Consider the following 60,948-nt stretch of genomic DNA (forward strand, 5'->3'; position numbering starts at 1 on the left):
CTCAAAAATACAAACATTAAATCGTGAACTAGCAGATGCTCCTGTTGTTCCCAATCGCAGTTTGTTCATGATTTGCCTCCATGTTTGCTGTTTCTTTAACTAAATTAGAAAAATCCAAATCAACAAGTAAATAAGAGCACATATTAGGAAAAAGAATGCTTAGACACGATTACATGAACAACTTGCTGTTTCTTACTCATGATTTGCCTCCATGTTTGCTGTTTCTTTAACTAATTTTCTTCGCTACCCGATCCCGAGCTATTTCTTAGGTAATCGTCGTACGCGGCTTCTTCATCGGTCATTGGTTGAGTGTGTCCTTCATTGACCTCGTCTTCATACAAGCCCGCTTCATACTCCATTTCCCCTTCGAGTGAGCGTTGATGTTGTGCCCTATCTAAAGAGTCCAAGTAATCCTTGTAGCAAATCGACATCTCTATAGCTGGTGCAGTGAGTCGAGTCCTCCTAATCGATATAACCCTGCCAGAAACAGAAAAAGCATACTCCGAAGCTACCGTGGAAGCTTGGACCGTTAGTAAATCTTTGGCCATGGCGGCGAGGATCGGAAACTCATCCTCCTTACCTCTCCACCAAGCCAGCAAATCAAGACTTCTAAATTCATCCGGAGTCATGTGTTTCACAAAGTTGATACCACCATACCTTCCAAGTTCACTGCTTGGGGTGTTTACCTTTTGACGTTTACCGGCGTCTTCCCAAATCATGTAGTACATCCCCATTTCAAGGTCGGTTTGGGATTAGGATTGGGCAACAGCTCTTAACGAGTCATGAATTTGGGAAGACGACCCGTATTTTGTAAGGTAGACATCATACATGTTTGACAAGGTGGTGTTGAAAGCATTCTTTAAAGTTTGGCTATAATAGGGGTTTTGATCGTCGTTTAACCCTAGCTCATCACAAATTTTTTCTATTAAAGCTTCAACACCACCAACATTGATGCAAGGGTTTAACGCAGCAGCACATGTCAAAACAGCGGGTAGTTCTTGAAAATATTTTCTAAATTTTTCTTTCATTTTTACACCCATATCAAAATAAGGTGCACCCCTACAATGATGTTCACTCAACTTTGTGCACATGACAGCAATTTTTGGTAAAGCAATGGGGCTTGTTGGATAGTAAACCCCGGATAAACTAGTTGTGCAAGATTTAAAAATTTGAAGGACCTCCGTAACGATCTCAATCAATAACCAGTTTCTAGGATCGTACGGTGCACATTTACCCCTACTTGACAAAATTTGATGAAACGCAATTAATAATTCTTTTTGTTGGACGGCTTTCTCAAACATATTACAAGTCGAGTTCCATCTTGTTGGACAATCCCAATTTGGCCCCAACCATTGACAATTAGCTTCTACACAAAATTTTTTGTATCTTGAAAATGTTTTATTGTTGCTAAAAACATCTCGTAACATTCTTTTAAAATTGTTTATTTGCGTTTCGATCACGTTTAACCCATCTTGCACGGCCAAGTTGATAATATGTGCAATGCATCGGCTATGAAAAAACGCTCCATCACAAATAGGTTTATACTTTAATTTTAAATGGCCAACCGCGGCCGTATTGTTGGACGCGTTATCAAACGAAATTGAAAAGATTTTATGTTCAATCTTGTATTGTCGAATGACTTTATCCAAGATTTGAAAAATATTTCTACCCGTGTGCGGGTAATCAAACAATTGAAACGCAACGGTTCGTTTCATCATTTGCCACGACTCGGGGTCAACCCAATGAGCCGTCACACAAATGTATGAGTCGGGCGAACCATGAGGTACCGACCACACATCCGTTGTTAAGTTTACACCAGTTTGTAAGTTTGAAAAGTATGAAATTAGTTCGGATTTAGCGTTTTTCCATGCTTTAAGACAATCTCTTCTAAGGGTCGAACGACTTACGTGTTGGTAGCGTGGTTGAACATAGTTTTGCATCATCTCCGTGAATTGAGGGTTGTCGAAGTGGTTGAAAGGAAGTGTTTGTTGAATCACAAAGTTTGAAAACTGTTGACGCACCGCTTCAACGTCGTACGTAAACACCGCTCCTTGATTCGTCATCTCCGGCTGCGAACTACTTCCCGATTCGTCCTTCAAGGCCTTGCAAAAGGGCCTTTGTACATGCGCTTTTAAAGTGGAGTTTGCATCTTTGCCATAAAACTTCAAACAATGTTTGCATCGAGCTTTTTGTCTACCGTTAGACATTTCGCATAGGTCAAAATGTTGCCAAACATCATGGTTTCGTTTCGTGGGGATGACCCGAACGACCGTTTCTCCCGTGTTCGAGGCACCCATGTTGACGGATGAAGCAGCACTTTGGGAGGCCATGATAATCGACTACGAAATAAGAGTGGTATACTCGAGTATGAAATAAACGACTACGAAATAAGAGCGTATGGAGTGGTAGTGTGGTATAATTGAGCGTGAGATAACAAAATAATCGCGTATGAAATAAACGTTTAGAGCGTTTGGAGTTGTATAATCGAGTGTGATCTAACCAATACCCAACCTAAACTATATATAGATGTTTGTGGGGGTAAAATGGTAAAAAAAAAAAAACGGTCCAAAAACAAAAAAATCGGGCATATAGCCGTTATAAACCGGTTTTTTTATAAACCGGTTAACCGGTTTTTCCATAACCGGTTAATAAAAAAAACCGGTTTTTCCATTAACCGGTTCGTTAACCGGTTTTGGATCTAGAACTTGTAACCGAAAGACGAACCGGCGGTTTCTAAACCGGTCAAACCGGTTTTTAAAAAACCGGTTTTCGTAAAAACCGGTTTCCGGTTTAAACCGGTAAACCGGTTCCCCAACCGGTTTTTTTGGCCATCTCTAGTACTCACCATCTGCCAACAAGTAATTTTGGAGACTGACAAAGACAAAATGGTTTGGTGTGGGGATGTTGTGGAGGAGTTCTTAGTTAGGAGTTTCAAAAGGTTATTGAATGTGAGCTCTCTTGTCATTTATGAGCATGCTTTAGTTTGGAGTAAATGGGTTCCCTTTAAGGTGGGCTTTGTCGCGTGGAGGGTTGTTCTTAATAGGTTTCCAACGTTCGTGGAGTTGGCGAAAAGGAACATGTCGGTCGGGTCATTTTTGTGTCCGGTCTGTGATGCGGAGGAGTAGTAGCTAGATCATCTGTTTATTTCTTGTGGCCGCGCAAACGGTTTGGAGCTTGATACCACAATGGTGTAAGGTCCCTTCGATTTATGCTTTTAATGCTCGGGATTTGGTGAAATTGTATAAGTATTTGACATTCCCTAAAGACAAAGCTAAAGTATTACATGCAGTGTGTTTGGTGTCAGTTTGGTGTGTAATGTGCTAGTTCACTGTAACATCCCGAATTTCAAATAATAATAATTTAAATATTATATTATGGTAAAGTTTACTTGGGTTAGTAAATAAATAATATTAAGAGAGAAAGATAAGTAAGTAAATTAGATGGAGTAATTATGGACTAAAAAGGAAAGATAGGTCTTAGGTCCATGGGCTTAATGGAGTATCAATACCCCTTAAACCCTAAATCTTTCCATTTACATCCATCTTATCCATCTTATTCTCCTTACACCTCCAAAACACACACAAACCCTTTCCTTTTCGGCCGTGAGAGAGAAAGAGAGAGATCCAAGACCAAATCTGTAACACCCCGACCAAAGGCGGATTATACATCGGGGCGCCACATATTGTTTCATTACTCGTGACACTATTGGGTGTCAATATTTAATAAATACATTCATTCGCGCGCGCGCAGGGTAAACAAGATAACATAAATCATCATAAATCAATATATTATAAATCATAATATTCGAACAGCAATAACTTGTCTTGATACATTTTAATCTAGGTCAAAAATAAAGAAAACTTCCTACGTGTCCACAAGCTCCAAAACAGCTACTGCAAACCTGAACATGTGTTAAAATAAAACGTCAAACACTTGCGTGTTGGTGAGAAATCAAGTTTAATACAATACATAGATAACATTAAATCTGCGCGCAACATGTGTATGTCTGGTTTTCAACAAGGGTGTAATCTGATCGGGATCAACTCTAAGATTCATAGACTGCCAGTGCTCACAATTGAGCTCACAAACAAGACAAACTGTGCATGTGCAAACAAAAGAGAAAATCATAAACGATAGTTCTCCCGTGTTCATCTAATGGTACCATGAGAACTGCGGAATAGACCGACAAGACGGTTAATGATCCACACATACAAATAAACAGCCAAGTCTACGTCCTCAACACATGGGATACTGCGCGACTAAAGTTCATAAACAGTTTAAGACTCTAAGTTTGTATGAACACCTGAACATCCCAAAACATTAAAAATAAAAAGGGATTAGGTACGAGATTACTCACTTGATAAATGATGCGGTGTAAGATAAAGCAAGAACCAACTTTAAACAAGCACAAGTTAACCTATAAATAAGATTATTGTTTTAATGATTTGTTTTAAGTCTTGATATAAGTTAGCATAATTAATAAGTAAGTTATTATATATAATATATATATATTACCGGAAAAGCAGGGCAGAACAGGGAGGAAGACGGAGGCAGAGAGGAAGACGGCAGAGAGAGCAAGGGGCAAGAGAACAGGAGAGATTAAGTGTTTTGTGTGTGTAGTGTTATGAAAATATTATTATTATTTATAGGAAAACCCTAGGAGACATAATCCCTAGAAAAGGGGAAAGGATCTTTAACAGGATCAAGCAAAAGATATCAAAAAGCATAAGAATCCAAAAGCAAAAGATATGGAAAGATATGGCAGCTGCAGAGGCAAGATAAAGCTGACAGGGAACAGTAAAAAGCATGGGCGGGTCAGATAAAGGTACTGTTCAAGCATGGAAAAAGCAGATCTCCAAAGATAATGTCAGTCACTTTTTCTGCCAACCAATGGGGTTGGTGCGCATGCTGCGCCGAAAGTAACTTTTCAGACATAAAGCAGATTAGGTCAACAGCACAAAAGATAAGACAACACAAAAGCAACGGCTAGATTTAAACAGAAGAAAACTCGAAGGGTTCAGCGCGAGAAAGCTCGAGCGCACGCGCGAGAGCGAAGGCAGACACAGAAGGTCAAGAGAGCGCGAGCGCGAAGGCAGACGGAACTAACCTTAACGCGTCGCGGAAAGAACTACATTTCTAAGCGCGCCGCGGGAAGAATCACATTTCTTAGCGCGCCGCGGGAGGAATTAAAATTCCTAGCGCGCCGCGGGAAGAACTATAATTCTTCGCGCGTCGAGGGATGAACTACGATTCTTAGCGTGCTGCGAGAAGAACTACAAATCCTTAGCGCGTCGCGGGAAGAACTACCGTTCTTCGCGCGCTGCGAGAAGAATTACAATTCTTAGCGCGCTGCGAGAAGAGTTCGTCTCGCGTATCGCTGGAACAGATGGTCTTCACGCAGGCTTCCTTGTAAGGAGTCTGGCGCGTGGAGCTGCGCAGACAACCTTAGGCGGGAAGAACCAAAGGACAAGCAAAGAGTTAGAAGAAAAGAGGGAAACAAGGCGTAAGGGCGGGACGGCGACAAGAGGGAAAAGAAGGCGGAAAGAGAGAAGAGGCGGGAAGGAAAATATATTATTATTAAAAGTAAAATATAAGTAGAAATAAATATTAAATCATAAAAGAAAGAGATCGGGTCAGAGAAACGGGTACCTGGGTCGGGTCGGATCAGGGCAGATGTCACAGTCTCCCCTACTTTAAGAAATTTCGTCCCGAAATTTATCTCGAAGTAGGTTGCGCAGAGAACATGTGCGGGTACTTGATCTTCATTTGATCTTCCCTTTCCCATGTAAACTCGGCTCCGCGCTTGGACTCCCAGCGAACTTTCACGATAGGGATACGACTGCGCTTGGTTTGCTTAACCTCGCGATCCATAATCTCAACAGGCTTCTCAACGAAATGCATAGTTTCATCAACTTGAACTTCATCAAGCGGAATGTGAAGGTTCTCGTCAGCTAAACACTTCTTGAGATTGGATACATGGAACGTTGGATGCACATTACTGAGCGCGGGCGGCAGGTCAAGTCTGTAGGCAACTTTTCCCACACGCGCGAGAATCTTGAATGGACCAACATAACGAGGAGCAAGCTTACCCTTCTTCCCAAAGCGGACAACACCTTTCCAAGGCGACACTTTGAGGAGAACAAGATCACCAACTTGAAATTCGAGAGGCTTTCGCCTACGATCTGCGTAACTCTTCTGTCGGCTTCTGGCAGTCAGTAGATGATCACGGATCTTGGCGATTTTATCGGTTGTCTCTTGAACAAGTTCGGGTCCTGTGATTTGAGCTTCTCCCACTTCGCTCCAACAAATTGGGGAGCGGCACTTACGACCGTAAAGTGCTTCAAATGGGGCCATACCGATACTGGAATGATAGCTGTTATTATAAGAGAACTCGATCAAAGGCAGGTGCGAATCCCAATTACCTCCAAAATCGAGAACACAAGATCGGAGCATATCCTCAAGAGTTTGAATAGTTCGCTCAGACTGACCGTCAGTCTGAGGATGATATGCCGTACTCATGTCCAAGCGAGTTCCTAGCGCAGATTGGAGAGATTTCCAAAAGCGAGATATAAAACGGCCATCGCGATCGGATATGATGCTCAAAGGAGTACCGTGGCGGCAGACAATTTCCTTGACATAAAGCTGCGCGAGTTGCTCAACACGGTAGATTTCACGAATGGGCAGAAAGTGAGCAGACTTAGTCAAACGATCCACTATTACCCAAATGCTATCATGTTTGCTTGCTGTCAAAGGTAACTTGGTAATAAAGTCCATCGCTACACATTCCCATTTCCACGTAGGAATTTCTGGTTGTTCGAGCAAACCAGATGGGCGTTGGTGTTCAGCTTTTACCTTAGAACAAGTCAGGCATTTAGCTACGAACACAGCAATATCCTTCTTCATACCGGGCCACCAATAAGTAATGCGCAAATCCTTGTACATCTTATCAGCACCAGGATGAATAGAATACCGAGATTTGTGCGCTTCACTCAGGATGTCAGCGCGAAGATTCTCATCAAAGGGAATCCAGATGCGATTAAGGTAGCAGAGAATTCCACTCAGATTAGGGACAAAGTGCGCTTCCGCGCCACACGCTAACTCGGCGCGAAGGTTATCATTACTGATGGATGCGCGCTGCGCGTCACGAATGCGCGATTCAAGGTTGCTTTGAATCGGCGCGAAGTGAAGCTGGGTGCGCGGCAAGATACAGTTAAGCTGGCAGGGTTTTCGGCTGAGCGCATCGGCTACCACATTAGCCTTACCAGGATGATACCGGATCTCACAATCGTAATCGCTGATGAGTTCGTTCCATCGGCGTTGTCTCATGTTAAGTTCCTTCTGATCAAAGATATGCTGAAGGCTTTTATGGTCAGTGTAGAGGATACACTTAGTACCATAAAGGTAGTGTCTCCAGATCTTCAAGGCAAAAACAACTGCACCAAGTTCGAGGTCGTGAGTTGTATAATTCTTTTCATGAACCTTGAGTTGCCTTGATGCGTAAGCGATAACCTTGCCTCGTTGCATAAGAACACAACCGAGACCTTGGTTGGATGCATCGCAATACACGACAAAATCATCATTACCCTCAGGTAGCGCAAGAACAGGAGCTTCACACAACAAACGCAAGAGCGTCAGAAAGGCTTCTTCTTGCTTCGAGCCCCAAATATACGGTTTACCTTTGTGCGTTAGAGCTGTTAAAGGCAAAGCGATCTTCGAGAAGTTCGAAATGAAGCGCCGGTAATAACCAGCTAAGCCCAGAAAGGAACGGATCTCGGAAGGAGTGGATGGCGTAATCCAGTTCTTGATTGCTTCAATCTTGGATGGGTCGACATGAATACCCATCTTGTTTACAACATGACCAAGAAACTGTACTTCATCAGACCAGAATTCACACTTGGAAAGCTTAGCATAGAGCTGCTCGGTTCGAAGCTTTTGCAACACCAACCGAAGATGTTGCTCATGCTCGGCCTTGGTCTTAGAATAAATCAGAACGTCATCGATAAACACAATCACGAATTTATCCAAGAAAGGCCTACACACCCGATTCATTAGATCCATGAAAACGGCGGGTGCGTTGGTTAAACCGAAGGACATGACCAAGAATTCAAAATGGCCATAACGAGTTCGAAAAGCAGTCTTCGGAACATCTTCATCGCGGATGCGCAACTGGTGATAGCCAGAGCGGAGATCAATCTTGGAAAAACAAGAGGCACCTTGGAGTTGATCAAAGAGGTCGTCAATACGCGGTAAGGGATACCGGTTCTTAATGGTGAGTTTGTTCAACTCGCGGTAATCGATACACATGCGAAACGAACCATCTTTCTTTTTAACGAACAACACCGGAGCACCTCAGGGCGAAGAGCTAGGGCGAATGAATCCTTTAGCTGTCAACTCTTGAAGTTGGCTGGCCAATTCTTGCATCTCAGCGGGTGCAAGACGATAAGGAGATTTAGCTACGGGGGAAGCACCAGGGACAAGATCAATACGAAACTCGACTTCACGAGCGGGAGGGATACCAGGAAGATCATCGGGAAAAACTTCAGGGAAGTCACGCACAACGGGGATATCGCGAAGCTTCTTCTCTTCAGCAGGCTTAACCACATGGGCTAGAAATGCAATACACTTCTTCCGCATGAGCCTTCGGGCTTCGGCGCAAGACATAAGTTTAAGACCGCGGGAGGGTTTCTCGCCGTAAATATGAAGATCACCATTTTCTCGAGGTATGCGAATCATCTTCTTGGCGCAAATAACTTCGGCGCGATTATGCGAAAGCCAGTCCATACCAATAATAACATCAAAGCTTCCAAGAGGCATGGGGATGAGGTCGATTAGAAAATCGTTTTCGTTAAGGTTAAGCGTGCAATCTTTAATCACTGAGTTAATTAAAACAGTTTCGCCATTAGCCAATTCAACTGAAAAATCTTCTTTTAAGTTATCGCGCGGTCGCGCAAGCTTCTGCTCAAACGCGCGAGAAATAAAGCTTCGATCGGCGCCTGTATCAAAAAGTACAGAAGCATAAAATCCGTTAAGCAAAAATGTACCATTAACTACGTCATTAATCGCTTGCGCTTGGTGCGCGGTTATGTTAAAAGCTCGCCCGCGTGTCACTTGGTTCGAAATCTGGTTCACCGGATTCGCCTGTGTGATTTGCACTTGTAGTCTCGGGCACACGTTCCGGAAATGACTGGGATCACCGCAGTTAAAGCACGATCTGGGTCGTGGGTTTTGGTAGGTTGGTTGTGGGTTCTGCGGGTAGACTGGTGGTGTTGGCGCAATTGGATTGGCGGGAAGGACTCTACAGTTTTCTGCAAGGTGACCAGCGCAGCCACATCGGGTACAAAGTCGACATGGGACTTGAGGTGGGTGGTGGAGTCTACAGGTTGGGCAAAAGGGGTGGTTTTCCTGTGTAAGGTTTCTTAGTTGGCGGGGCAGGGAGTGCGGGATTGGTTAAGGCATAGTTGTGGACTACAGGAGGTGTTGGGTAGGTTGACAGTGGGTTAGGCGCGTAAACTGGAGGTTGATAAATGGGTTGCTGGACAATGGGCGGGTTGGTAAGCGCATAGGCTTTGCGCCTGCGCTTGAGGTTGTTACGGTTTGAGGGTTCTGGTTTGGTTTCTGTTGGTTCAGGGGCAGTCTTGGTGGGTTTGGTTTTCTCAGCTCCCCGCAGGAACAGGGTTCCTGCTCTGACATGGTTGTCGCTGAGCACAGCGGCCAACTCAATGGCGTCAGAGAGAGTTACTGGGTTTCTGGCCCATACAGAATCTTGAATTTCCATGGGGAGACCCCCAAGGAATTTCTCTATGGCTCGGCGGGAAGGGGTAACAAGGTGAGGGATAAGCAGGCTTAGTTCATGGAAACGCGTCGCGTACTCGCGCGCTTCGCCACTGTATTGCTTAAGATTCCAAAATTCTTCCTCCAGGCGCTTAACTTCGTTGGGAGGGCAGAATTCTCGCGTAAGAATTTCCTTGAATTCCTCCCATGTCATGCTAGAAGCAGCCTCTGCGCCACGCGCATGAGCTACTCCATTCCACCATGTAAGCGCTCTAGATTCCAGGACACTGGAAGCATACAGGGTTCGTCTGTCTGAGGGGCATTGGGTGTGGAGGAAAGTGTTTTCTATTTTCTCAAGCCACTGGAGCATCACGGTGGCTCCTTCAAGACCTGTGAACTTTGGAGGGTTACCCGCGTTAAAGGACTTAATGTTGTAACCAGAGGTGTTGGTATTGTTTTGGCTCAAAGCTTGGGCTATTGCGGCGGCCATTTCCTGGGAACATTGCTGTCTACGCATGCGCGAGGCTTCTCTTCTCTGAAATCGGCGAGATAGCGGAGGCATTCTATAAAAATTTTAATTTTAGTTAATATCTTGGTTTTAGCGCAAAGTATAACTTTATAGAGCTTGGTTTCGCAGGGTTAGATACTATCAATAGTTAAAGTAGATTAAATGACTTTAAATGCAGACTTAATAAAGGTAACAATTTCGAATCAGAAATCGACAATTCATGTATCACCATGACTTTCCGAATTCCCAATTTAAAATATACGAGCAAACGAGTATTGGAGATCGACGATTCATGTATCACCATGACTTTTCAATCTTCAATATAAAACATACAAGAAAATGAGTATTGGAGGTTGACAATTCATGTATCACCATGACTTTTCAAGTCTCCAACCTCAGAACATAATCGTAAATGGAAATTGAAAATCAACTATTCATGTATCACCATGACTTTTCGGATTTTCAAATCCAACAAACGAATATGTAAGTAAAATCAATAAAAATCGAAATATCGCGAAATAGAACATAAAATCATACACTGCGCAAGCGCGAGCATATTCATAAATAACGAGTAATTAACAATAAGCGCGCAAACATGAGATTTCTCTCATGCGCGAGAAGGGACTCTTAGGTATTCTAGGCCGTTACGTCTAACCACCTATCCTAAAGTCAACGAGCTCTGATACCAATCTGTAACACCCCGACCAAAGGCGGATTATACATCGGGGCGCCACATATTGTTTCATTACTCGTGACACTATTGGGTGTCAATATTTAATAAATACATTCATTCGCGCGCGCGCAGGGTAAACAAGATAACATAAATCATCATAAATCAATATATTATAAATCATAATATTCGAACAGCAATAACTTGTCTTGATACATTTTAATCTAGGTCAAAAATAAAGAAAACTTCCTACGTGTCCACAAGCTCCAAAACAGCTACTGCAAACCTGAACATGTGTTAAAATAAAACGTCAAACACTTGCGTGTTGGTGAGAAATCAAGTTTAATACAATACATAGATAATATTAAATCTGCGCGCAACATGTGTATGTCTGGTTTTCAACAAGGGTGTAATCTGATCGGGATCAACTCTAAGATTCATAGACTGCCAGTGCTCACAATTGAGCTCACAAACAAGACAAACTGTGCATGTGCAAACAAAAAAGAAAATCATAAACGATAGTTCTCCCGTGTTCATCTAATGGTACCATGAGAACTGCGGAATAGACCGACAAGACGGTTAATGATCCACACATACAAATAAACAGCCAAGTCTACGTCCTCAACACATGGGATACTGCGCGACTAAAGTTCATAAACAGTTTAAGACTCTAAGTTTGTATGAACACCTGAACATCCCAAAACATTAAAAATAAAAAGGGATTAGGTACGAGATTACTCACTTGATAAATGATGCGGTGTAAGATAAAGCAAGAACCAACTTTAAACAAGCACAAGTTAACCTATAAATAAGATTATTGTTTTAATGATTTGTTTTAAGTCTTGATATAAGTTAGCATAATTAATAAGTAAGTTATTATATATAATATATATATATTACCGGAAAAGCAGGGCAGAACAGGGAGGAAGACGGAGGCAGAGAGGAAGACGGCAGAGAGAGCAAGGGGCAAGAGAACAGGAGAGATTAAGTGTTTTGTGTGTGTAGTGTTATGAAAATATTATTATTATTTATAGGAAAACCCTAGGAGACATAATCCCTAGAAAAGGGGAAAGGATCTTTAACAGGATCAAGCAAAAGATATCAAAAAGCATAAGAATCCAAAAGCAAAAGATATGGAAAGATATGGCAGCTGCAGAGGCAAGATAAAGCTGACAGGGAACAGTAAAAAGCATGGGCGGGTCAGATAAAGGTACTGTTCAAGCATGGAAAAAGCAGATCTCCAAAGATAATGTCAGTCACTTTTTCTGCCAACCAATGGGGTTGGTGCGCATGCTGCGCCGAAAGTAACTTTTCAGACATAAAGCAGATTAGGTCAACAGCACAAAAGATAAGACAACACAAAAGCAACGGCTAGATTTAAACAGAAGAAAACTCGAAGGGTTCAGCGCGAGAAAGCTCGAGCGCACGCGCGAGAGCGAAGGCAGACACAGAAGGTCAAGAGAGCGCGAGCGCGAAGGCAGACGGAACTAACCTTAACGCGTCGCGGAAAGAACTACATTTCTAAGCGCGCCGCGGGAAGAATCACATTTCTTAGCGCGCCGCGGGAGGAATTAAAATTCCTAGCGCGCCGCGGGAAGAACTATAATTCTTCGCGCGTCGAGGGATGAACTACGATTCTTAGCGTGCTGCGAGAAGAACTACAAATCCTTAGCGCGTCGCGGGAAGAACTACCGTTCTTCGCGCGCTGCGAGAAGAATTACAATTCTTAGCGCGCTGCGAGAAGAGTTCGTCTCGCGTATCGCTGGAACAGATGGTCTTCACGCAGGCTTCCTTGTAAGGAGTCTGGCGCGTGGAGCTGCGCAGACAACCTTAGGCGGGAAGAACCAAAGGACAAGCAAAGAGTTAGAAGAAAAGAGGGAAACAAGGCGTAAGGGCGGGACGGCGACAAGAGGGAAAAGAAGGCGGAAAGAGAGAAGAGGCGGGAAGGAAAATATATTATTATTAAAAGTAAAATATAAGTAGAAATAAATATTAAATCATAAAAGAAAGAGATCGGGTCAGAGAAACGGGTACCTGGGTCGGGTCGGATCAGGGCAGATGTCACAAAATCCAAGCCGAATACCAATAGATATTGATTACACAAGCTAGATACAAGATAAAGGTTGACAAACAAATCAAGCCGTAGCCTATAAGCCGTATAAAGGTATGTCCTTGATCTTAAAGCTTACGTTTTTATAAACGGATAGCCATGAAACTTGAGCATGGACTAGATCAGATCTAGCTAAAACATAAAGTTAACAACTTGATGATTAAAATGGACGTAATATACTCATGGCTAGATACGGTTCATGAAGGAAACCCTAGATCTAGCCTAAAACGTGTTAAATGGGTAAAGATCCAAGCTTTATGCTAGAAATGGACTAGATCTTGATAATGGGATGTTAACAGATGTAAAATGGTTAAGGAAACTGGAAATGGGAAGTTAAAAGTGTGAATTATAGATCAATTAATCATTTCTCAAGCCTGGACTGGGTGTATGGTTAGGAAAATCCGAGCTAGAAACATTAGACATGAGTTTTCGGTCAACATGAGAACCTGTTCAATAAGGGTTCTCGGCCATGAGAGTTCTCGGCCAGGAACAATGGTTCTCGGTCAACATATGAGTTCTCGGTCAAAGTTGATGATTTCGGTCAATGATCTCGGTCTCAAGTGTTCTCGGTCACGAGTTCTCGGCTGAGTTCTCTGTCCTTGAGTTCTCGGCCAGTTAGTAACTTGAGGTGGACTTTGGGCCTGGCCAGTTAGGCCCAGTTACTTAATGGACAGATGGGCCAGATTTAACTATGTTTATGAGTAAATCCAACGCTAAAGTAAGGCTACCGGGAACGGGGCCTTACATTCACAATGGAACTCCAATACACGTGACCAGTTTGGTGAAAAAAATCAAAGCGATGGGTTATCTTTGGATATAAAAAAATAGATCTAGAAAGATTGGGTTATCGTGGGAGGATTGGTGTGGATTTCAAATATAATTCATGTATTAGCTCGTTTATCTCGTAGGTGATAAGCCTTTGTTGTAAGTGCCGGGTCTTGTGTATCGTGGCTGTTCTTGGTATTCTAGCTCCTTGCTAGAATTTTTAATAAAAATTCTTTTGTTGGTTGTTCAAAAAAGAAATCTGATCTCAGTTAGAAATATATACATTTAACGTTTATAGGAAGGTACACTAAAATTCTCCCATTTACTTTTATGTTTTGAGCATCTAATCATTACATAGTCTTGTTTCCTCTGATTATCTTTGGTTTGTGCCTAGTAAACAACTAACAAGCAATAATTCCTTTCTATGTTCCAGGTGAACACACCAAAACTCATGACAAAATGGCCATTTATTCAAAAGGGTGACCATCAAATTATTGACCTACCCTCATGTCAAAAGACCATGAAGATAAATGATGACCCTAGCAATATCTTAAAAACATATTTAAATAATACATAATCAAAAGTCAAAACAGTCAACCATTCAACCTTAAATAAAACTTAAAAATATTGATCATCTTCTTGTCTACTTTCATAACCAACCATTCAACCATCTTTATGCAATAATAATACCCAATGGAACTTAATTTGCAACTGCTGACTAATTTCAAAGCATAAGTTTCCAGCATTGTCCTAACAAAATTACCATCATCAACACAGCAAGCATCCTTATCCACTGTGTTGTATTTAACAGACAAAATTAGTTAAGACTTGAAACTTTTGGTCATACAATTAGTTCAAAGTTAAATTACCTGAGAAGAGATCTTGTAAAATGTTCTCGTGCCGTTGCCAATGCTTGACTTATAGTCTGCGACAACCAATTTAATCGTTTCAACATTGACACGAAATAAACCAACTTACATTTCTCACTTGTGAAAACAACTTGAATGATGAGTTGTTACCAACTAGTCAAAATTTTATTAATCCCACCTTTTTGTCATTGGCCAATAATAATACCAACTGAAAATATTCCAGCTGGAGGTCCGTTAAAAATTTTGTTCTCATTGGACCTCCGTTAAAAAAGACTAACGGCATTAAGTTTTATCCAAATTTCAAACTGTTGTTTTAGGAATTTTTATCGGAAGGAGGATACAAGTCGATTGATGTAAAACGGCTTGATTTGTGTTAATTGGAAGTTCAAACACCCAAACTGAAGCACCTCGAAGGCACGAGTAGGTGCTCCAAACGATGAGACGGTGGTTCGATTCAGGTATTTGAACTTCCGATTAACAAAAATCAAGCCGTTTTACATCAGTCGACTTGTATCTCCTTCCGATCAAAGACCCTAAACTATCGGTTTGAAATTCGGATAAAACTTAACACCGTTAAGTTTTTTTAACAGAGGTCCAATGAGAACAAAATATTAAAAGATGGGACCTCCTTCAGGAATATTTTTAGTTAGGATTATTATTGGCCAACCACACAAAGGTGGGTTTATTAAAATCCAATTCACCAATTCCATATACTTGAAATTACTATAATTTTAAATTCTTTTATAAACGATTATAAAATACCTGCTCAGACAAAGGGGCTGCAGAATCTACACTGTGGCTTGCAACCTTTCCAGCAATTACATTTGCATCAGTTTCAAGAATAATTCTGAGAAACAAAGTGTATTATACACACATGTTAGAACATGCATAAAACATTTATATGCTCATGTTTCTTTTATAGAATTATAAATGATTTTTTCCTGCTAGTCAAGGGCAAATATCAACAGCTAATGAAACCCATAGCTCACACTACATAATAAACATTAATGTGTAGCAACCAAAATTTTCAGAATATTGATACAGAAATATTTTTATTCCATACATAGATGAGGAATTCTCATTTGACTTGTGCTAATCCAAATTTAACTTAACTGTTGGACCAAATGTCAAACAGCATTTTTTAAATTTTCAACTACTGTGTCAAACCAAGAATTATGGATATGTAGCATAACCAATTAAATTGGCATACAAGTTTTTGGTAGATTTTAACCGATTCTAAGCTAAAATAGAATTCTGTGTAAAACTGTGATATAAACATCACCACTGCTAGAAAGTGACTAGAATAGCCATTAAATTTGCTTTGGATGATAATCATATGATTTTGACAAAAATGGTGATATTGGGCTATTGGCTAAACTTGATACAAAATGGCAATTTGGTGAGTTGATTGGCCAAATGGCCAGATTGATATAGTATGACAAACGATCAATTACACTTCCATAAGGACATCTGTAGTGGAGCGACAGCAAAATGTAAAAAGCAGCGTCACTGACTCACTGCCACGTGAAGTAATCATTACTTTATAAATATTTTCCTAAATATTTATATAGAATAATACTAAATTTCATCAAATAAACTCTTAAAATTAAATTCTTGAATTAAAAGACAAAATATAAACAAAATGTAAAGAACGGGCTGCTCAGGTTGTTAGGATCCATGATGAAGAATGTATGAAAAATGGTGTGAAGATTAGATGAAAACAGTATGATTTGGAAGAGAAAGATGATAAATTGTGGTGTAAAAACTTGAGTTAAATGGTTGTTTATATAAAGAGTTAACAAATGAAGTTTTTTTTAATACTTAACGGGTCCATTCAATGGATTGTTTTTTAATAAATCACCACACCCATGGCGTTTCCACACCTGACGCCAACGCCCCAAATGCTGCAAAACGCAGCAGGCGTAACAGTGTTTTTGCACTTATGGATGAGGGTTTTTGCCCACCACGCTAGCTCTTAAGTGTTTTTGAACTTACAGGTTCATATGAAACTGAAAGGTAATCAAACTAAAGAGGTATTTCAAAAAATGGACTGGGTCGGGTTAAAATGGACTTAACAAGTCCCATATCCACTCTAAGTTGTTTAAATACAGCCAAACAAATGCAGTAGTTGATATGGAACAACTATAGTCGAATTGGTCATGTAGATAACAAATATGGTCACATGATTTATAATATGTGTGTTACACTAAGTGTATCTATCTTACCCGCCATCGATAATTTCATCAAGGCACAACAAGATGAGATCCAAGTTTTCAAGTGCCTCCCTCTTATTCAAATTGCCCCTGATCACAAAACCATCAAATATCCAATAAAAAGGCGTATTAAGTTTCACATAAAAAAAAGACCAGATAGATATATTGGTTACAAACTACCTTAGCAGAATACCAACTGCATCAAAGAAGCCCTGAAGAACCGTCGATAAAATGAGCTCATTTTCAGAGTCACCGCCAGTAACAAAGAAGTGAAGGTCCTGAACAAACTTGTAGAGAACAACGTTGCTATCAAGCATTGTTATCTCAGCTGCAAATAGTCAGATACACATTATTATTATTGAGAATGAATGATGTGTAAACATTAAAGGCGAAGTGTAATAATAATAATACCTTCGGTGCGTGCGTTGATCTTGTGAGTCTTGGTAAAAATAGACTTCTCGAATGCTTCTTTGGCATTATTAGTTGGCCAGTCATCTGAATAATACTTGACAGCGATACGGCCTCCTTCTGAGTCGAGAAGCAGAATGTTCTTAACCAGAGGACAATACTCCTAAAACACATAATAAACATAAATATCAATCAGAATATTAGGTCAGTGAGTGTTCAAATAGTTGTGGTAATTAGGCTAGAAACATAAACACAAAAAATTGTTATATTCTAAGGAAATAGAATAGAAATAGGACATGAATTATTAATTTATATGTTCGTAAATGATAAACATATATATCAAGTAAGTAAAATCTAGTACGACTATCGATTACAAGAAATAGATCCAGAATCAATCATGTTAGAAAACCCTAGAATTAAACAATCAAAACGGGGAGATCATATCAAAAACACGTACAATCCTGCTGCTGCAAACACCGTAAATCGGAGATCAGAAAAAGTAAGGAAATGATTATATTATTATTACTGACCATTTTGCGAGTGATGAGTCCAGATCAATTATCCTCTACCTTCAAAATACGAAGCAGATCGATCAACAACCAAAGAAGCCTACCTTCTTAAACACACAAACGGACTCTTATTAACTTTCAATTTCTTCTTATTTAATTTAATATAATAATAATAATAACAATAGATATAATTATGATTTCCCGAATTAATGTACGGGTGCATGATGCGACCCCAATTCTCAAACTGCGGGATTTGAGTCCATGTACTTTTCGGGCAGGCACAAACAACTCCCTTCGTCAGTTGACTAGGTGAAATTACTATCATGCCCTTTAATAATAATAATATTCCCTCCGTCCTATTAAAAGTTCATGGTTTGAAAAGTACAAAGTTCACGGTAGATTGAATAATTATTTTTTTTTTGCTTTTTAAATTACAATAATGTCATTGGAAATTAGGTCCATAAATATTGTTTATTAATGTTATTTGTGTGTGTTTAAAAAATAAATTTGAAAATTAGCTAATAAATTTTGAAAATGAACATTTGTAATAGGGCAAACAAAAAAGAAAATATTGACACTTTTAATGTAACGAATGGAGTAATAATTAGCAACATATAGAGAGAAAATCATGGTAGAGACGATTGGTGGTGGTGTTTTCGGGTGGCCAGAGAGCTCGAAAGGGTCACCGGAAACAGTTAGGGGTGAAAGGACGATATTGCTCGTAATGTGGATGGAAGATCTAAAGGCTGATGTAGGGGGGGTCGCTTTTCCCCACCCCAAAAGTACATGGGCACAAATCCCGCAATTTGAGAATTAGGGTCAGCATCCATATCCCCTCTTGTTACTCTGTCAAATTATCCCTGGGCACACACACTACACACATTTAGCCATTATACACCTAAGACTAGATAGGCCAATTACAATATTCTCAAGTGGAGGGGGGTAACGTCGATGGGAAAGAGATTTGAATGGTTAGCAAAATCAACCTCCCTAGATAGAAAATGGATTAAAATTAAATATGAAGCCAAAAATATTAAGTAAAGAAACTTTATAAATTAGATAAAACTAGTATGATGAATTTTTATAAATACTCCATAACTTTACAAGGAAATAAATAACAAACATAGAATCCCCCAAGTTTGAATCTTATTTGTGTCACACTTTTGAGTGGATAGTGACAATGAAGGATTTGAGCTAGGCCTTGTGCAAAGGTTGTCAGATCGAACCTTAAGCCCACTCGGGTTTTCGTCCCACCATGTGTTACGCCAAAAAATTATGCTCTAGTGGTGGCACAACGGCTGTCAAGTGGCAGTCGGTGATATGGTTTCCCGTGGGAACGCCCAAGCCAAACTTTGAAGCCAACGTGAACCTGGTTAAGACAACATAGTATGACCAGAGTGAAGAATCGGGACTCGAGTAGGATAACCTATCAATCAAACAAAAAAAACATAGAATTTTTAATTTATTTTCTTTAATAAAATTTGATAATTTACACTACACCTCCTGACTGACCTGTTTCTATTCGGCGGGGGGTGGGTTTGTAAAGATAGATCTATGATTTCCATTCGACGCCTTGTTCCTCTCACTTACCATTTCCACTACGTATGTAAATTGCAACAATATATCTCCATTCTCTCTGTGTTGTTGTTGATTTTGGATTTATTACTCTTTGTTTCAGGTGTTCCGATCTCATGGACTACGGAGGTATTGTTTTCTTTCTTTACTCAAATGATCTTTCTTTATCTAATCTAATAATCTATGTATGTGATTCATTTTTGTTTTCTTCTCATCATAAAAATAATAGTACTAGTGTTCTTTCATCCTTTGCATTACAGTTCAACTAGTTGCATACCAGTGGGGGAGCATAGACCAATTTTGAATGGATTCAGGAGGACATTTTGTACCACCAAAGGTCTGTGCTAACACGCTCTCATCAAATTATTTAAACAACCAACGCTGCACTTGTATGTCGAAAGGTTTTCGAGTGTAGTAAACCAGATAAAGCGGATAATATAAAGTGTAGCTAAGACGACCATGACAACAACAAAAACAAACACTAATAGATAATACTAGTACCCATCAGTAACATAGAGATGATTCGAAAAACAATAAAGTTAACAGCTAAACGAGCAAAATACAAGTGAACTATAAATGATTCACACACACTTTTAAGATGACCCATAAGCTCTCCTACTAAACTATCCACCAAAGCAAATGTAAGACAATATATTAAAAAATATCTGCACACTCCCTAAAGTCCATGATATTTTTCTATCCCACGACTCCACAAAACCTGATCTTGTCCTCTGTCCATCAACCTTGCGTCAAGTTTACCAATCCTTAGAGATGCATGTGCGCGCACATGCGTGTGCATTAAACAATAAGAATAATTGGATGATATGTCAATATTTTCTGATTAAACACAAGAATAGCAGTAGTAGTTGAGTACCCAAGGGCAGTCATCTGATGTAATAAGAAAAGACGCCTATTGGCATCATAGTATATCAGTATCCGACTCATTTTGGCATCATGGTATATTAGTGTCCGAATCATTTTGTGTATTGTGCTAAAATTTGATCATTTAATCTCATGAACACAGGAACAGCTCATGACTGGAGGCGCTAATTTGTGGTGTCACATAAATATTAGAAAAATTTTCTATATTGCAGATTAAGTCATTGCTATATCATTTTTGTATTTTCCACCGTCCCTTGTCCTTTCAAAAACTGACTTCTATGTGCCATTTCAGATTTGTCACTTCAGAAGTGTGTCCCATGCAACAGAAAGGATTTGAGTCCTATGACTGAAGGAAGTGCCAATGTGTTGAAACCAAAGGTTTGCTGCTATTTATATATCTTTTGTTATCTTGATTTTGTTGGAAAAAAAGTTGAGATTGGTAATTGGTTATGTTTTAGATTCCTGAATGGGAACTGTTAAATGATAGTGGTGTGATGAAGCTTCGTCGCAAGTGGAAAGTTAAGAACTTTCTCCTAGGCTTGGAGTTTTTTAAGATTGTTGCTGACTTGGCTGAATCCGAAGGTCTCTCTCTCTCTCTCTCACACACACACACACAGAGAATTTATATAATTTATGCTCACTAGTCAAATCTGATAATTTTACATTGTTGAGGACTTTCTGACTCTAACCTATGCAGTTAATGGGGGAAAATATTGGATTCTGGTCAAGGATTGATATTTGCGATACTGGTTATCATGCAGAATTTATATATATAGCAATCTAATACTAACAATTCTGACAATTCAGTATACACTCCTACCATTGACAAATTAACCTTTTGCAACTTACAAAACACTAACAATTGTAGAAGTAGGAACTAGGAACTGATTAAGACTTAAACACTAGCATTAAACACTAAAAATTGACAAATTAGACTTGAAAAACTGATATCGGGAAAATCGGTGATATATCGGTCAATATTGCTCGGTACAGATATTTTGACCAATATTCTGCTAGAGGTCCAATAACCACTATAGCACCGATATTGACTGCATAGACTCTTAACTCTGTCCAACTTACATGGCAAACCCAATAACCTACCTACAGCCAAAGAAAACTCTGTAATCCTTCTATATAAATGATTTGAGTAAATTAGATGGATGGTCCTGTGGTGTATACCAAATAGCGGTTTTGGTCCCCATCTGTGAGAAATTCGCAGGCTTAGACGCTAGTTTGCACAAATATAACCCTTTTGGTCCTGTGGTACTCAAATAGTGGTTTGGTCCCCATCTGTGAGAAATTCGCGGGCTTAGACGATAGTTTGCACAAATATAACCCTTTTGGTCCCTGGCACGGATCGATGCTTAACTTTTACTAGAAACTTTTTGGAAATGGCCAAAAGGCCTTTGGAATGTTATAAACACAAAAAAAGTAAAAATCTAGATCTCTATGGACTTCACATGTTTTGTAATAAAACTACATGCATTTGTGTGTGTGTGTATTATATGCATGCATGTATGTATGTATATATATTTTCTGTTTTTGATATAGAGGGGTATTTTGGTCATTTCACATGCACTTAACAGAACGCAAACTATTGGCATAAACCTGTAATCTTTGAAAATTAGGGATCAAAATAGCAATCTAAGAATACAACATGGACCATCCGGACAGTTTATTCTGATTGTTTTTTTAATCTGGTACAATTATTAGAATTTTACATGTTCATGTATTTTATTGATTTTATCATGAACACGAAAAATGGTTACAACTTTATATGATGTTGGAATTGCACTGTTGGAATATGTCAAATTAAAATATGTTCCAAGTGATTGAATTAGATTGTACAGCAGGTCCTATCTATGATTGTTATAAAAGGTGAGCAGTTGACCTAATAAAAAGGTCAACATAAATTTATTTACTTCAAATGAGTATAGTTTGAATATAATTCATCACATAGTGACATTTTTCTTAAGTTTTAATATAAAAATGGTTATGATCTATATTTATTTGAATGCAGGTCATCATCCAGATCTCCATCTTGTTGGATGGAACAATGTGACAATCGAGATATGGACACATGCTTGCGGTAAGAATTGCGTATAGTACCATATCATTGAATAACAATGTACTTGTGTGGCTAGTTAGTGATAAACAATGTTATCATAAAATGCCACATAAGCAAGAAACGTTCAGTCGAAAAGTATAATTACCAAAAGTTAAGAAACTTTCTTCCAAATAGTTTGTGAAGTTAATTAAGTGTGACTTGTGCAGGTGGGCTCACGGAAAATGATTTCATACTGGCTGCAAAAATCGACAAGCTACCCTTCGAATCTTATCTTAAGCGTAGTAAATAACTTTACTAAATGTTCACAAGTTAGCTGGATTTTCATAAATTAATACAAGACTTTTATGATGCTGTTAGGTTAGTTAGGTGAGGTGGTTATTTACATTTTCTGTTTATTTTATTTTTCATCAATGTTTTATATGCATAATAATATTCTTTTCTTTTTTCTTTTTCTTTTTTTTGTCTAATAAATTGATACCTGGAGAATGTTTTAAAGATATAGATAAATTATTGATTCTTATGTGGTGGCTAAATGCTGAGAAGTGCAAAGAATGGTTTCAAATAAGTGAAACTTTATTTTAATTTTACGATGTTCAAATTGGTCGTCGGCTCGGTTTGTAATGAACTGAGTTCGAGCTCATGCTTTGAACACTAAAGAGTGTTATTTCATTCTCCACTTCAACCTTTCATCTCTGTATATATATAGCTCTATTATATAATTGTTCTATTGTGATTAATTTAGCGAGATCTTACTAGCATATTATAGATTTTATTATCAGCAAAATAACTAGTTGTTTTCTCTTTAATGTGGATCTTCAAAAATGGTATGCCACTTTTTTGAACACACTGATTCTTTTTTTTTTTTTGACTTGGTTTCTCATTTGAAATGCGACACCAAGAAGAAAATTCATTCACGTAATTTGACCCACTTTTTAATTTTTATAAAAGCCTTTGTTTATAAAAGTCGACTTATTAAAAACTTAAGTTGGCCCTCAAGAGTCAAGACCTTGTGTGTTTGTGTGCGCGCACACACTTAGTTATAAAAGGAAAGGTTCATTATAAAAGACTGAATTGTTATGAGAACAATAGAACAAGTGTACATCGTTTAAATTTTCTATAAATGGTTAACATTTTACTTCTTATGTATATATGTTCATATCAATGGTTAACATTTTACTTCTTATGTACATAAAAAAACATTAAACTAATTTGTTCGTATGTTTTTCGTTTTCACTTTTAAACATTTACCTACACATGTGTAGGTAGGTATGTGTAGAAATTATACAACCTACATACAAATTTTGTTATTATTTTTTGTATAATATTAAAAGAGATGATTTCAACCATTTTTTTATATTATAAAGTTGAAAAGAATGAACCTTTTTTTTTCTATTCTTTTTTTAATTTTCAGTTTACAAAAAAAGACGTAGTAAGATAAACAAACGCAAAAAGGAAGGAGAGAAGCCTTGCTGGCAAGTTAATCCACTTTTACTTAACGTTTATCATTTTTACTATCATCAAAATTGTCTTATGTGCACCAACAAACCCATGCCATGTCCCCGGTGCTAAGCTACATCAGACTCAAACCGCAGGTAACGCTAGTTGGCGATGTGGCATTAAGTATTCCTAGCGATACAAAAAGAGAGATCGTGATGAAATAATCTATGTCCGTGCCCTCCTTGTGGAGTAGATCCTACATCCAACCAAGTCTCTGAACATAGAACGGGATAATTTCCATTCCGCTATCACTAGCAGGGCAGCCAGGCCATGAGCACGGTGAGGACAGGCTACCTGAAAGCCAGCCCGGGTCGGTGGCAGTAAAGGATGAAGGGTACAACCTTAATGTTGTGGCAAAACCAATTTCTTGGGTTACAACAGAGAAAAGCATATGTGTGGACTCAAGTCGGGGTGCAACATAACCAAGGGATTCCATTTAACACGAGACAAAACGCAGGCACAAACGATTCGGTGTCCAAGCCAACTGATCAGACAATGACTACTTCAGTTATTAGATTAGTATTAGCCGCCTGTCAACGACTTTTTCTTTTTATTATTATTTTGATAACTTGCCAAGAAGCACCTATATGATATTTGAACAAACAAGTTTAATTATAGTGGAGTTTGGGGAAGTCTCCCAATAAGTAATATACAATCATTAAGCATAAGCGCTTTTATGGTATCATAACACAAACAAACAAACATATTGTAAAACATTAAGATACAGCAGCAGCAAAGCAAACAATAAACTACTGCCCTTATTATATACTTCCAACTCCAGTTTTTTTTACATAATAATATATCTTAAGCAGCAGCAACATCCTTCTTCTGCACATATGCTTCAACATATTCCTTCCTGCAGATAACAATATTTGTCCATTACACACATTTATTTATGTATTTTGATACATAGTAAGAAAAGTAAAAGCAAAAAAGAAGAGAGCGATACCTTGCAGGCAAGTGATCATGCGGTCGATTGAAAGGAGTCCAAACAGGGTCACCAACAAAGAGCCGCATTGCCTGCCAACAAAATAAACAACTTTTAACCACGAAACAGCCTTCTGATTCTCTGTTAAAACTACTTTTTTCCTTCAAGGGATTAGGCTAATACACCACATGGTACAAGTTCAAATATTGATAAGCTGTAAGTAGATAATAGTAGTACCTTAATGTAGTTGTCGGAATCAAGGGTGAAGCGGTGATAAATACCAGCTGGAAGTACAATCATTCCCCCTTTCTTGAGCCAAACACGAATCCAAGCTTCATCACGATCCCTCACATCAAAGTAGCCTTCAATCAAGATAACCATGTCACATAAACCGGAAGTGATAACGTAAACCTATAACAAAAAGAAAAACTTACTTACCACTTCCAGCAACAATGTAGCGAATCTCCTCATCAGTATGAAGATGCTCTTCGAAAAAGCTTTTGATCTTTTCTTCATAATTTGGCAACTTTTCAGGGCAAACCTCACAGAAATCCTAAAAACTCCAATTGAACAAACAGTAAGAGGCTATGAACCATTAGTCTGTGTCTTACGACGATTAAAAGGCTACCAAACAGCCCCTAAACAAACAAACCATGTAAGAGTATCCGCGTGATTCACGGATTTTCTTCAATTCTTCATCGGTTTCATAGTTATCGGCATCCAAGCGCCAACTAAGGACCCCCAATTCAGCAAGTTTGTCAAGGGATACAAATTCCTTTGGATCCTTGTGATGTGGAAGCCTTTGATCTTCATTACTATCATCCATGTACCATGCCTGAATCACTTCCTCCCGAGCATCCTATTCATTATTAACACCAAATTTATTATTCTATTTGTCTAACTAAATAAATCATGAGAACATGATTTTAATTAATAAAATACATTCAATTCATCTTAGGAACAGCAACAACAAACCTGCATAAATTATTAACAACAATTAAAAAGAAGAAGAAAATCAAAGAATTGAATGAATCGATAAAGGCAAATTGAAGGAATTAAGAGATGTACCTTGGATACGGAACCCATGGATTGATCTGAATGTGAAACTGAAACAAAAATTGTTAGCTTTCGAGTTACGCAGGAAGAAAGAAAAACCCTAGTTGTTTTCCGTTCTTTAAATTATTATATTATTTATATGTGTAAATTCGAAAATAAGGAGTGTGTGTATTTCATGCCAATCACGGAACAATATCTTCAACGCCTTTTATTTATTTGCTCATTGGTGACGTCTAAATTCATTGAATCTAACAGGGTTATTGGAATTTAATAATTCGAATTTTAAAGTTGCCAAAGTTTATCGAGTGTTGTACCACTCATCTTTTTATGGGTTAGGATATGTGGCGTTAAATGTAAGGTGAGCTAAAATGTTATTGAGTTTTAAAATTCTCTACACACACAACAACGTTAATGTAAGAATCAATTTTACATTAAATAAAGAGGGGTTAAGCAATTTCTTGTGTTCTCGAGTTTCATTTAAAGGAGGAAAGTGAAGGATAATGAGGAATCCCGAGTTTCATTTAAGGAAGAAAAACATAAAAGGAGTGTTCCCGAGTTTTATTAAAGCAAAGAAAATGAGAGAAGAGGAGAGAAAACTATGAGTAAAATAAGAGAATTAACATCTTTCCAAATTGGAAAGATTTGAAGGAAAGAAAAGTGAAGAGAAGAAGAAGATGTCAAAAGAAATGAGAAGAGGATAAAACTTTTTTTTTACCTTTTCTTTATAAATGAACTCGGAAACATAATTCAGGGTGAGGTGGAGTGAAAAGGGATAAAGTAGGTGATGTGGTGCATATGTGAAGTTAAGAAGCTTGAATGTATACATCATGGCCTAACATGTTGGCAGTGTAAAACTCGTTAACATTCCAATTAGACTTCACAAATTGAAATACATTTTAAAGATAATTTATGAGCATCTGACTACACAAGATAATTAAAAGGGTACCAATGAAACAAAAGAAACACAACATGACTGAACACACCTATGAGTTGTTGTCTTTGTTTTCATTTATAATTTTTGAGATTGTTTGTTATTCAATATTTTATGTTCTATACATAGAATCGTAACTAAACCACTATAACAAAACCCTTCCTTGGACAGGTACAGGTGAAGGCGACACAAGAATGAAATGACCAATGACTTCCGACTAACATGGGCTGGAAACTTTGTACTAGAATGTAGTTTAAAATTAGAATATAATGTAACGTTGGCTCCTTTTGGTTCCCTCTGTAAGAACGTTTAATATTATATAACTTACAATGCAATATTTCTATACATGTACATTTTCATCTTCAAAACCTAGCGCAACGCGCGAGTCTAAATCCTAGTATGTAATTAGTATTAGTTAACTAACATATTTAGACTCAAACTTTAGATTCAAATTCATTATTTTACTAATCAAACGTAGTGTAAAGATTGGAATCAAAGGGTTTTAAAAAAGTTCAAAAGCTTATAAAATTTGGCCCGGGGCGTATAAAATGTATTTAAATATGGATTCGAACTAAAATCCAAGTTAATTAGCGCCATGTTATAGATTAACAAATCAGAAAAATGGTAATTTTCACATATTTCAAAGTCAAAATAACTATGTCATTGTGATCATTTTATGCATTTGATCATTTGCAAAAGCAAAGTCTCTTAAACGCTTAAAGATCTCGGGTTCAAGGCACAAAAAATAATAAATTTATGGTTAAAAAAGGCCTATTTTTACACGGCTTTAATCAGTTTAATGGATATGACGATCCATAGGAGTATAAACTAGCCGAGCATCTCGATCTAGTTTTTTCACGAGGGCCGATCTTTAATTCTGCAGCTACACCTTCATATTCCCCGTCACACACGCCCAATACGTCAAACCTCCATTGCCTGGTGTCATACACACACAAAGAAGGAAAACCAGTTGAGATTATTATCGCTATCAGTATACTCAATTATATTTATTTACTTATATTATAACCGGTACGCATGAGCTTTCCGTAAAAAATTCAAAGCTGCACAATGCTTTACACCAGTTGTTCTCTGAATCACATTACAACACATAATCATCTTTCCCATTTAAAAAGAACTGGCATGGTCATATTTCGGGGGTTTTCTTTTAATGCCCACAAGGTGTTTGATAAAAGTCCCCAAAGACATACAACCTTTATAAATGACAAAGATCACCAACCCTTAACATCTTTTATCCAGCAAAACAATCTAGGCAAGAAACCCACAAAATATGAGCTCTGTACTGCTCTTAATTCATGTTCCAAGACACTAAACTCGCACCTAGGTTCTCAGATTCATGCCAAGATAATTCACATAGGTTTTGACCAGAATTTGTACATAAACAGCTCGTTAGTGAACGTTTATGCCAAATGCGGTTCAATGGGTGATGCGCAAAATGTGTTTGATGGAATGGAGTTGCATGATGAAGTGTCATGGACTTCTATGATATGTGGGCTTTCGCAAAACGGGCGGGGAAGAGAAGCGCTTTGTTTATTTAAAGAAATGTTGATGACACGCGTTAGACCGAATTGTTTCACTTATGTTAGTGTTATTAGCGCATGTACCGAGCAAGAATCGGTGTTTAAGTGTGGTGAGTTGCTTCATGCACATGTTGGTAAACTGGGACATGAAAGAAACAGTTTTGTGATAAGTTGTTTGATTAATTATTATTCAAAATGTGGGAAGATGGATAAAGTTGTCGTGTTGTTTGAATCATGCATAATTAGAGATGGTGATGTTGTGTTGAACACTATGATATCAGCATACTCTCATAACCAACAAGGTGAAGATGCATTGAAACTTTTTAAGAAAATGCATAGCGAAAACGCGGGTCTTAGTCAACATACTTTGACCAGTATTTTGGATGCTTGTGGGGCGTTGACGGTCGTGCAGCAAGGAAAACAAATACACGCTTTGGTAATTAAAATGGGTTCGGATCAGAACTCGTTTGTGGTTGGTGCTTTGATCGACATGTACTCAAAATGTGGTAACATTGATGAAGCCTGTTGTGTTTTTGACCAAACGGGGTACAAAAACAACATATTATGGACTTCACTGATCACCGCGTACGCGCAGAGTGGTCGAGGTTTAGACGCTTTGAAAATCTTTGACCGTTTAGTACTAGAAAAAAGATTCTTTCCAAATCACGTGTGTTTTACAGTTGTGTTGACTGCTTGCAAGAACTGTGGACTTGTTGATAAAGGTATTGGTTATTTCAAAAAGATGACACTAGATTATGATTTGGTTCCTGAAGTTGATCAATACGCGTGCTTGATTGATCTTTATGCAAGAAAAGGGGATCTTGAAGGGGCAAGAAGGGTAATTACAGAAATGTCATTTGATGCAGATGCGGTTATGTGGTGTTCGATTCTGAGTTGTTGTAAAAAGTATGGAAATGTGGAGTTTGGGAGAGAAGCTGCTTATAAGTTGTTTGAACTTGAACCACATAGTCCGGTACCTTATTTGATTTTAGCAGATATTTATGCTAGTGTTGGTTTATGGGATGAAGTTCAAAATGTAAGGAAGTTAATGAATGAAAATGGAGTAAGAAAAACTTTAGCAGGGTGGTCAAAATTAGTGTATGTAGGAGGCTGACAGGTAAAAACAACCAAAGGGTTGGAGAAATTATCAAAGGTTTACTTGTTAAAAAGGTTGATATGTAAAACAAATGAGGTTGATGCAGCTTCTGGTTTAAATAAAGCTTACTTGGTTGTACACACAGCAACACCTCGCGTACGTGATGTTCGTGCCTCGGAGCACCTCTTGCTTTTTTAAACCAAGATTTATGCTGATTTGAACACTAGTAGGCAAGGTATGTTATTCTTCTTGATTTCATCTCTAGATTTTGACTAGCCATTAAGGAAAATGGATAATTGTGGGTGTATATATCTATTGCCTTGTATTTGTGCATATTATTTTTATCATTAATAACTACTTCCGGTTTCAATTGATTTGAATGACTAAAACATAGCTATTCTACAGGGTAAGTAAGGTCGTTTTTTAACATCACTTACCGACTTCATAATTGATCAATTTAGACAAGTATTTAGTCTGTAACTCTACGTGCACGATAAGTTTATAATAAATCACGTGATGCCACCTTGAAATGAGAATGCGTTCAATCTTTCATTCTTGTGTTTTAATATACTGACACGGTGTTTTATAAGAAGTCCATCTCAAAAGCACAGGTTTAAAGCAATGTTGCAAAAGTCGCTAGGCGGTCCCTAGGCGGCCGACCCCCTTGGAAGGGGTACTCGGAGAGTACTCGGACATGATATATATAAAGAAAATTAATTTTTGGGTAATATATATATTTCAAATATCATAAGTTTACTAATATTTATAACAAAATAAGTGAATATCAATATAAATAAGAGAAATACTTTGTTAAATACTAAATTATTCTAAAAATTGTTTAATACTATAGAAATACGAATTATGTTGTATTTTTTAAGTTAAAATAGGCCCAAGTTAACCGACTAGATGTATTTCTGGCTGATATTGACCACCTTTAAACAACTTTTAGTAACTAGGCGGATTTAAAGAAACTCCCCTCGGCACCATACCTTGTAGCGAGTACTCCGAGAGTACTCGGCCTTGTAGACCTACTTTTACAACATTGGTTTAAAGTACAACAAGAAAGGTTTAGTTGGCCATCGTGTATACAACTTGTTGGGTGTTATGGAAAGACATGAATGAATGTGTTTAAAGGGCGTTAAAGATCAAGGGAAAGGATTCTTGAAGAAATCAAAATGGAGTTTTTCTACTGGTTTTTCATTTCATTTGATTGTTGGTTCAAGGATGGTTTTGAGGAAATATTGATACTTGTTGGGCTATGTCTTCATGGTTAAAAGTGTCATGATACTATCACGTAGTTGGTAAGACTTTAAATAAACCACATTTTTACATAAGTGTAGTGGTTTTAACTAAAAATGAAATAAAATGGATGATTGGTTGGTTTTGAGTTGGCCCCATACCCTCACAATCTTCTTTCTGTTAAGCATTGGCATAAACCGAATTGGCGCCAGGCGAAAGATCAAAGACAATCACTTGACCTAAAACAAATTTGGCGAAAGATTAGACGGGTGAGGACAAAATAGAATATGAAGAATCGTGAAAAGCAAAAGGGAGTGAAAAGAACAAGTGTAATCGAACGTGCCAATTAACTAACATTGCTATTAAAATATAATAAATATTATCTAGAGTAACATTTTGTGAGATAACTATCCCTTCTTATTTAACATTTATATAACTTTGTTAATAAAAAAAATCCCATGTAAGGTTGAGGGAATGGTTTACCCGCTCATTCGAACTACTCACTCAACCAACTAGTAAATGTCATCTCAAAACAGTCCAAAACTATTTCAGACTACTCAAATTAGAGGATGATTCCACTCAACCAAATTACTTACTCAACATTTATTTATTTTTTTTAAGTTTTTATTAAATTATTTAAATAAAAAACATAATTTCATTTAATAAAAAGGTAGTACAAATCAAAGAGAGAGAAGGTGGTTTAAATGGTTTACGGTACTATAATAAATAATAATATAAATTATTTTTATTATTCTAATCTCAACTATCCAGCTCTAAGTAGAGTTTTTGCTTACAACTACTTGGCAAAAGAGGATGGTTTCCCCACACTACCCGGATCACCCTGGCAACTAATCGAGGCCGTCAACCCTAATTACATTATATTTCATTCTTCTCCATAACAAAAATTCAAAAGAAAAATATCTTTTTTTTTAACAACGAATTTTGTTAAAAAAAAACTAGTAAGAAGCTAGAAAACCAAACAAACAAACAAACGAACAAAAAATTTACAATTGAAAGTTACAACAATCTTTCCATAACAAGTTTTTGAATTGAAAGAAAGCCTAACGATTTGATATCGTGTACCGTTTTCTAAAGATAACTAGGCACCTCATTTCAAAAGTAAAATACTAACAATAACAACTACAGCTAAAACCGCGTGGTAGCTATAAACACGAGTCGCACATGCTCCACACTTTCTCTCCCCCAATTAATTACTTACTCACTAATCCACCTACCTCCATCAAACCCTCACCAATCCACCAACAATGGCGTTAGAATGGGTGGTTCTGGGGTACGCCGCGGCAGCCGAAGCCGTAATGATCATCCTCCTGACTCTCCCAGGCCTCGACTCCCTCCGCAAAGGCCTACTCGCCGTCACCACCAGCCTCCTCAAACCCTTCCTCTCCGTCGTCCCATTCTGCATTTTCCTGTTACTAGACATCTACTGGAAGTACGAAACCAGACCTAGCTGCGATGCAGTCGATTGCTCCCCTTCCGAACACCTCCGTCACCAGAAATCCATCATGAAGAACCAGCGTAACGCCTTATTGATCGCTGCTGCTCTCGTGTTTTACTGGATCTTGTACTCGGTTACCAAGCTCGTGGTTCGGGTTGATCAGCTTAATCAAAGGATTCAGAAGCTCAAGAGCAAGGAGTAAATGTTTGTTATTATTATTATTCGACTTGAGGCTTTGTGGATTGGATGGATTCTACTATACTAGTAGTGTTAATTTAAGGCTTATTTCTATTATCATTTTAATGTGTTTGAATGTTTTAATGTTTGTTTTATAAATCAGTTTATATGAATGATATGAAGTGTTTGTGTATTAGGCTGCAAATGAAAGTACGAAACAATGCTTAGGTTCTTTGTGTACGTTTCAATTCCTCGCCTTCTAGTCCGGTTGGGATGTTTAGCATCTTAATTAAATATATTTATGTGTGTTTACGGGTTGGGGATCAACTGGATCCGGTCTCACCGAATAAGCCCCAAATGTTTGTTAAACTATATGGATATGGATATGTCAACATATCAACTGCCAAACATGTACCCACCTTGCAACAGAGATAAACAAAGCCTGAAAATTAATGATCTTCAAGGCCCAACCACACTGTGTTCTTATGTGATTACCGGAGGTTTTCTGATTTGATCGAGTTAGGTGTTTAATTTTGAAGTACCGTGTAATCGATTGTTGATATCGAAGAAGCTAATAAGATAGGTAAAATGATGCAAAGTACTTGTGACAGTGTTGTAACCTGGTCTTTGGTAATGATGTGTTTTGCCATGACATTTTATGAAATTTAGAAGTTGTGGTGGTTATTTTTGGTAAATAATCTGATTGGATTAGAGTAAATTTTCAGTTTTTATGATTTGCGCATCTTCTTCGTCGCCAATAATGCCCTTTGGTGGCCAAAAATGAGTAGCATCTTGAACCATGCAAAGGTCACCTATTTTATGAAGTTTATAAAAGAATTTTGGAGAACATGCGGTTGCTCAACTGATTGTGAGAACCGTGTGGTACATATTGGTGATTCGCCAAAACACTCCTGAAATCTTCAGGTATTGTGTCCTATCAGAATTAGCCTCGGTTCTTGTTACAACAACCAACTCCAAATGCCCTTGTAGGTGAATGAACTCTGCTTCGGAGATTCTTTCCGGTAACTAACTACCAATTAGTCACAATTTATTTAGCTATGAAGATAACAAAACCATCTCCACCACTTGAAAGGAGAAGGGGGGGGGGGGTATGAAATTTGTGAAATCTTAAATCTTGGTTTTATATTTTAATTTCAACATCTCTTCCAAATGGACTCATGGTGGGAGTTCTATAAACTGTTTCTAAATTGTGTAAATCGTAAGTCTCCCATTGCTAAAATTATTTCCAAAAAGTATACAAGATCCCTACAAGTTTGTAGTTGGAAGAGACTCTAAAATGAATTTTGTTACACTTGAGCTTTTCGGTCGATAGTTTACGACTGCAAAGAAGTTGTAAGACGAAGCTCGTGACACTTGAGCTCTTCGATTGATGGTTTTTGGCCTCAAAGAAGCTGTAAAAGATAGTTATGCTAGGGTTCTTTGATGGTTGTATTTGGTTTGAAATGTTTTGAATTCAAACGAGTGAGAGAACCTTGCTCTTATTGATTAATAATCACGTCGATATATATAACTAATTCAGATATTAATTCAACTAAATTTTTTGATAATAACCAAAATCTCATATCCATATAACCGGTATATGAAAAATATATGATGTAATTTTTAAAATCATAACTTTTTTTTAATGGCCAACAAATAATTCAAATGAGCTACTGACTAAATTAATCATATCGAGATACACTCGTATTTCGATCCGGAAAAAACCCTCATTTAAGGCCATCACCTGTAAACACTCATCCGAAGGCATGATAAAATTTCAAGTTATTATTGTACTACAAAAAGATTATTATTATTATTATTATTATTATTATTAATTTAAGATACATAATAATATCATGTAAGTTAGAGCCAAAATTAAAATGTATAACCATAAATATTAACCAAACCGATCGGATTGGGCTTTGTGGGCTGGCTTGGCTATCATCTCTATACCAAAACCCTAGCGCCTCTTATTTTGGTTTCAACATCTCTTCCAAATGGACTCATGGTTGGAGTTTTATAAACTGGTTCTAAATTTTGTAACCCATAAAATTATTTCCAAAAAGTATACAAAAGTCCTACAAGTTTGTAGTTGGAAGAGATTCTAAAATGAAATTTTTTACACTTGAGCTTTTCGTTAGATGGTTTATGACTGCAAAGAAGTTGTAAGATGAAGCTCGTGACACTTGAGCTCTTCGATTGATGGTTTTTGGCCTCAAAGAAGTTGTAAAAGAAAATATGGCTATGCTAGGGTTCTTTGATGGTCGTATTTAGTTTTAAATGTTTTGAATTCAAACGAGTGAGAGAACCTTGTTCTTATTGATTAATAAATCACGTCGAAAAATATAACCAATTCAGATATTAATTCAACTAAATTTCTTGATAATAACCTGTTTGGTTAATAACCAAAAGCTCAAATAATTCAGATGAGCTACTGACTAAATTAATCATACACTCGTATTTCAATCCGGAAAAAACCTTTATTTAAGGCCATCACGACATCCTCTGTAAACACTCATCCGAAGGCATGATAGAATTTCAAGTTGTTATTGTACTACAAAAAGATTATTATTATTATTATTATTATTATTAATGTAAGATTATAAATTGGATGTGGCTCAATGGTAGAACACTCACTTTACTAGTGAAAGGTATGTGGTTCAAACCTCACTATTACCAATTTATATGGGAGATATGAAGGATGACCCTGGCTTGCCATGGTTCGAGTCCTGATCTCACCCGGTTTTACCGGCTCCTCGCTGTCGTGCCGTTTGGCGGGCGTTGGGTCGGGTTTTATCCGGTGAATCCCTCAACAGGTGGACCGCTAGGGCTCCGTCCGTCCGGACTAGTGGCCGGCTCGGGCTACCTTTAGCCAATGGGAGCCGCGTACGGAATACCCGGCGTTACTTAGTTGGCCGTTCAAAAAAAATTAAGATACATAATAATATCAAGCAAGTTATGAGCAAATGTATGATGTATCTCCATAAATATTAACCAAATCCATCGGATTGGGCTTTGTGGGCTGGCTTTTGGGTATCATATCTTTAACAAAACCCTAACGCCTCTTATTTATACACCTCCTTCACCCCCATCAAATCAACAACAATTTCACACCGTTTCTTCATCAGTTTATCTTCTTAATATTCTCATTCAACTCTTCAATCTCATCACAATTCAATTTCGTTTTCAATTGCATGTTACGAACGATGATTCAATCTGTATTCTCAATATCAGATGGAACTCGTACAGATGCAAAAACCAATTAAGAGCCTCATGGACATGCAGGTTCCTTTAGATCCAGTGGATTTTTGCGTTTTCTCGTAGGTTCAACATATTTTATCAAATAATATCTGCTCAATGATGATTCATTTTGCTTTAACCACACCGAACAGAAGCCAATGCGCTTGAGCTTAATCGGATTGAGTATAAAAGTTGAACAGATTCCAATTTAAACTGGAGTCTGCTTAATTTTTTACTAAAATCCGGTTGAAGATCATTTGTTCATTGAGTTTCGCAAGTGGAAAAACCTGGCCTTTACCTGAGAGCAAATATTATTTACACTTCTATGTATTATAGTAATTAATAATTTGATAATATTGATGCTGATGATGATTATATATAAGGCTTGTTTCTCAGAGACATTCGCAGTGGCCGCCTGAGATCTTTCGCCTTTCGCCGGGCTTGAGAGATTATGCTGCTTTATCCTTCCTTGGATGTCTGAGGCATTGAATATTATTATTATTGTTATTATTTTGTTTTAGTGTTTGTTAATTAAAGTGTTGATGATGATAAATCCAAAGGCTTGTTTCTCAGAGACATTCGCAGTGGCCGACTAAGAACTTTCGCCTTCGCCAGGCTTGAGAGTTTATGCTGCTTTATTCCTTCCTTGGATGTCTGAAACTTTAATTTCTTTTCTTAGCAACTTTTGTTATTTGATTAAACTGGGAATAACATTTTTTATTAAGTAATGTTATTTGAAAATATTTAGAGTTGGTGTGACTGTTTTCTTTACACTTGAGGTTTCAATAATCAAATTATTGTTGTATGTATATACCAAAATTGTATGTTTCTGTTCTAAATGAGGATTAATTGACGAATGATATTTACAACCATGGACCTAGTCGTCTAATTATTTTCTAAGCCACTGGCACATTGCTCTTCACCTTTCATTTGATTTTTATACCCGGCCTTATATGTATTCAAACATGATTCTAGACAGCAATTGAACTCTTGAGGTATACTCCGGTGAGAGTGAGACATCAAACATGTTCTGAAGTTGAATTCTTCAAGCAATGCAAGATTTGTTTTGTGTCGGATTATAAACTAGATGCATGGATGAGAACGCCCAAAAATGACTAGGATGAAGATGAAATGCCTAAAATTTTATTATCTGCAATGCTAAGACTCCATTGTATTTTGTATGTACAATCTAGAAATTTGTTAATTATTTGTAACTACAGACATGATAATTAAATTAAATAACCAAACCCGCTATGCTATATATAGACCTCATGATATCAAGTCACACATCGTTACTGATTAGTGATGAATGACCAGAAGCACTTAACATGACACAATACGCAATAATCAAATTTGCGTGATGGCCATCATGCTTGGTGGGGTATTTTTACAATTTGTTATAAATATATTTTTTCTAAATGTTTTGTAGACCTGAACTCCACAAAGCGGAGCGAGCGAGGCGACTATGATAACGAACGCTTTGCGCGAATATGTCTCAGTTTATAAAGTTAAGGATTTTCCCCACTTGGATGCGTGGCAGGTTGCGAGACGTCACGCGAAGTGGGTACCGATTCCGTTGGTCGATTTGAAGGGACCAACGGCTCCAAGGAAGAAAGGATCTTGTTCAAAAAGATCAAAAACTTCCGAGTCCGGGGACTACACGACGTCTACCGGCGGCTTGTCATGCAACATGCCGAACATGAACTTGAACGAAGAACCTGAAGACAATCCCGACGAAGACATACCCACACCCACACGGCCGAATCGCAAGAAAAGTGGGGAACCGTCAAGACTTGGAAAGGAAGCGGTGGCCGAAAACTTCGCCGAATACAAGTCGGCTAGGATGGGGGAAATGGCCGAGAAGGAGTTTAGGAAAGAGGCTCATATTTTAAAAATGAAGCGTGAGGAAGCGTATATCAACCATTTGAATGAAAAACAAAAAAACGCCAATCTACAAATCCTCCTACAACCGCACGACCATCTTGATGAACCCGTTAAATCGCTCCTACTTCAACGAAAACGCGAGATATGCGACAAGTGGGGTTGGGAAGGGCCGTAGGTTTTTTTTTTTGTCGGTTTTTTTAATTTAGTTGTCTTTGTTTAATGTTTATGGAGTTGTAACAAGAAAACCCATAATCGTAGAAATTTTTTTGTCAACCTGTTTTATGTGTCAACCACCTGTTTTGTTAAACACATCGAGTTTGCTGAATATACTTAGACCATCTCCAATGGTTACTTTTTCTAGGTTCAAACCAAGCCAAAAACCTTCTAAACCATTGGAGTAGTTGGTTCAAATCAAAAACAAAGGTTTGAGATTTGGTTTTTCAAACCAATAAAAACCAATCATTGTGGGCCCCAAACATCACATCTTTCATTCCTCTCACACATATAAATACATACACACACACATATTTATATTTATAAAATAATTAAAATATTATACATATATACATATTTTTATATTTATTTCAAAAATCATGTCTTTTTGTTTGTGTATTTTTTACGTAACGACTAGTTTAGCGGTTATATTTTTTAACGGCTAGTTTTTAACGATTTTATTATCGATTTTACAACGCTTAAGTTGATTTTATTATTTATTTTTAACGATTTTATTATCGATTTATTAATTGGCATTTTAAATTATGTAATTTTTTTGTTTATCTATTTGTTATATTTTAGTTAATCTACTTTTTCCTAAAATTTTTTATATTGCTATTTATTTAAATAAAAAATATAAAAAATAAATATTATATAGTATTGTGAAATTCTTATTTAAAATAAATGTAAAAGTAAGTGATGGTGTGGATATGTAAAGATGGTTTGAGAAGATGTATTGTTGGAATAAAAAGATGGTTTTTAAAAAAACTGATGTGACAGTGATATGACTTGTTTGAACCAAAAACTGTTGGAGATGGTCTTATATTTCCTTTTTAGTTTGTTTTTGGGTTTCACAACTGATGTCAATACTTTCATTGATACTCGCTTGTTTTGTAACGGAAAAACACTAGCAAGTCTCATAAATTGAGAATTGGCAAATGATCTTTTGTTATTAATTAACTGAAATAATTATTCCTGTTGAAATAATCTAAATATTTTTCATTGGGTAGGATATAAACTTGGTTACTATTTTAGCCTGTAACCTTTTAATAAATATGGAAGGTATTGAATTTTTTAATAACAATTTTACATGTATGAAGTATTTTTTAATTTAGTAGTAATCAAGTTTATAAAGTGTTAATGAAGAAAACCTTTTTATCTTTTTATTTTTAAGTTGATGTGGAGTGGTAGCGTGGATTTTATTTTTTATTTGATTTTTAATATAATTAATGATTTTTTATTTTAAATTGCATCTACATATATTGTAAATCCTGACTCATCTTTCTGATTACTACTTATTATGTGACATTTTTCCTACTAGAGAAAAGATAACACAAACATGAAACTATGGATTCTCAAATTGCATTTGGATTTTGGATTTATAAATTTCATATAATTATTAAGAAGGCAGTTATGTTATTTATTAAGAAGGCAGTTATGTTATATGATTGATCAGTACACGAAGAACAACTATTTTCCTTGACCATACACTAAGCAAGTGCTCAAATTTGTAGGCTTCCAGTATATGTATAAAAGGTTGTGTCCTTTATCTTTATACTTTCATGATACATGATATGCATCATCATATTACTTCTATCCCTTATGGTTTGGTGTAAAATTCGCAGAAGCATTAGCCGTAGCGAACAGTTTTGAAAAGAAACGATCAGCCAAAATTGCGTTTGCAGCATCAGACGGATGAAAGGCATCCCAAAATACGTATTCCTTACGATTTTCACACACTTTTGCATTCGATAAGCACAATCCTCCAACAGTCGTATCCACGTTGCAACATGACGTATTGGACACCTTAAAGCCTAAACATCAACACACATACAACAAATGTCACTCTAGAAATTTAAGAACTCTTGCCTTTTGGGCTATGAGGTCTTACCATACTTAGAAGGGTTGTCGACCAAATCTAGAACATCTTGGTAAGTATCCGCGAACGTAAGTTGCACGTTTTTGAGCTTGATGTTTAGGAGGTTTATCAACTTTTGCACTTTGGAGTTAAACTGAATCACCCATTCGTTGACTTGATGTAAGCATTGATTCTTTTTTGATTTAGCTCGTTGCGATGGAATGCACCCGAGAGGCCCAAGTCCATGAAAAATCATCTTTCGTGCCCCAAGCAAGTAAAGCCTCTTTCACCACCAAAAACAAAAAAAATCAGTTGTCCATCGGCGTAATTTATTTTTAGTTTCGTCTTAAAAAGGTTGCTTTAGCTTTTTAATTAGAACTCATTGGTAATTTGGTCGTCAAGGCATCAAGCCACTGAAATCAACCCACACCAATCTTTACGACATATTAGATCGTAGGTGATACTTGTTTGTTTTATATAGTGTGCTTTCGCCCCAGTTTTCATTATTACCGTGAATTGTTCGGCTAATTTCAAGTTTAAAACCGCTAGAAATTCATCCGGGGTGTACTGTTGTCTGTCTGGAAGATACGGCTGCAGGTAGTTGTTGATGTAATCGTTGCTACCTGTAGAAAACCACCAAACATTAACTTGTGACCTTCCAAAATTCTTAGAAACATGGTTTTTTTCTTTTTCTTTCTTTTTCTAATCTTTGTACCGATTCCAATGAAGTAGATTGCCTCATTTAACAGATTATTGGCAGCTTGTTCTCCTATCTTTGCCTTGAATCTTTGTAAGTTTATGGAGTTCACATGCCACCTAAGTGAATTTGCCAAAGTTCGCTTGTCACATTAGCGAACTCCAAAAAAATTGTCGAGAACTTGCATGAGTTCGCTTTGGGAAAAAAAATGATTGCCTAAAAGCAACATTAAAATAACCACCTTATAATGCAAAAAAGTGAGTAACATGCATGGTAGTTAACGTACATATAATATCACCAATGGTCCGTCCGTTACTAAACCGGCCAGTGGGTTTTTGGTCCTTGTAATCAATACCATAGAACGGAAAATCTGATCTAGCAAGAGAATATGTCAAGTAGTTATTGTTGCCGACTTCTGTTAAAGAATCACCAAAGATTAAGGTGACGAGTGAAGGAGCGGTGGCTAAATTAGTTTGATCAGCTGACACGCCTGCATTTGCGGCCACGATAACTACTAGAGCTAGTAGTAGTATAGCCATGGTTAACTGAGTCTTGTTTGTTGGTTTTGGTGGCATGCATGATTTTATAGTATTTTGTTGAAGAGAGAGTTGGTGGTGTTGGCCATCTGACGTTAGTGAGGATAGTCAGTGTGGTTAGCTAGGTTTTGTTGGGAGATTTTAGCTAGGTTTTCTTACTTTGGTTTGGAAATTAAAATTTGGACTATACACTAGATACTTGTGATAACATATGATTTAATTTCTAGCACTTTCAATATAAATATTGCTAATTACAATTCGTCCTCAATTTTTGATATATATATAATTTTTTTGAATATGAATGATGAGTTGGGTTATAATAAGAAAATTAGTTTTTCTAGAAAGGATATGAAATAATCTTGTCCATTCATTTTAAAATTGAATGGTTGAGATTAGATTAAAAAGATTATCAAGTGTAAAACAAGGGTAAGGGCATAATAGGGATAACACATTTGTTGACTTTCTCTTTGCACATGCAAGACACATGTCAAATTCCCCCATCATTTTAAAACGTCCATAACTTTTTTATACGACATTTTTTTTTCAAAACAATTTCACCATAAAAACGAGTGTTTTTTTTTATCTTTTATATGAGTGACATATTGCTTTATAAAAATAAAAAAAAATATTTTGTGGGCTTTTACAATTTGTGTTTTACTATAATTGTGTTATACAATTGTGTTTTATTTTTTCATAGTGTTTTTACATTGTGTTTTCATTGTGTTTTTGTCATTGTGTTTTTATTTTCATAGTGTTGAATCCATTGTGTTTTTTACATTGTGTTTTAATTTCCGAAGACTTTTCCGGCAAGGTGGTGGCGGTGGGCGGTGATGATTGTAGGAGATAAGTGAAAATTTAAGTGGGTTTTAATTAAGTGGATTTTTGAAATTAAATTAAATGGGTTTTCGATATTAACGTATTAGACAAATATACCATCTTTCATAGCCTTTTTAAGAAAATCAAACTTCTTATTTGATATTTTCTCTATGAATGATTACATTTTATCAGTTTAATAGAGACATTATATGTGTGGGACATATCTAAGATTTTGGAAAATTATCGAATCAAACCAATTTAGGAGAGTCCGTGATTCGTCTAATTATGTAAAACAAATTACTTATATTATAATAACTTTGTATTGTTTGTTGTTGTCACAACTCACTACTACACAAACAGGCTTTTGCTATGAAATTTTTGCTACGAATAAAATCCGTCTTAAACTTAGCTACGATTTTGCTACGAATTAGCTATGGAAAAATTTAGCTACGATTTAGCTACGGATATTCCATTGCAAACTTAATCCATAGCAAAATCTGTAGTAAAATTCATAGCAAAATCAAGAAAATCAATATTTGACAAATAGTTTATATCTACCCGTAACAATATTCGTAGTAAATTTGTGTAAATAAAAACTTTTTAAAAAATGTAACAATATCCGTAGCAAAATCTATAGAGAAATTGAGAAAATTAATATTTGAAAAATACTTTTAAACTATTCGTAGCAAACTCATGAAAATAAATATTTAAAAATTCTTAAAATAAAAACTTTAATAAAGTGGTAGCAAAACCTGTAGCAACTTTGCTATAAATTAACAAAGGATTGACTATAGCAAAACTTAGCTACAAAAGTTTCATCACAAACAAAGTTCGTAGCGAAACCATAGCAAATTTCGGTAAAGTAAATCTTTATAAATAATTAAAAAATTGTGTAATAAAGTTGGTGGCAAAACCTGTAACTAAATTTATAAATACATATAAAAGATTTTAAAAAATGTTGCAAAATCCATGGAAACAATCAAGAAAAACAAATTTCTAAAAACAAATTTTGTATAACTGATAGCAAAACTTGAAAAAATATTTTGAAATAAAAAAATAATAAAAGAATAAAAAATATGTCAGTTCAATTTGTAGCAAATCTATAGGAAAAGAAGAAAATAAATATTTAAAATATATATTCAAAGTAGTCTAATCCCTAATAAAACTCTTAGTTCGGAAATAATAAATAAGTAACATTAATTTAATAAAGTTGTTATGAGCTTCACGACTTGTAAGACGATCACCTATGGGGTTCTTCATTGTAACTTATTATGAACTAGTGGTAAAGCTTAGATAAAAATACAAGGGGAAGGGACTCAAATTTTTTGAAAATAAATGGATAAATTTATCTTATGTATAAAATTTGTTGGACGAAAATGAGTATATATACACCACTGAGCGGAGAAAACGAGGGTGGAGGGTGACACGCCTAAAGGAAGCCTCGCTAATATTACGAACGAATCACAATAAACACAAAGAAAAAAAATGTAAAATTTAATTGGATATTGACGTATAATTTAACAACGGTTTTATTGATGTAACCCTTAACAAGGGAACAACACGCTATTATTTTGGTGTACCATTTACAAAAGAATTCACGATTATGAACGAAAACAAAAATAAACAATATCTTCTTTTATTGTCATCGGAAAATTCACAACATTATAACGGTCTTGTAAGTAGTTTCGTCATAATCAAGATTCTTAAATAAAAAAAAAATATTTGCATACACACACACACCCCCGCTCGCACACATACATACTGTCAATTAGGGCTAAAATTGGTCAATTAAGGTTAATAAACAGATTAATTATGATAAATATGCGAGAATTAACGTCGCTAAGTGGTCAATCATGGTCGTTTAGGGCTAATCAAAGTTAGTTAGAGTCAATGATGTTCACTAAGGATCAATGATGGTCATCTATAGTCAATATTCGTCAATTATGACCGGTTAGGGTCATTATTTGTTAGGTATAGCCAATTAAAGTCAATATTATCGTTGATTGTCAATTAGCATGTGCAGTAGCTGCAACAAAACTATCTGATTATAGGGTTTATTTAACATATATACCTTCAAATACTTAAACTTTGCCAAACACCGCTTATCTGATCATGCCAATTCAGAACATCAAACATGCAAAACTGTATATAATTAGATTTTTTCAAACATTGATTATTGGATCATCTGATTTGTATGCAATTTGTCATGTATGGAAATTCTATTCTCCAGTGCAAGTATCCTATATCTATTATGATGTAGTTTTGTGGTAATTTAATTTAGTGTTGATTTTTAGTTAACTTTCCCTAAACTTTGAGCAGCATCTCAAATCCTTGTTCACTGTGATGATATAGATATATCATATATTATGCATTGCTCAAGATCAATGCCATGCTTATCAACACAATTTCTGTTTCCAAGGCTGCTAATTTCTGTTTCTTTTAGACTCCAAATAAGGCTAGAGTGCCTATTTTAAGGGGTGGTAGCTTATTATATGCTAATAGTTATTTGTTAAAACAGGTAATAAGAAGTCATAGTGTATATGGCACTAAGGGTGATGTGACATTTTGTTAATTATAGGTGCAACATTTTAAGGGAAAAATAGCGGAATTGGAACGAGACAAAGTAGAGAAAGCATGCAAAGAGGGGAGCATTGAAGAAACTGAGACTGTATGTTCAAATGAACGTGGAATTTCAACTGTTTCATGAAACCTGTCACAAAACGTTTTATGAAGTTAAGAACGGGCTTATGTTGGTAAATACAACAGTTTGAATAGATAATTCGGATTTTCATTGTTACATTTAGATAAGTTGTATACTTTATTATATTTGGTTTGGGTATATAGCTTTGGTGTGCTTTGTGTATGTTTATTGATTTTCTACAATTTACAAAGTTTGCACAACTCATTTGATAATTAAACGACCGAACTGGTTCTGGCACAGTTACGATTAGCGACCACCAACTTTACCGGTTCTGGAACCGAACGGATTTACTATAATAGCATAAAGTCCTAGTTGTTTTTTAGCACGCTCAAGACGTTTTCATTTTTTTAGTTAAACTCTACATAAAGTCCTAGTTGTTTTATTAGTGGTGTGCACAATTCGTTTTGGTTCGACTATTAGTCTCAACCAAATTAACTAATCCATTTTCAGTTAATCGGTTCGGTTTATTAGGTTAGTTTTTGGGTTTTGGTTCGGTTTATTAGCTAGGTTAGTTTTTAGGTTTTAGGTTCGGTTCCGCTTCGTTAACCAAAACCAGTTTGAGCTAAAAGTTTTACTTAGAAATGCGTGAAATGGATGCATATACATGAATTAAGGTATAAATACATTAAATGAAGATATAAATACAAGAAATGATGATATTTGATATACATGATTTGAATGTATAAAAGCTAGAGCCTAGAAACATATGAAAATATCACTGATTCGGTTTGGTTGATTTTAGTCAACCGAGGGTATAAAAAGTAATCGCTAACTGATTTTCAGTTAAGTTGGTTATCGGTTAATATCCGTTCTGTTTGATCGGTTTTGGCTCGGTTATTGCTCACCCAGTATAACAGTCAATTGACCAGGTCATATGGTTTCTACAATTCACATTGAAGTTTTCATGATGCCATATATAATTATTGGTGTGTATATAACTATTTATTCAAATAATCAGTTCATTTGTATCATGAACGTACGGTTACAACTTACATAAATCAGTAAAGTAAGTAACTACTAAGTATATGTATGTCCTTACCGACATAAAATTCATTATATGTTATATCTGATAAGGGATTCGAATGACTTGAAGATAATATAATAAGCCTTTTCAGTTGGATGAAATGCATCCCAAAAAACATATTTTGAGACATCAGAGCACAACACAGATTTTTTATTGCATAGGAAGTCGGCTTCAAGTAGTCCACTGCCACAACAACCTCTATGAACCTCTTCAAAACCTAGTGGAGATTGATCAACAAAGATTGTGTTAGAAATTACTATTGTTAAATCAATAAATAATACTTGATAAGTTATTAGCATGAATTATTTACCTGCTTGAAGTTTTCCTTGTACCATGTTAATAATAGGGCTGTATATATCAGCATACACAATTCGACTGTCTATTGTTTGAAGGGACTTTAGATTATTTTCTAACAGGTTATTGTAATCTCTTGAAACGGAATTAAATCGTTGAATACATTGACGGCTAGAAATTGGGTCCTTTGAGTTGAGAGTAATGATAGCAGGTAAGCATCCAATTGGTGGTGCACCCACAACCCCTATTCTCCTTGCACCCTCGTCCAACAAATCCTGTTAAACAATAAATTATTATTATGATATTAATTTGGAGGTGTTTAAGGGCTTCGTACAGCTGGATTGGGCTAGCTGACGGTGATCTTTTGTCATTAGGTCACTCATACAAATTACGTACGCAATTCTGTGTTTGTTGGCCGTAAATAAAACGAAAGACATCCTCGGCACACTTGCATATTAAACAATATCTTCAAAATAGATTATTTAAATGATAAGAAAAAAAAGTGAAAGGATAACTATAAATGAGTTGGTTGTGTAAGTTCTTTAATACCATCAAAGCACATAAATACTATGGTCAATTCAGTCTGTACATAATTGAAAATCATATATTTTAAACTACGAGACACATTTTTAACCATCTAATTTGCTTGATATATTTTTTTTTCTTTGTGAAAATTGTAAATAGGCATGTTAAACTAGAAATTCTTTAAAATCGGCAATAAAAATCCAATTTTTTAAGAACACAAGCAAGTTATAGTCCCCGCCGTGTAGCTCAGTTGGTTAAGGAGGCATGAGACTTGGAACAATAAGCAAGTTATAGGCGTCACTAAGCACCTTTTCATAAGCTGACATTAAAATTCTTGCGAGCTGACGTGGCAGAACCTTTATTCAACACTTGTGGTGAATAGGCTATAGAGGAGCCTCAAAAGGGATGATTAGGCTAGGATGGTGCCGATTGTGCTTAGGTTACAAAGGATCCTAAACGTTATAGGAACAGCTTCAAGCTGGCCTAAGCACAGTCGGCTGAAGTAGAACGAACAAAATATAACTAAACACGAGTGAATATATATACTACATACATAGCATAGTTTCCTTCAATTGGGAACGAATAAAAAACAAAGTCTAGCAAATTTTCCATATTATAAGTAGACTCTTCCATGAACTTTTGAGATAATAAATGTTATTATAGCTTAAAGTGTAACAAGATACGAAATATTGAAATATATGTTAAGTTGATAACTTATATAATGATTACTGATGAAAGAGGAGGCCAACCTGTAAGAACTTTTGAATGTTCTGCCACAAGAAACTCTGATAACTATGGATGGTCGGATAGAGTGTTCGTTGTATGAGTACAGGTCCATAGTAGTTAAACGCAAAATCGTTGGTTCCTAAGCTAACAATGTATTCACCCCTCTTAACTGTATCATCTGTTCTTTCCTTGCCAATTGCCAATTCCATTTTTCTTTTATAGTCTCTAAATAAATCCAGTTGCTGTGATGCTGTGAGTGCACCCTGAATATATGTATAACAATGTTACGAATAATTATGTCATATTCACACGTATACATATATATAGAAAGAGAGTTACACTTAGTTTGGACGTGAATGGATCGTAACCAGAACCAGCAGAAGCAAAGCTAACGCCAGTCATGAGATCCTCAGTTGTTAAACTTGGGTCTAGGTATGGTGGCAAATTTTCCTTAACGCCCACAAATGAAGCTGAGATACCAGTAATTAATAAAACCAACAACATAACATAATTAGTTTACACTAAAGATAATACAAATAATAAAAGAATTAATGTACAAGTTTTGGAGGAATATTATTGTAGAATTTTCTTCTAGTAGCTGTTATGTAAAAACCAAGATGTTTCTAGTTGTGCATGTATGAAGATTGATTAAATCTAGGTAGTTCAATATCTTAAGTAGCGGACTTCAACTAATATTTTGTGAGGACTAGGCAAGTTCGTATATTATAAAAAAATTAATAAACGTCACTTATATTTAAGGCCATATATGATATGTATTTATATACACACACGCGCGTGTACCTATGAAATCCGTAACTAGACGGCCATTGGAAAACCTTCCGGTAGGTGTATGATTCAAGAAATCCTTGCCATATGGTGGGAAGTTCCCTCTTGAAACAGTGGGAAGGTAGTTGTTATTTCCAGGGTCAACACTTGAGTCACCAAAAACAAATACAGCAGAGACTACATTACTCTGAGCGATACTAAGTGGCAATTGTTGAGATAGAACAATGGTCAACAAAAGTAACAATGGTAATATTAATGTAGAACTCATGGTATTTGTTATGATGATTATATATATATATATATAGATAATGGCCAATGGTATTAGATTGTTGAAGGGATGGATGGTTATATATATAGTGCATGGAACATAGACCTACTACATTATACATTACATTTCATTCATGGCTGTTACCATCTTAGTATGTTTCAGACTTGGAGGTTGATGGTTGAGCATATTTATTGAACCCCATGCTCTTGTGATTGAGTGCTAGCTAGAAAGGACGTTTCAGTTGAATTATATTTAAGATATATATTTATTTCACATATTGGCACTTATCTAGAGGCATTTCACTATTTATAATTGGTTAGGGTCTACAAAAATAGGAAGACATGCATGCACCAACATATTTATATCTTGCAACATATGATCTGAGTTTAGTTAACATGTATTGTTGTATCATTTTCTAAATTTGAACATTTAATATTTATAAAAAACAACGAATATGGCTTTATGATTTGTTTACTCGTGTATATATTTTGGTATGAACTTTAAAAAATACAAAGGCATATCAAGTTTAAAGTAAATTTTATTCATTGATATATTTGATACAACTCGGTTTTTATTAAATTAAGGACTGTTTGATAGCTTATTAACAATACCGTTAAGAGATTACTTTTGAATCGGGAGCCAGGGTATATTTGATTCACTTGAAAGATGCATTTCAATGGTTTATGATTTATGGAGTCTTAATGTGTAAGTTTTAAAAGCATTCTAACTTGTTCAAAGGCTACCCCTTGACCAATAAATTACCGTCCTTTTGACTTTGTCTAACCAAGAAAGCATTCCGTACATCCGGGACCTATAAATGTGCATTCGATTTAAATAGCATAAAAATCAAACGTTGGTGCCGCATATATCTTATACAACCACGTGGCGGAACGTGGTGATGCCACGTTAGTTTTGGAGAATTTGTGGTGGCGGACAGGTTATTTATGGAGGATGGGATTATTTGTGGAAGGTGGGAGTGGTTGAGGAGACCTTATGGTCCGATATATCTAGAGGAATTAAGGGGGACCTACTCACCATCTGCCAACAAGTAATTTTGGAGACTGACAAAGACAAAATGGTTTGGTGTGGGGATGTTGTGGAGGAGTTCTTAGTTAGGAGTTTCAAAAGGTTATTGAATGTGAGCTCTCTTGTCATTTATGAGCATGCTTTAGTTTGGAGTAAATGGGTTCCCTTTAAGGTGGGCTATGTCGCGTGGAGGGTTGTTCTTAATAGGTTTCCAATGTTCGTGGAGTTGGCGAAAAGGAACATGTCGGTCGGGTCATTTTTGTGTCCGGTCTGTGATGCGGAGGAGTAGTAGCTAGATCATCTGTTTATTTCTTGTGGCCGCGCAAACGGTTTGGAGCTTGATACCACAATGGTGTAAGGTCCCTTCGATTTATGCTTTTAATGCTCGGGATTTGGTGAAATTGTATAAGTATTTGACATTCCTTAAAGACAAAGCTAAAGTATTACATGCAGTGTGTTTGGTGTCAGTTTGGTGTGTAATGTGCTAGTTCACTGTAACATCCCGAATTTCAAATAATAACAATTTAAATATTATATTATGGTAAAGTTTACTTGGGTTAGTAAATAAATAATATTAAGAGAGAAAGATAAGTAAGTAAATTAGATGGAGTAATTATGGACTAAAAAGGAAAGATGGGTCTTAGGTCCATGGGCTTAATGGAGTATCAATACCCCTTAAACCCTAAATCTTTCCATTTACATCCATCTTATCCATCTTATTCTCCTTACACCTCCAAAACACACACAAACCCTTTCCTTTTCGGCCGTGAGAGAGAAAGAGAGAGATCCAAGACCAAATCCAAGCCGAATACCAATAAATATTGATTACACAAGCTAGATACAAGATAAAGGTTGACAAACAAATCAAGCCGTAGCCTATAAGCCGTATAAAGGTATGTCCTTGATCTTAAAGCTTACGTTTTTATGAACGGATAGCCATGAAACTTGAGCATGGACTAGATCAGATCTAGCTAAAACATAAAGTTAACAACTTGATGATTAAAATGGACGTAATATACTCATGGCTAGATACGGTTCATGAAGGAAACCCTAGATCTAGCCTAAAACGTGTTAAATGTGTAAAGATCCAAGCTTTATGCTAGAAATGGACTAGATCTTGATAATGGGATGTTAACAGATGTAAAATGGTTAAGGAAACTGGAAATGGGAAGTTAAAAGTGTGAATTATAGATCAATTAATCATTTCTCAAGCCTGGACTGGGTGTATGGTTAGGAAAATCCGAGCTAGAAACATCAGACATGAGTTTTCGGTCAACATGAGAACCTGTTCAATAGGGGTTCTTGGCCATGAGAGTTCTCGGCCAGGAACAATGGTTCTCGGTCAACATATGAGTTCTCGGTCAAAGTTGATGATTTCGGTCAATGATCTCGGTCTTAAGTGTTCTCGGTCACGAGTTCTCGGCTGAGTTCTCTGTCCTTGAGTTCTCGGCCAGTTAGTAACTTGAGGTGGACTTTGGGCCTGGCCAATTAGGCCCAGTTACTTAATGGACAGATGGGCCAGATTTAACTATGTTTATGAGTAAATCCAACGCTAAAGTAAGGCTACCGGGAACGGGGCCTTACATTCACAATGGAACTCCAATACACGTGACCAGTTTGGTGAAAAAAATCAAAGCGATGGGTTATCTTTGGATATAAAAAAATAGATCTAGAAAGATTGGGTTATCGTGGGAGGATTGGTGTGGATTTCAAATATAATTCATGTATTAGCTCGTTTATCTCGTAGGTGATAAGCCTTTGTTGTAAGTGCCGGGTCTTGTGTATCGTGGCCGTTCTTGGTATTCTAGCTCCTTGCTAGAATTTTTAATAAAAATTCTTTTGTTGGTTGTTCAAAAAAGAAATCTGATCTCAGTTAGAAATATATACATTTAACGTTTATAGGAAGGTACACTGAAATTCTCCCATTTACTTTTATGTTTTGAGCATCTAATCATTACATAGTCTTGTTTCCTCTGATTATCTTTGGTTTGTGCCTAGTAAACAACTAACAAGCAATAATTCCTTTCTATGTTCCAGGTGAACACACCAAAACTCATGACAAAATGGCCATTTATTCAAAAGGGTGACCATCAAATTATTGACCTACCCTCATGTCAAAAGACCATGAAGATAAATGATGACCCTAGCAATATCTTAAAAACATATTAAAATAATACATAATCAAAACTCAAAACAGTCAACCATTCAACCTTAAATAAAACTTAAAAATATTGATCATCTTCTTGTCTACTTTCATAACCAACCATTCAACCATCTTTATGCAATAATAATACCCATTGGAACTTAATTTGCAACTGCTGACTAATTTCAAAGCATAAGTTTCCAGCATTGTCCTAACAAAATTACCATCATCAACACAGCAAGCATCCTTATCCACTGTGTTGTATTTAACAGACAAAATTAGTTAAGACTTGAAACTTTTGGTCATACAATTAGTTCAAAGTTAAATTACCTGAGAAGAGATCTTGTAAAATGTTCTCGTGCCGTTGCCAATGCTTGACTTATAGTCTGCGACAACCAATTTAATCGTTTCAACATTGACACGAAATAAACCAACTTACATTTCTCACTTGTGAAAACAACTTGAATGATGAGTTGTTACCAACTAGTCAAAATTTTATTAATCCCACCTTTTTGTCATTGGCCAATAATAATACCAACTGAAAACATTCCAGCTGGAGGTCCGTTAAAAATTTTGTTCTCATTGGACCTCCGTTAAAAAAGACTAACGGCATTAAGTTTTATCCAAATTTCAAACTGTTGTTTTAGGAATTTTTATCGGAAGGAGGATACAAGTCGATTGATGTAAAACGGCTTGATTTGTGTTAATTGGAAGTTCAAACACCCAAACTGAAGCACCTAGAAGGCACGAGTAGGTGCTCCAAACGATGAGACGGTGGTTCGATTCAGGTATTTGAACTTCCGATTAACAAAAATCAAGCCGTTTTACATCAGTCGACTTGTATCTCCTTCCGATCAAAGACCCTAAACTATCGGTTTGAAATTCGGATAAAACTTAACACCGTTAAGTTTTTTTAACAGAGGTCCAATGAGAACAAAATATTAAAAGATGGGACCTCCTTCAGGAATATTTTTAGTTAGGATTATTATTGGCCAACCACACAAAGGTGGGTTTATTAAAATCCAATTCACCAATTCCATATACTTGAAATTACTATAATTTTAAATTCTTTTATAAACGATTATAAAATACCTGCTCAGACAAAGGGGCTGCAGAATCTACACTGTGGCTTGCAACCTTTCCAGCAATTACATTTGCATCAGTTTCAAGAATAATTCTGAGAAACAAAGTGTATTATACACACATGTTAGAACATGCATAAAACATTTATATGCTCATGTTTCTTTTATAGAATTATAAATGATTTTTTCCTGCTAGTCAAGGGCAAATATCAACAGCTAATGAAACCCATAGCTCACACTACATAATAAACATTAATGTGTAGCAACCAAAATTTTCAGAATATTGATACAGAAATATTTTTATTCCATACATAGATGAGGAATTCTCATTTGACTTGTGCTAATCCAAATTTTAACTTAACTGTTGGACCAAATGTCAAACAGCATTTTTTAAATTTTCAACTACTGTGTCAAACCAAGAATTATGGATATGTAGCATAACCAATTAAATTGGCATACAAGTTTTTGGTATATTTTAACCGATTCTAAGCTAAAGTAGAATTCTGTGTAAAACTGTGATATAAACATCACCACTGCTAGAAAGTGACTAGAATAGCCATTGAATTTGCTTTATATACTTGGTTTTTTTTCTTTCGTCTTAGTAATTTACAACGTTGGATTGGATGCAATTTTAGTTTTTGAACCGTGAATTTCATTGCCAATAACGCACCCCAGCAAAGGACACTGATTGGATGCAATTAATTAAATAATAGTGTAATATAGTTAGTCAATTTACAAGCTTAAGCTATATTGACATTTGTACAGATATATAGGTTATCAATCTAACTAAACATATGGACAAAGGCAAAACTTTGACATAATATGTCTTGAAAACATGATCAGCACGGATATGTTCTCAAGAAAGCTAGAAAATACACCATGCAGGAGTTATGTTATATATATTTATATCAATATTATATTAGAAAACATCTGATAAGATCTGATAAGGGCAGGTTAAGCATTTTATAAATGTAAATGTGGTACAAGTTTTATTCATATATCATCACTTAATACACTTACTTAATTTAATAATATTCTTAAGTGTAAAATTGTCTTTCTTAAATGGTGTAAATTCCTGTTTATGTAATTCTTTTGTGGGTTTTTTTGGTGGCTTCTTTCCAGTTGTGATGGTTGCTCTTTAGGTGTTTGAGTCTGTTTATATTATTTTATTGTTTGAAAAAAACAGTAATTCATAATTAATTCACTAAATCATTTAATGTAACCACTAATAATATTTATTATTAATTAAATAACAATAATACCCAAATATAACATAGTGTTTTATGAAAGTAAGATTAAAAGTCACGTTAAACTTAACCCTTAGGCCATGTATAGTCAAAACACCTTACACTTGGGCATTTTGCGTCATGTGGCATTCCCGTCATCAATGTAGAGTTTTGCAAAAAGTGACGTAGTGGGCAAAACACCACAACTCTCATACAAAAATTACATATTCTCTCTCTCTCTCTCTCCCTCCCTCCTCCACACACACAATTTCCATAAAAATTCGAGCCAAATTAGCGTTTTGTAAGAAACGCTTTCTCGAAAACGCCGAGGGGGGGGGGGGGACACCGCCCCCGGTGTTTTGAAGGGAAAACGCCGCAACTTGCATTGAGTACACATGGTCTTACAAGCCCACAAATATAATAATGTTCAAAAAGCATGCCAAATAAGATATAATTAATGACAACTGCCATGTGATTCACACTATGCTTTTTGTTTCTTTTTTGTTACTTTTGAAATTTTCAACTTTGGATACTTTATTATAAACCATGTAGTAATTATGTTACATAATAAAGGTTTAAAATGCATACGAGATAAATAGAAACAATACTGTAGTTATTGACTACTATGCCAGATGATTCACGTTGTACTTGTTTATGAAATTTGCTACATCGGATAACTTATTTGTACTGTTGAATGCAATTCAAGTCTATACTGATAAATCACAAACAAATATCATGTAGCTATAATCGTTTTAACTGTCTTAGCAAAAACAATGTTTATATTGTTTTGCTTAAATCATAACACATGAGAATATGATGGCATTCACTCTTGGTATACGATTCTAAAGACACGACCACGCATATAACTATATAAGACTCTTATCAAAACCTGAGAATTCATCGAAATTAAACGTGAAAATTTTGAGAACCACTTAAATATGGTTCTCTCAAACTTCAACTTAAGTTTAATACAGTTGAGTCGCACTATATATCAAACTTCCAATTAAGATATATCAAGGTATATCTTAATCATCCAAAATAATTTTCAAGTCAAAGACTTTAAGAAACATATTATAGTATCTTGTGTAGTGTTGGCCGCTGCATAGGGATGTTTAGTGATTTGGTTTTTTGTTATTGAGTAACAATCATATAGTATTGGGTTAGGTTAGGCTAACCATATAGCTAGGGTATATAGGATATTAGGATACCATATCTACAAGAAGCATATGGTCAATATTACACAATGTTTGATTATATATACAATCTTTAACTAGAACTGAAGTTTGATTTGAACTGATTGATGAATTAAAACTGGAATTAATTAACTTGTAAACAAATATTTAGAAAGTTGATCACCCCTTAGGTTCAGCTTTAGAAGCAAATTATCTTTTAACCTAGGTTAATTACCGTAAGTATTTTAGGGTAATTTGGTTAAATGGCCGGCTGATGTAAAAGAATTAATACATCTTTTCGGCACAAAAATATCTCCAAATAAGCGTAATTTTGGTAATTATATTAGAATAAATATCCACTAATGTTTATAATTCTATCTATAGGTAATATAGCCCTAAGGGATAAAACGAGCTGATATACGAAGAAAAACGGTGAAAACAAACTCAACACACCACATAGTGGATTAAGGCATTGTCATGTCTATAGCTTACGAAGTAAAGATAAAATTCAGGAAGACAAAACATGGCCATGTTAACCTCAACATACCCATGTTACCAAGAACAAGAAGAAAAGACAAAATAGAAGGTTCTGAAGCTTAACATGGTTATGCCTTCCCAAAACACGCTTGTGTTTTTAGTATAAGAGAAAAAGACAAAATTTGGACTGTTGTGGACTCACCATGGTCGTGCTTTGCTCAACACGGTCACGCTTTCTCTTTTGGTACGACCTGACAATAAACATTCAAAGTTGCAATACAAAAATGTCACCATGGTCATGTTTTGCGTAGCACTACCGTGTTTTGGGTACCTGATCAGCCTATAAATTAAATGTTCATCTTCCACATTCAATACACCTTCAACACCATTAAATTCACTTCACCCACCTCCTTTATCAACCATTAATAAGAGAATTATCTCATCCATCAAACATTTGAAGATTAAGGAGATTAAGCTCTTGAAAGAAGTCATTAGCATTAAGGATTAGTCATCCAAATTGATTATCTTGTTTTAATTTGATCAAGTTTGTATCTTTTACCTTGATGTATAACATTATACTTACTTTTGGCTAAAATTTCATAGTATCATCTTGGTTTATAATGAATCTTAATTGAAGTTTAATAATATTAGTTAAACATATGATTGGTTTTTAATAAGTAAAGGTTATGTTGCAATTATCACTTAATGAGGAATGTTATAGTACTCTTAAAAGATACCCCAAGTGCCAAGCTTGACGATAAGCCAAGAAATTGCTAGTCTTGTGAGGCCTTAGCGAACCTTAAAATAGACACCAAGTTCCAACCTTAACGATAAGCCAAGGAATTGCCACTCTTGTAACGGCTTGGTTGATAAATTAAGTCACTTTAAAAGAGACGCCAAGATTCCGAGCTTGATGATATGTCGAGAAATCGTCATTCTTGTAAAGGCTTGGCTGTGGGAAAAAAATAAATCCTAATATTGACATGTTGGGTGTTATTGTGTTAGTAGTAATTAATCATTTTAAAATGGGAACTATTGACAATGTTTGTGAAAATGGCTTGTTGATGTTCATCCAATAAAATCGATTAATTACTTGTTAAGTGAGTGTGCAACATAACCTATTTTAAACAACTCTTGGGTGGTTATTACACGAGTTCTATAACTGTTCGATATTTGTGCGAATTAATACTTGGTAATGCAAAGTTAATCCTTTACAACTCAACTAATCGTAATTGGTGTTTTAAGTATAATACAAAGATTATTTTTACTAAAAATCAAGGCAATTCACTTAGTAATTTTAGAGATTGTCTCATCTTTATAGTGAGTAACCTTATAAATATGTATTATAAATCACTTCCTTACATAAAATGATGTTTTAGTGGATGTCATAAAGTTATGCATATCTCTTTCTTTAATTATCATGGAATAACATGCCTTAGGAATAATGTGTTATTTCCACATTTAATCACCATATTAAGCTCACATCACATTTTACTAACTAATTATTTAACCAAGTTAAGAGGAGTTTGAACAAAGATGATACACTGTTATCCTTGATCATTTATCTAAAAATATATAAAAAAAAACTAAAATTATTGTCTATATTTATGCTTATAAAATTCTCTTTAAAAACTTACTTATCAAACCAAAAACACTATGATGTTTACCTCCGGTTAAAATAAATACAACGGTTTAGTAGTAAAAATCAAACAAGTGTATCCGTGAATCGGTGTTGGGTTCTTACCTATAATTTACTACATATACGATAGATACACTTGACTATTTGTTTGTGATTTAGTTAAGATAATAATCATTTTTATAAATTTTAAACTAGACATTGTGTTAACAAAAGTATACCTTGCATGGGTTTACCCGAGACAACTCCCACCTCCCTAATATAGTTCCTTTACATGTTATATTAAAATTCGTTACGTTGGATGCAATTTGAATTCTATACCTATATATAATATATGTTTACTAACTTGAGACCCGTGAACTACACACACGCATGTACGGAAATACAGTATGATATGACCAATTACTTTACTTGCTAAAAGTAACTAACATATGATTCCATTTTTTGTTATTGTTATTGTGGTTGAAATTTTTACTTTTGGATGCAATTCAAGTCTATACTGGTAAATCAAATACAAATATTATGTAGCATTAATACCTATAAAAATTTTCAAGAAAAATCATGAAATTTATCATACTAACAGAGAAAATGACATTAACCAAGGCCACCCTGGGTCCTCAAAGAACTGTTTAATTTGACCCATTGATCGGATTTCCATCCACTTTCATGCATATGGATCCACCACCCAACAACATCATGTTGTGCACCTGTTTTCACATATCATGCATATGGAAATTACTTTCAAAACCAAACTTTTGTCAATTCACACTACCAAAATATCAAACATACTTATATTCTTCGCACCAAATAACACGAGCCTAGACCGACACAAAAAATAAAGATTCTGCTCTAAAAAACAAAAGAAAACCCGCCCACAAAAAGTAAACGAAAACACAGTGATCAATTGCATTCATTTTTTACGGGTGTTAGGTTTCGAAACAACCGGATCAAAAAATTTCATTAGTTAAAAAATCATGGTTTACCGCTACCATTAGAAAAAGTCATGAAGTTTAATAATGTCTTCCATTAATCGCACAAGGTAAGTGTAAGTGGTCAAATGCTTGTTTAATTTCTAGGCCTCTTAATGTAATCATCGTGAAATGTGTGTAGGTAAGTGTAAGTGTGCCAAAACAACATCAGGGGCGGATCTACGGTAGTAACGGGTGGTTCCGCGAGTTTCGAAATTATAGTGTATTTATATATAGAAAATAATAAAGGAACCACCCTATAAATTATACAGGAACCATCTTAAAAACATATAAAGTGCATGCCCGGCTGGTAGTTTGTGGGTTTTGTAACCCGGAGGTCGCAGGTTTTATTCTCGTTTTTAATAGTTTTTTTTTTTTACTAAGTTACCCTAACTGATGTTAGGGTTTTTTATAACAAACATAAGCAAAGCAGCTGCAGCGCCTCTGGCCTCTCTTCGCAAATCGCAAACAGGCAAAAGCCAACAACACTACAGCACGCAGCCACTGTCCAGCCCACTGACCACCGTCCACCGCCGTCCGCCGGCGCCAGCAGCCTCCCTCAGCCACTCCCGCTGCCCACTGCTCACTGACCACCGTCCACTGCCCACTGACCACCGTCCACCGCCGTCCCTATCAGTCTCGAATCCTCCCACTTTGAAGATAATAATTTATTTTTAAATGTTAATTGTTCATAATTGTTAAGTGTTAACTACTTAATTGTTAAGCTATTTTGTTAAATTTAGTTTTAGTTTGTTAGATTATTGGTTTTAATTTGTTAGTTTGTTAGTTTTTGTTAGTTTCTTAGTTTTAAATTTGTTAGTTTGAAATTGTTGATTTGTAGGTATTTTGAATATGAAGAAATATTATCAAAGTGAACCATCGAACCTTGGATCATCATCTTCAAGTAGTAAACCATTAAAAATAAATTTGGATGATCTACCATGGGATCCTTCCGAAAGGCAACCAATTTCATCTTATCACCCAAGTCAAAAAGATGAAATTAGACAGGCGTATCTACTTAGAGGTCCATGTCAACCAACCGGGCATGATTGTCCTCTAACAAATTTTAGTGGTAAATTAAGACGCTTTAATGAGGAATGGTACACTAGTGAATTTGGAAATTGGTTGGAATATAGTGTCAAAGCGGATAAAGTGTATTGTTTGCATTGTTACTTGTTTAAGGAAAGCGGACAAAATGATGCATTTCTAAGTGAAGGATTGCGATGTTGGAATAGGTGTCGGGAGAAATTTAGCAATCATGTTGGAAAAATCAATAGTTTTCACAACAAAGCACGTAAAAAGGGGAAAGACTTACTTAACCAAGCTCAGTCTATACCTGTGGCCATTGATAAGGGAACAGAGCTACATAAAAAACAATATAGAATCCGATTACATGCTTCGGCTAGACTTACCAAAGCATTGTTGAATGGTTCATTAGCTTTTCGTGGTCATGATGAGTCTGAAGAATCTCTTTACAGGGGAAATTTTATTGAGTTCTTAAAAGTGTTTGGAGAACTAAGTGAAGAAATTGGTAAGGTTATATTGGGTAATGCTCCCGGGAATAATCAAATGACGTCTCCATCAATCCAGAAAGAACTTTGTAATTGTTTTGCAGAAGAAGTATTAAAGAGAATATTTGAAGAACTTAATGATGATGTCTTTTCCATATTAGTTGATGAATCGAGAGATATTTCTAAAAAAGAACAAATGGCCGTGGTTTTAGATATGTTGATAAATTAGGATTTGTGAAGGAGCGATTTATTGGCCTTGTTCATGTTATGGAAACAACCGCGTTATCTCTTAAAGCTGCAATTGATGACCTATTTGCTCGCCACAACTTGAGTATTGGTAGGGTAAGAGGCCAAGGATATGACGGTGCAAGCAACATGTCCGGTGAGTTTAATGGTTTGAAAGCTTTAATTTTGAAAGAAAATTCTTCGGCATATTTGTTCATTGTTTTGCTCACCAACTTCAACTTGTTGTTGTGGGCCTTGCAACCAAACATTATGAGATTTACAGACTTTATAAGAATTATCAAATTTAGTAAATGTTGTTGGTGGATCTTGTAAAAGAATAGATTTGTTAAGAGAAAGTCAAAGAGAAAGTTTGGGATTTAATTCGGAAGTTGAAACCGGAAGTGGAAAGAATCAATAATTGTCACTTGCAAGAGCTGGGGATACACGTTGGAGTTCTCATGAAAAAACAATTCTCCGTTTGCTTACTTTATATCCTTGTGTTATTGACGTTCTTGAATATATAGAAAAATCGGGAGAGTTTTCAAATTACCAAAATGAATCACGTGGGCTTCAAGAATTCATAAAAACTTTTAATTTTGTATTTTATTTACATTTGATGAAATACATCTTGGGTGTTACTAACACATTGTGTCAAGCGCTTCAAGGAAAAGATCAAGATATGTTGAATGCAGTTAAGCTAGTTAAGTTAACTGATGAAGGCCTAAAAAGGTATCGACTTGAAGGTTTTGACTCACTTTTGGAAGATGTCACATCCTTTTGTGAAAAATATGAAATTGAAGTGGTTGATATGGAAGCCGAGTATGTTGACCCGAGATTTAAAAGAAAGAAGACCGGTATCACCAATCGTCATCATTATGTGGTTAATAATTTCAACACGGTTCTCGATATGCAAATTCAAGAGCTTGGAAGCCGCTTTAATGAGGTAACCACTAAATTGCTTACTAATATGAGTTCTTTGAGCCCGTCTTGTAATTTTAGTGCCTTTAGTAAAGTAAACTTGATAAACTTGGCCGAGATGTATCCATGTGATTTTGATTTTGATGAAAAGGATAAGCTTGTATATGAACTTGGCCACTACATTACTAACATGAAAGAAGATAAGCGGTTTGCCAACTTGAGTGGCTTAGGTGATCTTGCTAAAATGATGGTGAAAACAAGATTACACATTGATTATCCGTTAGTGTATCGTTTAATAAAGTTATCATTGGTTTTGCCGGTTGCAACGGCAAGTGTTGAAAGATGTTTTTCTTCAATGAAGAATGTGAAAACGGATTTGCGTAATAGGATGGGTGATGAATACATGAACGATTCTTGCATTTGTTACATTGAAAGGGAATTCCTCCAACAAGTTTCGGTTGAAGAAGTAATGCAACGATTTCAAAAGATGAAGACTCGTATGGAACAACTATAAGCATTTTTTTTAATTCATAAAGACTATTGTATTGATATTATGTGTTTTTTAATTTCTAATGACGGTGTCTCTTTTATTATTTTATCGTATTTTTATTATGTAATGAACTTTTCCCGAACCATCGAACCGACCCGAACCTCAAACCGACCCGGAATTTTATATACCCGACTCGGTGAAATTGAAACATATAAAAGTAGTGCACCACCCAAAAAAAAA

General features: G+C 36.0%; 7 protein-coding genes, 1 long non-coding RNA gene, 2 other non-coding genes and 2 pseudogenes across 12 annotated transcripts; 7 read left to right on the plus strand and 5 right to left on the minus strand.

Moving 5' to 3' along the window:
- Positions 1-14,411: 14,411 nt before the first annotated feature.
- On the minus strand, positions 14,412-17,945 carry LOC143576989 (coatomer subunit zeta-1-like). The gene is made up of 7 exons (XM_077060948.1): positions 17,845-17,945; positions 17,318-17,477; positions 17,087-17,234; positions 16,919-16,996; positions 15,456-15,540; positions 14,694-14,749; positions 14,412-14,617 (listed from the first exon to the last, which is right to left on the minus strand). The coding sequence occupies exons 1-7, from the start codon at positions 17,845-17,847 to the stop codon at positions 14,611-14,613; spliced, it is 537 nt and encodes a 178-aa protein (XP_076917063.1). The 5' UTR covers positions 17,848-17,945; the 3' UTR covers positions 14,412-14,610.
- A 1,407-nt stretch (positions 17,946-19,352) lies between these two features.
- Positions 19,353-22,856, plus strand: LOC143577008 (pterin-4-alpha-carbinolamine dehydratase 2, mitochondrial-like). 2 transcript variants are annotated; one of them, XM_077060963.1, is made up of 7 exons: positions 19,353-19,425; positions 19,502-19,527; positions 19,659-19,735; positions 20,573-20,658; positions 20,739-20,862; positions 22,301-22,369; positions 22,555-22,856. In XM_077060963.1, the coding sequence occupies exons 1-7, from the start codon at positions 19,378-19,380 to the stop codon at positions 22,635-22,637; spliced, it is 513 nt and encodes a 170-aa protein (XP_076917078.1). In that variant the 5' UTR covers positions 19,353-19,377; the 3' UTR covers positions 22,638-22,856. The 2 variants fall into 2 exon arrangements, with proteins under 2 accessions (XP_076917078.1, XP_076917079.1); XM_077060964.1 differs by having other exon boundaries at positions 19,359-19,425; positions 19,668-19,735.
- A 1,580-nt stretch (positions 22,857-24,436) lies between these two features.
- Positions 24,437-25,994, minus strand: LOC143576988 (acireductone dioxygenase 3). Its single transcript, XM_077060947.1, has 6 exons — positions 25,842-25,994; positions 25,426-25,632; positions 25,212-25,326; positions 25,011-25,135; positions 24,795-24,865; positions 24,437-24,701 (listed from the first exon to the last, which is right to left on the minus strand). The coding sequence occupies exons 1-6, from the start codon at positions 25,857-25,859 to the stop codon at positions 24,650-24,652; spliced, it is 588 nt and encodes a 195-aa protein (XP_076917062.1). The 5' UTR covers positions 25,860-25,994; the 3' UTR covers positions 24,437-24,649.
- Positions 25,995-27,818: 1,824 nt separating this feature from the next.
- Positions 27,819-29,414, plus strand: LOC143577009 (pentatricopeptide repeat-containing protein At2g13600-like). The gene has a single exon (XM_077060965.1). The coding sequence runs from the start codon at positions 27,829-27,831 to the stop codon at positions 29,410-29,412; it is 1,584 nt and encodes a 527-aa protein (XP_076917080.1). The 5' UTR covers positions 27,819-27,828; the 3' UTR covers positions 29,413-29,414.
- A 2,381-nt stretch (positions 29,415-31,795) lies between these two features.
- LOC143577010 (uncharacterized) lies at positions 31,796-32,407 on the plus strand. The gene has a single exon (XM_077060966.1). It carries the CDS (start codon positions 31,899-31,901, stop codon positions 32,289-32,291), a length of 393 nt encoding a protein of 130 aa, XP_076917081.1. The 5' UTR covers positions 31,796-31,898; the 3' UTR covers positions 32,292-32,407.
- A 3,459-nt stretch (positions 32,408-35,866) lies between these two features.
- On the plus strand, positions 35,867-35,991 carry LOC143577020 (small nucleolar RNA SNORD14). Its single transcript, XR_013143039.1, has one exon. It is a non-coding gene; the product is annotated as a small nucleolar RNA SNORD14 (small nucleolar RNA).
- Positions 35,992-36,043: 52 nt separating this feature from the next.
- Positions 36,044-36,168, plus strand: LOC143577021 (small nucleolar RNA SNORD14). The gene has a single exon (XR_013143040.1). It is a non-coding gene; the product is annotated as a small nucleolar RNA SNORD14 (small nucleolar RNA).
- Positions 36,169-39,067: 2,899 nt separating this feature from the next.
- Positions 39,068-40,809, minus strand: LOC143577011 (GDSL esterase/lipase At5g37690-like; annotated as a pseudogene). Its single transcript, XR_013143036.1, has 4 exons — positions 40,177-40,809; positions 39,972-40,084; positions 39,495-39,744; positions 39,068-39,417 (listed from the first exon to the last, which is right to left on the minus strand). The product of XR_013143036.1 is annotated as a GDSL esterase/lipase At5g37690-like (transcript).
- A 4,383-nt stretch (positions 40,810-45,192) lies between these two features.
- LOC143577012 (GDSL esterase/lipase At5g45960-like) lies at positions 45,193-47,850 on the minus strand. Its single transcript, XM_077060967.1, has 5 exons — positions 47,582-47,850; positions 47,120-47,250; positions 46,804-47,043; positions 45,546-45,804; positions 45,193-45,452 (listed from the first exon to the last, which is right to left on the minus strand). The coding sequence occupies exons 1-5, from the start codon at positions 47,832-47,834 to the stop codon at positions 45,265-45,267; spliced, it is 1,071 nt and encodes a 356-aa protein (XP_076917082.1). The 5' UTR covers positions 47,835-47,850; the 3' UTR covers positions 45,193-45,264.
- A 3,148-nt stretch (positions 47,851-50,998) lies between these two features.
- On the minus strand, positions 50,999-52,244 carry LOC143577013 (uncharacterized). The gene is made up of 3 exons (XR_013143037.1): positions 52,096-52,244; positions 51,334-51,389; positions 50,999-51,257 (listed from the first exon to the last, which is right to left on the minus strand). It is a non-coding gene; the product is annotated as an uncharacterized LOC143577013 (long non-coding RNA).
- A 5,368-nt stretch (positions 52,245-57,612) lies between these two features.
- Positions 57,613-59,608, plus strand: LOC143576984 (uncharacterized; annotated as a pseudogene).
- Positions 59,609-59,916: 308 nt separating this feature from the next.
- On the plus strand, positions 59,917-60,732 carry LOC143576992 (uncharacterized). Its single transcript, XM_077060950.1, has one exon. It carries the CDS (start codon positions 59,917-59,919, stop codon positions 60,730-60,732), a length of 816 nt encoding a protein of 271 aa, XP_076917065.1.
- The last annotated feature ends 216 nt before the right edge of the window (positions 60,733-60,948 follow it).

The sequence above is a fragment of the Bidens hawaiensis genome, unplaced genomic scaffold (genome assembly GCF_021521415.1).
Source record: "Bidens hawaiensis isolate Kalapana, Puna unplaced genomic scaffold, B.hawaiensis_p1.1 tig00028455_1, whole genome shotgun sequence".
Lineage (NCBI taxonomy): Eukaryota > Viridiplantae > Streptophyta > Magnoliopsida > Asterales > Asteraceae > Bidens > Bidens hawaiensis.

Coding starts and splice junctions, on each gene's coding strand:
- LOC143576989 (XM_077060948.1), bottom strand. Junction 16,997..17,086: donor GCAGTTGGTATTCTGCTAAG/GTAGTTTGTAAC, acceptor TTTTGTGATCAG/GGGCAATTTGAATAAGAGGG. Junction 15,541..16,918: donor GATGAAATTATCGATGGCGG/GTAAGATAGATA, acceptor TTTGTTTCTCAG/AATTATTCTTGAAACTGATG.
- LOC143577008 (XM_077060963.1), top strand. CDS start 19,378: ATGATTTCCATTCGACGCCTTGTTCCTCTCACTTACCATTTCCACTAC. Junction 19,528..19,658: donor CGATCTCATGGACTACGGAG/GTATTGTTTTCT, acceptor TTTGCATTACAG/TTCAACTAGTTGCATACCAG. Junction 19,736..20,572: donor GACATTTTGTACCACCAAAG/GTCTGTGCTAAC, acceptor GTGCCATTTCAG/ATTTGTCACTTCAGAAGTGT.
- LOC143576988 (XM_077060947.1), bottom strand. Junction 25,136..25,211: donor CTACATTGTTGCTGGAAGTG/GTAAGTAAGTTT, acceptor TCTTGATTGAAG/GCTACTTTGATGTGAGGGAT. Junction 24,702..24,794: donor CATGATCACTTGCCTGCAAG/GTATCGCTCTCT, acceptor TGTTATCTGCAG/GAAGGAATATGTTGAAGCAT.
- LOC143577009 (XM_077060965.1), top strand. CDS start 27,829: ATGCTTTACACCAGTTGTTCTCTGAATCACATTACAACACATAATCAT.
- LOC143577010 (XM_077060966.1), top strand. CDS start 31,899: ATGGCGTTAGAATGGGTGGTTCTGGGGTACGCCGCGGCAGCCGAAGCC.
- LOC143577012 (XM_077060967.1), bottom strand. CDS start 47,834: ATGAGTTCTACATTAATATTACCATTGTTACTTTTGTTGACCATTGTT. Junction 45,805..46,803: donor ACATTCAAAAGTTCTTACAG/GTTGGCCTCCTC, acceptor ATTGTTTAACAG/GATTTGTTGGACGAGGGTGC. Junction 45,453..45,545: donor ACAAGGAAAACTTCAAGCAG/GTAAATAATTCA, acceptor AATCTCCACTAG/GTTTTGAAGAGGTTCATAGA.
- LOC143576992 (XM_077060950.1), top strand. CDS start 59,917: ATGAAATACATCTTGGGTGTTACTAACACATTGTGTCAAGCGCTTCAA.